The 62,148-nt window shown below is 33.6% G+C and overlaps 1 protein-coding gene across 3 annotated transcripts; it reads left to right on the top strand.

Moving 5' to 3' along the window:
* Positions 1-10,001: 10,001 nt before the first annotated feature.
* LOC145692189 (actin, cytoplasmic type 5-like) lies at positions 10,002-56,912 on the top strand. Of its 3 annotated transcripts, none has more exons than XM_081767493.1 (5): positions 10,002-10,106; positions 48,264-48,412; positions 51,261-51,500; positions 54,726-54,864; positions 55,985-56,912. In XM_081767493.1, the coding sequence occupies exons 2-5, from the start codon at positions 48,287-48,289 to the stop codon at positions 56,608-56,610; spliced, it is 1,131 nt and encodes a 376-aa protein (XP_081623619.1). In that variant the 5' UTR covers positions 10,002-10,106; positions 48,264-48,286; the 3' UTR covers positions 56,611-56,912. The 3 variants fall into 3 exon arrangements, with proteins under 3 accessions (XP_081623619.1, XP_081623615.1, XP_081623624.1); XM_081767489.1 differs by having other exon boundaries at positions 10,093-10,290; XM_081767498.1 differs by lacking the exon at positions 10,002-10,106 and adding an exon at positions 39,424-39,497.
* Positions 56,913-62,148: the final 5,236 nt, after the last annotated feature.

Below are 62,148 nucleotides of genomic sequence, written 5' to 3'. Positions count from 1 at the left end.
TCATAAAATATCTAAACTAATAAATTAGGCGCTAGGAAAATTGTAGGAAAGACTTTTAAATCATCATCACCTTAAAAAAATGAACAAATGTAGGTCTACACTTCATTTAATGTAACTTTCTAAAGTCTAACTCATATATCACTAAAATGACATTTTTATTACTGCACATTACATAAAGAAAAGAAACGATGCGTATGAAAAGGACACACTCTGAAATTAAAAAGAAAAAGAGGAAGGCTTCAAACAGATTCCTCACTCGATCTGAACTCGTTGTATATAATTTAATCAATTGATTGCTTAGTTATGCCATAATATATTTTTCGTGAAACTTTTACAATTTGATATTAGATATACGTATCTGTATATATAAAACTACATGAACTGACAAAATAAAGGGGTTCTTCCGGTTGACGTGGAAAGTTGAAATTCGGCATGATTCTAGCTTTCCAGGACTAACCGATAGGAAACTTGTCAAAAGTGAATATTTTCAATTTTTAGGGGGTCTAAAGGGGCGACGAAGAAATTCCCCATCTTTTTTATTGGGCCTCTTTAGACATATAATCTCATATTTTATGTTCTTGGAGTTGGAATAAAAACTTTAAATTCGGTATGCTTGTACGTTTTCGTTAGTGTTTCTTAAATAATCCCTAAAAATGAAAAATTCCAAATTTAGAGTAGTTTTATGGGGAGCTGAAAAATATTTCCCATGTTATTTATATGGGACACCTTTTACACCCCAAAATTATTGGGCATTTCCTGTAGGGCTATAATGATTAAATTTGACATGATTGTAGCTTTTTGGGACTAAGCGACAGGAATATTGCCAAAAGTGAATATTTTTAGTTTTAAGGGCTCTAAATAGAGGATGAAAAAATTCCCATGTAATTTAAATGAGTGTTTTCTTGATATACAAAATAGTATCTTTTAGAAAGTTGAAATACGAAAAGAAACTTGAAATTTGGTAGAATTGTGGGTTTAAGAGGTGCGAGGCCATAGGCCGAGTAAAGGCGTGGTTCTGGAAGCAGAACCCCCAGCTAGCCAAAGGCTAGTCTATATATTAAAATGCTAGCTTTATATGTTTGTCCGCAATACTTTCGACAATGAGATCTGGGAAACCACAAGTGCTAGAAATGTGCCGTTTTCACTGTTCGATTCCAAATTTTATGTAGATTATCAAGTTTTCATCCAAATTTTCAAAAACCTTGTCGCTAGGTTTTATTCTATGTTTTGTGGTCCGTTTTGAGCCTATAAGATTAATATTATTGCAGACCAAAACTACGGTGTTAGGATACCAGTAGAGAAGTTACGTATGGCGGGTTGACGGACATTCCAGGCGCTTTGCTAAAATCTGAATGGCAAAACCTATTGCATGCTGGCAATCTGAAAAGCCTCAAGAGACGCAATGAGGCGTACTCGGACGGATATGGATTTATTAGAAAAAATATTTCCACCTGATATCGTTTTACTTCTATAAATTTGCTACAAACTCCAACATCTATACATAACAATTTACTTCCTTTGTGAATCTCCTATCCTTCACTTGTGTGAGTAAGGAGAAATGCTCAGTAGGGAGGAGATTCATGATCATAACAGAACGATGCGCTGAGTAGACAGCGCAGGTTCAGCTAATACAAATATAAAAGTGAAAAATTATGAATTTGTGCCAATTTTTGCAACAATCTTGATAAACTTTTCAATTTTCGAGGAAACCGCTTCAGATTTCAAATAAGGTGGAAAATTCTCTCACAAAATGATTTTCTGCTGCTATTTTGTTTTTTTCTTTTCTTTCTTTTTCTTTTTTAAACGAAATTATTTCTTAAACCCACGTGATGAAGAACGAAAATAGGAACTTTTGCACTCTTTAATGCAGCAAATAAAGAATGAATGCCCCACAAAATTGTTATTCAGAATGTTATTAATCTTAGGAAAATAAATTATATATCAGAAGTATAAGCAAAGAAAAAAAATGATCATTGACAGTGTTGAGTGATTTAAATCAGTTTGGTTTAAGCCATGATTTAAACCATGGATTAAACCAATTATTTAAAAAATAAATAAACCAATTTGGTTTTTCTAATCCTTTTTGAACACCTTTTGGATAATACATCGAATGAGATGCGACAAGAAATAGAAAAGGGAAGTAAAGCTGACAGTATATTATTTTATACGTTTGTTCAGCTCATGTGTTAAACTTACCTTATTATATGCAGTCAGTGTCTCCTAATCTATCTATTTATATACAGTATATAAAATTGAAAATGACTACGTTTATGACTTAATAACTCTTGAACCACTGGACCGGCCTCGATAAAATTTTCAATATAGATAAGATTAGGGCCTGGAATGGTCTTTTATCACTTCACTTTGAAGGTGCAACTTAGGGGAGGGGAGGAGCAGATATATATACAAAAATGATCGAAAATGACCGATATTAGTGTTGAATCCATAGTTTTCGGGGTCGCTGATGTGAATAGTGACACTTCCGATGCCGTTTAAACCCAAATGTAGTCCACAATAATAATATTTATTTTTTAAGACAAAAGATATCGTCTATGACGGACTAACAAAACTACTAATTTTATTTGTTTTAACCCAGTGAAACGGGTAAATGACGCTAATACTGTATAAAGTATCAAATATGTGGGTGCGGTATATAGAGAAGCAGGGGAATCCTAAACTTGTTTTTCTAACAGAGGTATGGTGGAATTGTTTCGTAGAGTTTTGGAAGAATATGTTAATAGTTGGTCAACAATTTGAAAGTATGATAAGAAAACTGACTAGTAATTGATTAATTTATTCAGCTGTACAGAAGGTCTTCAATGTGACACTAAATAGTAAAGCTGAAAATGTGTCTCGCCTTTTTAAACCTATAACTAGAGCATGTGATGAATTGCAGGAACATACAGTAATTGCACTATAGAAGATTTAATAAGGATATGGAAAAATCTGGAATGAGTTTTGAAGAACCCGATATTACCAAACGCTTCATCCTTTGATATTGAAGTTTGAAGCAAACTGAAAACTATTTTACGAGTTATATTTTGATTTCACAGTAAAGACACAGGTGTCAAAATACAGGATGTTTCAAAACAAAACCGACAACGTTTGAGAGGTATTTTCTGACACCAAGATAAGACAAAAAGTATAGTGTACACAAATGCTTCCTTTCGGAGTTATAGGCTGCTGAAACCATGAAAAAAATGAACTTTAAAGGTCCATAGCTCAAAAACTATAGGAACTACCGTAGTCGGGTCAAGACTTCACTTAGGAACTAATATGTGCCCTATCCAAAAATCCATGTTTCAGAATCCTAAGGTACTCACGCAATAATTTTTATATAGGAAGTTTGCTACAGGCATATGATTTGAAGTACTCACTAACTACCTCTATAAAAATTGTTGCAGAAGTACGGCAGGATTCTGAAACACGGACATTTGGATGGGACACATATTAGTTCCTAAATGAAGTCTTGACCCGACTACGGTAGTTCCCATAGTTATGGACCTTTAAAGATTATTTTTTTCATGTTTTCGGCAGCCTATAACTCCGAAAGGAAGCATTTGTGCACCCAGGATGGTCTATACTTTTTGTCTTATCTTGGTGTTAGGAATCACCTCCCAAACGTTGTCGGTGTTGTTTTGAAACACTCTGTATAAATGACGAAAAAGCCACAAATCTTAAATAGAGAAATAACAACAATTTATTTTACGTTATTGTAAAATTACTAACTGTGCAAGCCTTTACAGCTACCATTGAAAGATTTTTTCTAACGTGGTTTTGTTCAATCATCGCTAAGGAACCGTTTGAACAGTGAAAAGGCTGCTAAGCTGGTAGTTTTGTTTGAGTTTTCAACAGTCATGAAGTTGATAGCCAGTTGCATGCGTGGCATATAATACTAACTGATTAAGTTGGAATTAAGTACTAAGAGTTTCTTTTCTCTTCTTTATTTCTTTGGTTGTTTTTACAAAAAAAATTGCAAGTGGTTTTCAAGTAGTAGTAAAAGTACGAGTATAACAAGTAGTTTCTAGTTTCTATTAGTAGACTATTAGTAACTGCCAGCAGTCATTGATGTATTATAATAAATTAATAACGAACTTATGTACAAGAAATTTAAAACAAAATCTGAGTTTTACACACACACACACACACACACACACACACACACACACACACACACACATATATATATATATATATATATATATATATATACAAAATTCACACATTTGGGTAGCATTCTGTGCATATGAGATAATGTTTTTCACCTTCTCTATCCTTAAAATTACGAACGTTAATTTAAGAGATTGGTTTCGTTTTTAATTTACTATGCAAGAAGCGTAATAAAAATCTTATATATAAAAGAGAACGTACAAATCCTTTGTTCCCTCATCACGCTAATACGGCTGAACCAATTTCTTTCATTTTTGGGGGGTTATTAGGACTTGGACCCTAGATGGTTTTTATCATATCACTTTAATTTTCAATTACCAGTGTCTTGAGATAATTGACCATTCAAGTGTCCATAACGTACAAATCCTTTGTTAGTTCATCATAGGTAAAAATAAACGTATTTATATGCAACCCGTATGACCGTGTCACTCGGCGGGTTAACATAAATGACAGGCGATATAATGTTAACATTAGTGCAATCTACTATGGTTTTTATCATATCACTTGAAAGCGAAAAAGTAAAAATTATCTAAGTAACAAAGTTTATTGCGTTCCGGGGTGACCGCAGCGAAGCGGGGCGGGTTAACATAAATGACAGGCGATATAATGTTAACATTTACTGCAATCTTCTATGGTTTTTATCATATCACTTGAAAGCGAAAAAGTAAAAATTATCTAAGTAACAAAGTTTATTGCGTTCCGGGGTGACCGCAGCGAAGCGGGGTGAACGCTGCTAGTATTATATAAACTAAAGTGCAACTACAATACTTCATCTGTGCCTACTACTCTTTTATGCGTAAGATCAATGCTTAGTATTCTTCACCTGATTTTATTTCTTTATTACCACTGGAAGTGATAGACATCGATTAACACTTCCAGGTTTAATGTTGAGCTTCATAGAGCAGAAACAATGGGAAATAGTGAATAATGACTTTTTGATATGGATTCAGCGTCCAAGGAGCATGTTCTATCTTTGGTCTTGCTCCTTTATTGCAACCAATTGTTATAACTGTATTACTTACAGTTTGGTTATTAAATTCTCATATTTTGGAAGTCTATCATTGTTCCACGCTGAAACGTAACTCACTTGTTTAATTATTATATTTAAGCATTTCTATCACAGTGCCGACTACAACATGCCCGTAACTTTCTTCTTATTATAGACATCACACCAATTGGCTTTTTAGATGTTATAAGAGAACATATAATATTTTATAATGTAATAAGATATTTAGCTTAGTAGTAATTTGGCACAGGAAGATAAAGCAAATGAATGGACAAAAATATTGCAGGCGTGCCAGATCCACCGACTGATTGAAATATACGAAGATTCTTCATATGTTCGACACATATATTAGGATAATATGAGTAGACCTACATTAATAAAGATTAAAACTATTATATAGCACACGCTCTATATACGAAAAGCAGAAACGTAGTGAAGTAGACAATACGATTTTGCATGTGATACCTTTAACACAATTCCCTATCCGCTTTCAGTATCCCGCTATTTACAGAACCCGCAAAAAATGCTAAATCTTTCTACAGTTACAAATCGAAAGCAGATAGATGAGTTGTAATAACGGTATCACATGCAAAATTTTATTATCTAGTTCACTTCGTTTCTGCTTTTAGATTTTATTTGTTTTGAAGATATTACAGAAAAACTCTAAAATTAGCGGTAGTTTAATTTCGGTGTAGTGAAGACCCTTAATTTTTCCCCCTCACAGAAATTTCGTCCGGTAACCTGATCTCCTCGTTCATAGATCACAATTTTCCTCAACAATGAACGAGTTATTTCGTTCAATGTAAATTATATATATATATATATATATATATATATATATATATATATATATATATATATATATATATATATATATATATATATATATATATATATATATATATATATATATATATATATATCGGGTGTTGCAAAATAAGTGTTACAACTCTTGAGAGGTGACTCCTGCCACTGAGACAAGAAAACAAGTTCTCTTGAACTTTCGGCTATCGGACATAGTTTCGGATCTACAAGGAGCCGAAAACGTGGGAAAATGACTTTCGGACGCCAATAGTTCGGAAACTATCCAACATAAAGAGGGCGGGTAAAAAATTCACTGAAGAAGTCATACCTGCTCTATTGAATTTTTCATGTTTCACAATTCTACCATGCACGCGCAAGGGATTCCCCAAAGAAACGTAGGGAATCCCGGATAATCTGCCAAGTGAAACTTGGTCTAATGGATATGAATTGATAGGCTTTCTACCAGGTAACAATAATTCATTTGTATTAAATCGATATCTGGAACAAATACAAAATGGCGGACACCTTCATGCCCGTTGTGTGTGGTTGCATAATCGCCAGGTACCGATACCGGTCAACAGTGACGTTCTGAGTATTAAGTGTAGCGAATTTGTACTCAAATGCTGTAGAAAGACATCTGGAGTGTCGGTAGAGCATAACAGATGAAGAAGGGCGATTCACATGTGTGGAAACACTTAACGAAAAATGCCCAGAAATGCACTCATATTCAGTAAACGTGAGTTCAAATCGTCGGAAATGTAAAGATTAGGGTCAAGAACATGAAAGCCATTGCCAATTCACCAATAATATTCGCTCAAACCGATGCAATATGATGTGCACGGTTGCATACCAATAAGGATGCAACAACTGAAGCCAAGTTGAAATTGTGCAATTGGACTCACTAAGAAACTGGGTAAACTAAATGAATGTCACTAGTGGGGTCGCATGATCGATATTGAAATGTGGCCAATCTGTGTGTTGATATCAACATGTAGCTAATGGACAAATGTCAACATGTCCCACTACTGTTGGGACACCGTTCCACGTGCGAAAAATAGGAAAATAACTACTCGGGTCTTGAATCTGAGGCCGTGGGCTGCCAGTAGGATTGGAAACTGCGACCACGCGAGCAAAACCGAGCGCTCTAGCCCTGAGGTTCGAAGGAGCCTCACTTTCTGTATATTCATTTCTTTTAGGAGTACCCACTTTGTTTGGCAAGCGCTCTTGTACAGCCTCCCGACATGCTTGTGTGTTTCATTTTGTTACTCCTACTGCACAGTTATAAACATTCAGAACTTTAAGACGTTTCTTCCTATTTTTCATGTTGTTTTATTTTCCATATGTATGGTGTTCCAACTGTAGTGCTAAATGTGCCAAATCGGTTCATTTTCGTCTTTGTCTTGGCATGTGCATGTGCACAAATTTCTGGAGGTATTTTCCTATATTTCGAGTACGTCATATGTCCCAGAAGACGTGGGACATGATACAAGTTTGTTATTTTCACGCTCTATCAGAATTTGAACCATGCATCAAGAGATTTCTTTTCATATGTGTCGACTGTGGGACAATGTCCCAAACAAAGAGGGACATTGATACAATCGTGTTCTAGTTACGTTCTACCAAAAGGTGCACCAGATGTAATAGCAGAATGTACAGTGTTATTTTTCTAGTTTTCGCACGTGAGACGGTGTCCCAGCAGTAGTGCGACAGGTTGACATTATGGCCACATTTCAATATCGATCATGCGATCCCACTAGTGATATTCATTTAGTTTACCCAGTTTCTTAGTGAGTCCAATTGCACAATTTCAACTTGGCTTCAGTTGTTGCATCCTTATTGGTATGCAACCGTACACATCATATTGCATCGGTTTGAGGGAATATTATTAGTGAATTGGCAATTGCTTTCATGTTCTTGACGCAAATCCTTACATTTCCGACGCTTTGAACTCACGTTTACTGAGTATGAGTGCATTTCTGGGCATTTTTCGTTGTGTTTCCACACATGTGAATCGCCCTGCTTCATCTGTTATGCTCTACCAACACTCCAGATGTCTTTCTAGAGCATTTGAGTACTAATTCGCTACACTTAATACTCAGAACGTCACTGTTGACCGGTATCGGTACCTGGCGATTATGCAACCACACACAACGGGCATGAAGATGTCCGGCATTTTGTATTTGTTCCAGATATCGATTTAATACAAACGAATTATTGTTACATGGCAGAAAGCCTATCAATTCATATCCATTTAGACCAAGTTTCACTTGGCAGATTATCCGGGATTCCCTACGTTCCTTTGGGGAATCCCTTGCGCGTGCATGGTAGAATTGTGAAACATGAAAAATTCAATAGAGCAGGTATGACTTCTTCAGTGAATTTTTTACCCGCCCTCTTTATGTTGGATAGTTTCCGAACTATTGGCGTCCGAAAGTCATTTTCCCACGTTTTCGGCACCTTGTAGATCTGAAACTATGTCCGATAGCAGAAAGTTCAAGATAACTTTTTTTCTTGTCTCAGTGGCAGGAGTCACCTCCCAAGAGCTGTAACACTTATTTTGCAACACCCGATATATATATATATATGTGTGTGTGTGTGCATATAGTGAGCAGTACAAGAATATGCATAGGTTATTCTATTAGGTTAATGAGTGAATATGGTACACATTAGTGTCCTAAATCATGCCCTAATGTGCATCATTTTTTAAATGGTGCGTTGAAATGATACCTTCCTTGTCGACTCCCAAAGTAAACTTCAATCGCATGCTGGAAGTGATGGCAAGTTCGGAGCTAAAATCTTAGTAATCTTAAAATAAAGTTGTGATATAGTCAAAACAGACACACAAAATCCATTAAAATATGTGACTATTGATCACTTGCTAAGTGATGTTTCTTACTATATTTAAATAAGTATAGTATGTAACAGAATATTTGACTTAGTATAACTTTCGGATATATTTCAGTATGTTATTTCGTGAATTTATTCAGATCGACACTGTTATTTTAAGCAAAATTCAGAGAAACATTGCGTCACTTTACACCATATATTAGGTATATTATCATACAAGTTATTAGTTCAAATCTTGTTTGAAACTTGTTGAGTTCTGAATGATTGGATTTTCGAAAAACGAGGAGCCCGGCCTGACTGAGGAGGACCGTCAAATGTGACGTCTCCTACGTCTTGAGCTTTTGGTGTTGGAGACAGAAAGACCAAACGTTCACCTTTGGTGAGAAGCAGTGTTCAAATTGGAAACAAATTATTACCAGTATGTTCGTATACATATAAAGCTGTCTAAGATATATTTCAATTTAGTAGAGCTTATTTTTTTAACAGATAGAATGATTTTTTTCTTTTTTCTTTTAATTTACTATCGGTATGCTATACCGGCCCAATGCGATAACTGACACAAAAAGTATCTTTGCATTCATAATGGAAATATGAAGTTATAAACAATATTAGCAACTGTGTGAAACATCTTACATAGTTATTGATATTTCTTCAATTTATCAGTGGAGCCTAAAGGTCTCTCAACATCTTTATTATTCGCTTAAAATAACCCCAGACTTTAACCATAGCTGATCTTCACCAACGTTAGAAGTTGGTGAAGTTAGCAATGCACTGTTGAAGTTGACTTCAGTGAAGCTTGCTCATATCAGTTACTGCACAAAAGGGATTAGTGAGAAAAGCACATGTAATTTAATAGATTTGACAAACAAGACATTAAAAATTGTTTTGGTAGAAAAAGGACTTAACCTTTTCTTTCGTAGTTCAAATAACATCTATGTTAAAGCAGTCACACACGGAAGTCTGGCTTCGCATTATGTGTTAATCATAGCATGGAACGAAAAAGACAGCAATGCAAAGTGAAAAAATGAAGATCGCTTCTTAATTAAGGCATATGAACATTAAAGCGTTGTTAACATATTCTTGGGATATTCATAAGCCGCGACGAAGGGTCCGAGCGCGATTTGCTTGCCTGGCCGTTCGGCCTCGTCTGGGACACGTGACGTCACTCACGTAAGTCACGAGGTAGGGGAAGTGGGGTGTAAAAATCAGATGCAGTATTTAAATTGCACAGATAGAAAAGTTTTGTTCACAGTCCTTGCTAAGACTTCGTTTGGACCAGGTTAGTGTTTTCCTGCCTTAGAGGCTTTGTGAGTTTTCATTACATTGCAATAGTTTTAGTTTCATTGGTGCTTCTTTACTGGAGACGAAATCCATTTCGACCAATCAAGAGTGCTGCTGAATTGTTTTCGATTTGCTTACATAGCAATAGCGTTACGAACAACGCTTGTTTTTTTCGACTGCAGGTTAGTGTTTCAACAAATTATTATTTTAACAATATTATTACTAAGAACTGATTTTCTTGGTGAATGTTGGATCGTCAAATTCTGTGAGCTAAATACTATACGCGAGAAATCAGTATTGAAGAATCTGCAATACGAGGAAAGAGGGCAAAGTGATAAATAAACCGCGAATCTACCTAAGTGCATCGAATGTAATGAAAATATGAGAAATGTGTTAATTTAAATATGTTACAATTTTTTACATAGTGTTTGGACAATGTGACCAAAAATCCTGATTAATTCAAAACGGATTGGTATGAATGCAGTGCAATTATTTCCCCGTATAGTGTGACAATTGCGTGCAGTTTGATGCATAAATAATAAAATTGCTCTGAACGATGGTCCATTTGACAGGCGCCAACTAAAATCGTTCATGAAGTATGATTTTATCAAGTATGCTGATTTCAATCTTACAGCTGATTGAGACATGAAATAACATGAAATTTTTAAGCTCGGTGATTAAGTATATAAATAGATGATAAACGCAAAGAAATTATTATGAAAGAATTGGTGAGAAAATGGTGAGGAGTACCTATTACTATAATATCTATGAATTCATATGATCTATGATCGAACTAGAGACCTTTCGTATAGATATGAACGCTCTACCACTGGGCTACCATGCTCAATTCACAGGTGTTTGAGGAATATACCCTATATTTCTGGTCAAATTGCAGATACACATTACTATAACCATAGTGTGTTAGTCTCATTGTTGAGCTTGCTTTCCTTTACTATTGAATAGTGAATATATATGGCGAAGCAGGCCCGTATCCAGGGATGTCTAGGTGGCCAATCCCCCGTAAATTTTTGCTGGTCCCCCTAAAATTTTCACGGTAGGCTTGCAAATGAACTATAAGATGGTGATGATCTATAATATGGTTGGATCGGCCCCCACTAACTTCAGCCGGACCCCTCCCTAAGCAAATTACTCATTACTGACGATTATATTAATGTATACTATTTTATACTTAGATTGAAAAGAAATAGTAGTAGTTGAAATATTGCTTTAATATTACTCACTGCGACTCTGACATATACTAGTATTCCGCAAATGGATATAACATTGCACATACCGGTATTGTGATATAACAAGATTAACTACTTGGTCAGATTCAATTTTCAAAAGTATATAAAAGTAGAAAATAAAGGAGAATTACTAAGCTGATATAGATAAATCGAATATAATTATGAAATTTATACTGATAATTTGTTTTAAAGGAAAAATTCCTTATTTAAAGTCAGAATCCATAATTTTTAATGTAACATCTTCAGGTGTTCTCAAATAGTACTGATTTTCGAAAAATAAAATTTTAAATATTTGAAATAAGTTTCAGCAACTACCGGAAATCAAATTAAGAGTGATCTTTTTGAATTAAATTATCCTTTAGCACAAATTTATAGTACATTGTAGTTAAAATTTTGATCCTCGTTGGTTTCTTCAAGAGCATTTATAATTTAAACTGTCGAACCACATATGCAAGATTATATACAGTATTGCCTTCACAACTGATACCTGTTTTCATAGTGCAGTTTTACATACAATTCTTAGAATTTTAAATGGACTAATCTTAACCATGTGCTTGACTCCGGCATGGATTATGAAGCAAAATGTTCATTACACACAACGTTGATAATTTGAGTTACAAATTAAAAGTTTTGATAGTTGAACTCCCGTGATATTATCAACAATAAAGAAAATACTGCGTTATAAACTTTCACTTTCACTTCATTGTAATATGTAAAAGTTTGTTCTTACTTTAAGGATCGTTTATTTATTTTGTAAATAACTTATTTACGCTACATATGTAAAAGATTCAAGCAGTATTATATTAGCATTCAATATAGTGAATTTAGGTAAATACAGTAGCATAATTATTCCTGTGTAGTTAGAAGTTATACAGATTAGACACGTTGTTTGTATTCTTTCCTTAGTATTAAATTTGCTGAAATTATTTCATAAGATAGCTATGAAAATAATTCAGATGAAACAAGATTAATTTATTACACGTGTTTGAATAACAGACCGAAAGATAACTAGCGTAGAGCGAGCATTTATGTTGCTGTAAATGTCAGTTGTTTAAAAGCACATTATATGTAACTGTCATTAAAATTATTACGTCAGTGTCATGAATAAAAGAACAGTATATACGACACAAAATTATTCACATACTGAAAGTTATTGTTTGTTTGTTTGTTTTCAATATTTATTTCTGCGGTATGTATGTCAAATAACACTTAAATTTGTTCAGCATGAATTTATTAATTGTGGTACTGGCATGTACTATTTTTTTCTTTTTCAATATACGTTTGACTGAACTTACGAACATCAAAAGTGATGTGGTGACATTTCGTGCAGCTTTGGGAGAGAAATATGTGTAACCCTCTACCCTAATTATTATACAGTTTGAATATCTTAAATTTAATTGATTTCACAATATAATGGAATATCTATAAAGAAATAATAATGCTGATAAAACGTGTGTCACATATTTCTGCTCATTTCTAACAGTCTTCTTTAAAATGATCCAGACTTTACACCAAGTTCCAAATATTTGACTATGAACTATGTTCTTTTGACATTTGATAACATACACAAATTATAAAATGAATATTGTGGGATTAAAGGGATTATTACTTCAATATTAAGATGTAGTCAATTGAGCTCTAAGTGAATTATGTTCCATTGTTTTGTACATTTGCGCATCTTCCACTGTATATCATGTTATTCTGTTATAAACTTAAATAAAATAAGAGGCCGTACAGTAGACATTTACACAACACTAGCATTAATTGTGAAAATGGGATTTTTTTTTTTGCAGAAATGTTCTATGCATATCTTCATCTTCTAAACCCTTCAATTATATCTCAAGAAACTCGTTTTACTTTTGTGTAAGACTTCATGGACGCAAGATGTACATAAACCCTGCTAATCTCGCCTCCTACCTATATTCATATTGTCTTAACTTATTCAATAAGATAATTTGGAAACGATAAGATACAAATTTATAAATATTTAAACACGCACATATATCCAGATGAGAAAAAATATATTTTAGTGCATCAAAATAAGTAATTTACTTAATGGTTGTAAACATATTGCCCTGTGATTTACATATATTCTAATGCTAATAAATCTTTTCCCTAAACTTGACATTTGGAGCTAATATATGGGAACTGTGAGAGAGCATTATATCACGCATTATAATCATCATAACAAAACATATTGCAAAATTGGTATTAAAATCGATAAACAACATTTCAAAGCAATTTAATAATGTAGCGTGGATTATAACCTATCCATATTTTATTTATACGATGAATTTTCCTTTTACTTCATTAATTTTAATGGTACAAGAAGAATAAATCACGCAGAAACAAAACTTTCTTAAGCAAAGAAACAGTAAAACTCCGCTAATAGTACATCAAAAAGTTATTTTAACTATTGTAGAATTCCTCTTTTATTCGTGCGGTAAGTGAATCCGAGTACAGTTTCTAATCCAATACTTGTTAAATATAAATATTAAAAAGTAAATTCAGAGTAATCTTATATCATATCGCGTTCGAATAAGAGTATTACAACATGGTAAAAAGAAAAAAATGACTATGGGCTTTCAAATAAAACAGATGATCCGTGTACTCTATCCCGACCTTTAAAATGTGCTATTGAGTCAGAAATATAAATAATCATGCATAGATTCTGGAACCCTGCAACTGCTGAAAAGAGGGCAAGAACACAAGTTTGGAGAGTTGATGGAACTATGGGGAAAGCTGAAGATAAAATATTGGAAGCTCGAAAAGGTTCAAAACTCATTATCTTCACTATCATCCTTATTCATGAACCCTTTTGTTACCATTACAGTTATCCTTACTAATTCCCAATTTAAAACAACTGAAAATCACATTTCCCAAGGCATTCAGAATGACATGTTTGTTTTATTTCCTTAGTTTGTAAAATAGTCTTTAGTCCGAAAAAGTATCTGTAAAATAGTCTTTTATTGGAGTGATGTGGTCAGGTTCGAAGGTTACTGGTGTTACAGCCGATGAAGGGCTGTGTATGGACAGACAACTTTTAGTTGGGCGATGTGTGATTCGGCTACAAACACCGGTATTTCTAGCTTTCTAGGCTGGAATTGAATATATAACACAAGTATTGCCTTAATGGCTTCAATTGCTAGATGAACGCTGACTTTTTAAAGCTTTTCTGGAAAATTAACCTAAAGCCTAGACTAAGAACTGAATATATTTTTAAAGAACGTTTGATAACTATTCTGCTGCCTCAGTGACGTAGGCAAAATTTCATCAAGAGGAAAGATTCGAATACTCAATCTCTAATCTTTCCAGGACAAGGATGTTTTTTCTTATATATATACGAAGGGTATCGAAAAATAACAGTATTTAAAGAGCTATGCATATATTTATTTATTTTACAAAACACGTTATCACCTCCAAAGTACTTTCTATTATACTTACTATGTTTGTCCAATCTGTAATTCTATTCTTGAGAACATTTTTCATACTCATCTGTTTTGATGTCTGACAGCTAATTCCCCTTTTTTCTTCACCTCTTCTATGTCGTCAAATCGCTGACCCCTCTTCATTCGCGAAATTAAGAAGTTGCACGGAGCAACGTTAGATAAGTGAGGGGTGTGAGGCAAGGGAGTCATGCTGATTTTTGGCCAAAAACTTCCGCACTGATATGGCTGCATGAGCAGGTGCATTGTCGTGGTGCAGAAACCAATCTTTCACCTGCCACAAATAAGGATTTTTTGTCACACACCTTTTTGTTATGCAATCTTTTCAAATAGAAAGCTTGATTAATATTCTGACTTGGTGGAACGCACTCCAAATTCACTACTTCCCTCATATTAAAAAAAAAGGCATCTTCGTTTGGTTTCGCTATACGAGTTTTTTTTTTTTCAGCTAGGTGACGATGGCTTCTTTCATTTGCTTGATTGATGTTCGGTTTAGAAGTTGTAAGAATAGCACCATGTCTCGTTACCAACAATGACCTTGGAAAAAAATTAAACGATTTGGAGCTGCTCTTTCCAAGTACGGCGTGTTTCCATTCGATGCTCTGTTTGCTAGTCAGTCCGAACCCGAAGTATAAATTTCGCAGTCATCCTTCTGATTCCCAAATCTTCAATTAAAATTTACTGAACCGAGTTCCAAGATAGTCTAGATTGCATTCCTATTTCTTCAATGATCCGTCATTGGTGTTCAAGCATAAGTGAAAATTTTGTCGATATTTTCGTCAGTTAGGTAAGTTGACGAACGTGCAGAACAAGGTTTGTCATTGATCGATATTTCACCTTTTTAGGAACAAGTACACCACACTTGAGTTTTCCCCTTAGCACTGTCCTTGTATGCTGTGTTCATCAAAACAGTTTCTGCGGAATTTTTTTCAGGAGTAGGAAACACAATTTGACAGCCGTACGCTGTTCTCTTAAAATTGGCCATCACAAAAAACGAGGTGCGAGCGAAGCTGATTTTACGAAAACAAAATAAATAAATAAATAAATAAATGATGTAACCAGAGAAAACCTTCCCAGTGATGCCGATGGCGCGCTAAACTTAGAGCGAGTTGTTTGACGCTCACCTAATCTAGCGTACTACAGAAGTTTTTCCCAGTGCAGCGATATTTCGCTTTTTATGGGTACCCCTTGTATAGCTTAATATAGTAAATGTTTATTTTTTCATATAATCTTACTTAAGGAGGGCAGACCCCAAAACCTCATTGTATACGCCACTGTGTTGTATTATCTAGTCTACTGGTTATCATCTTACACGACAGATTGCTTCTTGCTTAACTATTACAACTTTGAACTTGAGATCACCATGTAACAGAAAAACCTCCAATCAAAATCATTGATGAACACATTCTTAAAATAAATCTATTATTGATAGAGAGCATTGTAATGTGAATTAATCAATTCATTCATTGAGTATTGACATTTATGTTGTAACATTGGCATATATCATTTAAAATTTCCCTTTCTTAAACACCTCGTAATAAATACGCGACTCTAAGTAATGTGCAGCAGCTTGGTAAGATAAGATCTTGTTTTGAGTACTAAATTACAGTGATCTAACTGATTATATTTGATTGAAGTACAAGTCCAAGCATCATAATCTTCCAATAGGTGTTTTAGGTGGAGAGAAACTGGCCCTACAATCCACGTAGAGTTGTAACCAGTCAAATAGCTTCTTAGATGGGCAAGGCTTGCTCATCACTTAGAGTTTGAACATAAAATTATTTCTTCTTTCCTAGGTTGGAGTTCACTAACTTTTAATCAGGTAGTTCCTTAATGAGGAACCTTACAATCGGTACAAGTCCCGAAAATTACACAGATAAGATCAGGACTCTGAAATAAGAGAAACACATTAGCGTTGTTAAAATTATTTCAATAATTTGTCATTATTCATATCAAATATTCGTTGTCCGAATTATTGATTAAGTAATTATTTTTATCCGAATAATTTATCCTTTTCCGAGTAATTTTTCAATTAGTTACTTATTATCCGAATAAATTGTTCAAATAAGAAATATTCGATGAATTTAGTATTATTTGAATTTTAACAACGCTAGAACACATTCCTCGCGTAGAAAATACAGAGCGATGCATGCGGGGGGTTCTAATGGAGAAGCCTGTGATAAAGAGGCCTTAGGATATATCAACCATGGAAGTAATGTTATCCACAGGACGAGACGAGACAAAAAATGACGTTTTCTCATCTCGTCTCGTCTCGATAAGTGGAAACCTTTTCTCGTCTCGTTTTTTGTAAATTTATGCACAAAATTCATGTCTTAATTTTTTCATAAATTCACCCGAAAGCTATCAGAATATTTCCGCGCCACGAAAGGTCAACGAAAAGTATGATATAACAACATTTAAAGCATATTTATTATTGGAGTATGTTGAGTAATAACTTGCGCAGTTTTAAACGTTGATAAATACTTCTCATTTTCTTCTTACAATCACTTTATCAATAATAGTTCATTTGTAAATTTCTCGTCTCGGGAGGATAACAGTGTACAACTAAAATATTTTTACTCGTGGGTAATAATGGGGAGCGGGTTCTACTCTTGCTTTCGTATCTAATATAAATGATCAAAAATGTACCGAAGGTATTTGATTCTTTCAAGAGAAAAGTTATCCCCCGACCTCTTGCTGAAATAATTCAAATGGATAATCCAAAACAAGATCTTAAAGAGCGGGGGCCGCGATGAATCGAAGGCAGAACGCTCAACTCTGGTGCGTGTTTTCCCTGGTTCGATCCCGGCTTTCACCAAACGGGTTTGTAGAGGACAAACTCTGTGTGCATGGAATTTTTCGGATTCTTCCATTTTCTTCATTCTATCATTATCTCGCTATCATCGTGTCTCTTAGCCTCGGTGCATAAACAAGAAACGTTAAACTAAAATAAATATCCAAGAGGGTTAACTTCAATTCTGACACCTTTTGTTTGACACAGAATAGAATCCAGTGACGTGTTTTTGTTATTTAAGTTCCTTACGCGAGTTATTGTATTAACTCCTTAAGACTGTTGACTACCTGTGCCATCCTTGTTTTTGATCCCATCGATTTATACGGAGAAATATTCTGTTTTTCTTTAAAATGAACATGGATTTTAATAATTTGATTTTACTGACTCTTGTTCAGATTTATTTGTTTTGAACTTTGTGAAAATTAAATTGTGTTACGTATCTTTAATATTTATAAATGAAACATCATGTAATATTAGATTTAAATATAATAAAATATAATTTTGATAAAGCAGGTTTCATTTAAATAAACCTGAGCAAGGAAACAAAATTACATAATTAAAATCCCTATTCATTTTTTTAAAAAAAGGAACAATACTTTCTCATGTGAATTAACTGCTGAAAAACAAATATGTTGCAGGTTCTCAGCACCATTAATTGCTTTACAAGATAGAAAATTTTGTGACCGCATCGGTATTCAAATCCGTTACTAAGAGCAAGAAAAGCATGCATAGCAACTATTTGACTCCAAAGGAGCTCGATTTTACTGGAATAATTGTACAAAGAGGAGCAATAATAGGTCTGGACAATTTATCTATCTCTTTCCAGAGCGACGTATTGATGAAATCACTTAGTTAACGATTTAGTTGTAAAGAATGCTTCTACGAGTCATAGACTTCAGTAACTAGATGGTAGAGGTAGTCCGTCAAAAATGCTTACATATCTTTCTGATCGTGATCTTAGAGTATCAAAAATCTAATGTTTGAATCCCGTTGATCCAGGGTGCGAAATCGCAACTGTCGAAATGAGGAGAGACAGAAGTATTAAAAAGAAAACTTTTCTCAGCGGAATGTTTCGACATAGAGAGATCATATATTTGAACATCCATAACTTAAGATAAAATATTTAAGATTAGGGATGTCATTAACCGCTAGTTCACCCATTAATTAGGCCTACATATGAAATATATGTTAAATAGGCCCTGGGACGTACGTAAGGGCTGGGACTTGATGATTCGGAACACTCGAAATCCCGACTTTTCTGTAAATTTAATCTAGTTGTAGGGATGATTTTACAAATTTTAATATAATTCATTCTCATGTTGAATTTGGACCCCTTTTGAAATAAATTTCTGCGTAAGTGCTTGATTAGCCCTATATATGACTTACTGAAATTGATTTGTAAGCATTCGACAATAGTATAATGTTATTCACTCCAAGTAAATTTTAATATCAAGGGGTATAACAGCCATTAAAAAAGATATGTATTGCAGTTTCAACAGATTATTTGTTGAAAAGACATGCTACGCGTATAAGTATGGAATACGGTATCTTCGTATCAAAACTAGATATATTCATAAAATCATTACAACAAATAGTGTTCATTATATCTAAGCTTATTGTCCCTTGGTACATCAAGAAGCATATTCCTTGGTATGACCATTGTCCAAATTATAAACAAAATTCAATTCTAGATAAGGAGTGCGTAATAATTTAAAATTACTACATATAGAACCAGGAGATAGAAGTATTAATATATAGCAGTATTTGCTTGCCACCTACCTTTATATGCACAATAAAAATAGTTCCAAATGTAAGTCAAAAATGACACGTTTATACACGAAAAACACAAATGGCCTTCTCGCTAATATATTTTCTTGTTGAATGCAATTCTTTCATAGTACGCAAATTATTCTTAGAAAAAGTGGCTTCACTGGAAGGAAGAAAGAATTGCCTAGGAAGTTCAGGAGGGCTGTAGGTATCATGTTTACTTATAAATCCTGTCTCTGGGGTGAACAATTTACTCTACGTTGCGAACTGTATAGTAAAAGATCACAGCGACTACCAACCCTTTTGAGTTTTGATTTGAACTTGAGAAAGAAAGACACGCGTCCCAGTAATACCTAAAAGTAATCCGACAGGTCTGTGTTGTCACGGTCTAAGAATTGAAACCGTTAAAAGTTCGCAAGCTGTTAAAATATTTTTTCACTAATAAGATAATTATTCGTTTCGTGCGATAATAGTAACCGTAGCATAATAAATTTATAGATAGAAGTTTTCCAACATAATTAAGGTTTGTATAAATAAACACGCGATTTATATATAGAAGATTTATTATATATATAAGATTCTATTTGTGTGCGTGTACGGTATTCTTATGCGTGAGTGAATTACTTGCTTCAAAGAGCTTCGTGCTAAAATCTCAAAATAAACAAACAAACCGTATATCTTTTTATAAAAGTTTTATAAGTTCACTATGTGTCCTCTTATGGAAAACTGATTTACTTATAAATATTTTTGTTTACATTTTGGACCTCTAACCTTATAATTTTTCATATCTCATGTACAATATTGTGACAGTTTTCTGAAATATGGAAACATGAAGATTGTGTAGTTTGAATAATATACTTGATATTTCCGCTGCTGAATGATTATTTTGTTGTATTTCTCAAGGTTAGTACTGAGATATAAGTCCAGATTCATTTTTTTCTTTTTGCTTGGTAAAGGAGAGGAAAGGGTGAAATATTTATCACAATTCGTGAGGAAAGGAACATTTTTAACTTGTTGTTTTAGTTTTTTAAAACAAGTATAAATTGATGCTTGTTGGAAATATTGCTAATATGAAAACACATCTACGAAGAATATGTAAATTTGAGAAACAATACAAAAATTTATATTTGTACATGATTTGTTATTACATTAGTTTTCATAATTATTATGGCAATTTTCATGGTAAATGTTATTTTCTTTCAACGAAAGTTATATTTTTAAAATACCTATTTTTGATCTGATGAGCCCGTACAAAATCCCTTTTCACTGATCGAACTAGGTCAATATGAGCCAGTATGGCATACCGGTATTAAATTAAAATACCAAAAATCTTACCAGCTGTAAACATTTCTTTTAAAAAAAATCTATTTTATTGAAGTAAAGCTATGATAGGTCTTTTAGGTTACAGGTAGTAATTCATCCCCAATTTGACCATAGTTCTTCTCCTACATTTTCCTCCAGTTAGAATAAGATCTATTGAGGTTTCAGAAAGGTGTTTAGTATTGTACGCAATGTCTTTCTCTCTTAAGCGGAACTCGAATTGTAAAATAAAGTAATAAAGAAAGACTTTCATCTACAAACTACCACTATCTCTTCTGAATATTTTCAACCAGAATTCACTCTTTATTATTTGATAACTCAAAATCTCTTTGTTACCTTCAGTGTGGCTTCACTACTGGACTTATTAGTCAGTAGCTTCATTGACAATTTATCTAAAAAGAAATCTCTGTCTCTTTTGAAATCCTTATTAGCATTTACTATATCTATTTCTATAACGTGTGTTTCGTTACAGGGTTTATTTGCATTCATGTATTATTTGAAGCTCTATTTTAATTTTTTCTAGATAGTATCATATTAGAAGTATTTCAAAGTTTCAGTAAACTGTTTTGTTCTTCAAAGTTGAATTGAAAGGTGCTGTCAATTAAATTCTAGTATGATATTCTCTATGTCTTAGAAAGATTGAAATGAATGCCTAGATTAATCGTATTTTAAGTACGACATATACATAATGTTGATAGTGCTAACTGTTGCTTTGTCAAAATGTAACGCTTAATAACTTCTTGCTCCTTTAATTTCAATTACTATTCACCTTCCTCCATTTCACTGCTATGTTACAGTTTTAAATGTTGATTGGCTTTTAATTGTATTATGATTTTAATCTTAGTCGAGGTTATTTATATCAGTACTATTTCAGTGCTGAAATTTTCATAATTTTCAACATCCAGAGTACTTTAATAACGGAATTTTTAATTATGCAACTAATTATTGAAGGTGACCCAAGGTTTATTGTAGAAAAATACAAAAAAATGGATGGGTATGACCATTCTCAACCTAACTTTCATTTTGCAGTTGCTTTGAATATAACAGATGATTAAAGGGGCTGCAAAACCATGTTTTCTTCGTTTAGATCTGTTAATGAAGTAGGTTAAACTTTAGAAGAAAGAAGGTATTAAAGTACTTGTAATATATATTGTTATAACTTGAGAAGTGTGAAACTAATTGTCTTTTTCTTTTGTTTTTTAACCCAAAGAGGTAGATAATTTGTTTCTTAAGTCTTAGAAGTCGTTTCACAGACGCTGCCTTGCATACTGCATTCATTAGCGTTGAATGACATCATTAAAAGTACATATGTATGCATGAAACATGCTTTACATCACGGTTCGTTATTAGTTACAATGACATACGTAGGAGGAATAGGTCATGTGTTACATTCCACTTATTTCAGAGTTACGTAAAAACAGTCTGGAATTTCCAAATTATGGGTCTACCAGAAAGAGAGCGCACAATCTAGTGAGGTAAAGGTTATGAATAATCAATGCCATCAATTAAAAGCAATAATTAAATCTCATACTTAACTCTTTCTGAAACTCTGTTTTTCTTTATTGGTCACATGATTAATCACATGACTTGGTCACATGATTAATCGACTTCGTGCAGTTGCTATTACATCGATTTTGTTCAATTATTTCAAGCAGTTGCTTGTCAACTTGCTCTCGTTTGGTCAATTCAAAATTGACCGGCAAATTCAATGACGTCCATGAGGAGAGATATTGAAGCAATATATTCATCTATAGTAGAATCATTTATATTAGCGGCTTCACGATTGTGTTATCTATTTTTTTTTATTTACAGTCCATTTGTCATTTTAAAGTTAATTTGCTTTGACTCTTATTTTGTGCAGCTTCTCTGGTTGCAATGTTCTAGTTTAAAAGATATTTTATAGACAATCACTTTTCTCATACAATTCTAAAGATAACATACTATTACTCCCCAGACTGCCATACTTCCAAAACTTGTGATCGGAACGCCAACTCCTCTGTCTTCTACGGAAGTTTTCCGGCGACAGATATTTCTACTAAGCAACCTAGCCGATTGCACTGGTCGACCAGATCTAATCCACAACAGAAAATAGGAAATCTTTCAATTGGCTGGACAATAGACTCTTCGCGTTCAACCAATCGACCGAATCGACCATTAACAGATAACTCCCTTTATGATACACTCATATGGTATCTCCAAAAGAAAATGCCTAGTTAATTGTTACGCTATAAAATTACAAATTTTGTCGAAATTAAATGTAGAACTATTCTGGCAAGAATAAGTTTGAGGAGAGCCAGAAGGTTCTTCTGGTTCTATAGGACCCCTGGTTCAGATACTGAGAACATTTCAATGGAATAATCAAGAAATTACTAGATATCCCTTACGAACGGTTCATATTCTTACCTCGTGACAATGGCTGAACTGAAACCTGTTGTATGTTCCTAGATTTCAAGGCGGGAAAATAAAACACTACGCAATCAATAGTTGAGCAATATCATATTGCACCTTTTAAGTGCTTAGTTTGTATGTCAGTTATATTCCGAATAGCATGATTCCACTGGTAGCCCAACACATTCCAAAGTGAACGATACAGTGTTATTCAGTGGAATGCTTCAATTGTTCTCTATCAACTTTATATCCTATTCCATTATGCAACCAAAACTTCTTTGAAGTTGACGATACAGTACAACATCCAGAAAATCATGAATTAGTTTTATTTATCATTGGGAAATACGAAATACTGCCAGAACTAATTGAATAATAAATAATATTATAACAGAAAACTTTTCTAAAATCCTTATTTAAAAGAAAAACAATGATTTAAAAATGCGCAAAAATGATAAATTGGTATTCTTAGTGGGATAAAATAAAATAATGGCATTGAGATTATAAAATCATTATCTATTATTTATGATAGTTTATAGGGAACCATTTAAAGTGCCCCGTCCTTTTATAGTCTCAGTCGCATTTCTTTATTTTACTCCACCCCAAAATTCCATCTTTGTGTCTTTCTAAAAAGCTTTGTTTTTATTTATATTTAGATTGGATGCACATTGATACGGTGGTAAAGCATTTACCTCCGGTGCGTGGGGTCCCTAGTTCGATCCCGGCAAAATAAATTTGTGGTGGACAGCATCGTGTTCGCTGGTTTTCTCAGGATACTCTTATTTCCTTCCAAATTCTTCTTCCACCAATTTTATCATCATCATTCACTTGCCTTAATCATCCCTCTCTCTTAGCCTAAAGTGCATAATCATGAGATTTTAAAATGAATGAAAGTGAGACTTTAAACTGAAAGATTTCATTTTCTTATTTAGAAATTATTTAGAATAACACACTAATCTAAATGAAACAAAAAAAAAAAAAATATGGAATGAAATAAATTCATGTGAACTTCTCTTAGTCCCTGAATTCAAAGAAATATAGGATAAATTTCACTGACACCTTTTTATGCAAGTTTTCCTTTTTATATAAGTTATCATAAATTTTACTTGAACTTTTGAGTATTAACTTCTATATGTTAGATAATCTCATTTTATTGAATAGCAAAACTGACAAACTGTATGACAAAGAAAGAAAAGTTGAGCTGAAAAGTCGGAAAGAGATCTTTTTTCTTAGCCATCTAACCCTGTTTTCTTATTTCCGAAATGAAAATGTTCTTGAAATGTTCTAAATATATTCTTTTATGTTTTTCTTCACATGATTATTTTAATATTTATATTTCATAAAATTGAATTATGAAATGTGTGATTCAATTCATTATGTGTGATTCAATTTCATGTTCTTATTGGAAAATACAAATTAGTGTGAATATGCCTGTCTACTACCATGGACGAATGTTCTAAGGTCTTACGTTACTGCTACAGATCCCAAAATCTATCTGTTGCAGACGTGAATCCCGCTGAGGACATGAATGTTGCGTATTGACCTCTTATACATCATCTCGTTATCATTATTCAATTTCGTAGTGTCCTTTAAAGGGCAAATATTCCGTTGTCAATCTAAAAAATATAAATAAATAAAATAAATAAGATGAACTTAACAAATGTAAAGAAAATAATTGCATGGGCAAATTTTGCAAAATAGAAGGAACAGACTTTTAATGAGCATTGATGAAACAAATGTCTAGTTAACAGCGAGAAGGAGAATGGATCATTGATGGTTAAATTTTCAAATATAAAAATCAAACACTTGAAATACACTGAATTATAATGTGTAACGACAATCGAACGGAGGTAGATGAGCAAAATTTTTCTCCGCAACATTTTGAAAGCGCTAGTATTTGAAAATTCTTCCTCAAAATGATTTCAACAAAAGTCAAGTTAGAATTTTAGGGCTTCATTAAGATGAAACTGCAATAGATTTGCAATTGTTTTAATTATTAAAGAGTAAAGGATTAGTAAAGAGAAAGTAAAATAACCATCCAAAACTGTAGTAATTCATGATATTTTGGCAACAAACTGGTATTTAGAAACAAGAATAGCCTCTAATATATACACGTGGAAACAAAACTCCAAAGCAATTCTATTCATGTTGTTTCCATCATTACCACTTACTTCACGCCTAGCATATACTCACCTGTTATTGATAGTATCACACATAGGAAGGTAGGCAAACATAACTAAATATTCAAACTGAAAAATCTTTTTTCTCTCTCTTCCGGCTTAAAGGTGACGTATTTTTGTTAATTTTATTATATTTACCTACTCTTACTTCCTGTGGATTGTCATATAATGAGTATCAATGACTCATGTGCCCTCTGTAGTTCTGCGATCTTTGATTTGATGTACTTACATTTGTACTTGTTGATATATAAGCAGCTCGGGTGAACATAATGGGAAACACCACTTCCAGTGAAATTGAATTAATAGGTGGAATGAGTTGTTCTCGAATCACTGAAGAGTTTAATTTTGGAAATGTGCTTGCAGATGGGAGGGGGAAGCTTGTTTGATATGTGTCATTGCAATGAATTGCATAGTTAACCTTAGAAAGTTAGTAAATGTGAGATAGTATTATGTTCTCCCAAGTCGTTCATATATGAACTGAAATATTATTCTTCCTCGGAATACTAAGTATATTTCTACTACTGAGTATGTTAAATTAGACATAAAGCAGTGAGTAAAAATTTAGTTTGATATACTTCGTGTTCCGTGTTCAGTTGAACACGAAACAAACAGAAATCGGTTAAAGAAAAATAAGGACGGAAAGACAATATTGTCGTGAATAAAGATTTCCGACGGTGACAATTAGATAAGTATCGATGTTTGGAAAGTAATTGAAGTGAAAGTAATAAAAAATGTAGAGCATATTACTATTAGAAAATTGAAAGTGTTGAAAGTGCAACAAAAGTGAATGAACACGAACATAGAAAGTAGGCATAATCAGTGCATCACGATTAGAAATCTAGTAGACACATCAGGGGCAATACATTAATTAACAGGTTACTTTTCCCAATTATCTGAAACATTCCTGGGCTGAATTGTTTGATCATCAAAATAGATAAAATTCTGTAGTAGCAGTTCGTGCAACACATGTGGTGTGTGATTATTATGATTCACTATCATAATATGGGCATTCTTTTCGTGTTGAGTTTCTTACGAATAACTTTTAGATTTAGTTATTTTTAAATATCTAGTGTTCTTGTTACAAGATAATAGTCGAACTTCCGTTCTTCGCATGTGAAAGATAAATTTATGGACATTGAAAGATGTATAAGGATCCTCTCCCTCCCCCTTAGGATGCGTATTTTAATCGAAATGGAATGGTGAGAGCCAGCTCGATCCAAGTGCTAAATACGTCTCCTCGTTGCCTAACTATTTCCGTGTGACTTCATCTTTCACTCTGCCCTAAGCTATCGTTGGACATAGCATACCTAGTTTTTCTTCCTCATTTTGTTCGTTTCCTTGCTAGCAATGTGTGGTTTATGTTGAAAGTTTACTTTAAAAATAATGGAAAATATTTTATAATGTGTAACGATGAAAACCGGAACTATTCTGTTTTCCGTATCAACAGGTCCTGCTTTCCTCTTGTTATATTCATTTTAATGAATAACATAGGAAATATCGAGTTTGAGGTATGTGCTAACTGTCAATAGGTTCCGACGTTTTGCCTTGATGCGGTTACATGCATTTTTCTTAATATAGCTACAAGTTTTTAGTTAGGAGGCCCCAGTTGGTCAGTGGTAGATCGCTCACGTCTGGTGCATGGGGTCTCTAGTTTGATCTAAGCTCTCACTAAGTAGGTTTTGTAGTGGACAAACAATGCGTTGTGGGCTTTCTCGAGGTTCTTCCATTTCCGTCCACTTTCTTCATTCCACTATATCGTTCATTATTACCATCGCCGTCTTCTTTAGCCTCAAAGCATAAATCTTGGACGTTAAACTTTGAAGACAAAGTTAATTCTTAATTGTGCTAAATATATACACTAAGAATTTGAAACAACACTCTTTTAATATGTCGCGAAGGAGTCCTTGATATTTACGTAAAGTTAAAGCATTTTTCTTTAAAATATATAATAATTAAGGAAAACTTGTTTCTGATGTCTTATATCTTCTTCTAATTGGGTCTAATTTAATTAGAAAAGGATAAAATATTGCTCTTTTTTGAGTAAGTGTTATTGATAGTGAACTTGTGTTGTAATTTAACTAGGCCTAATGATAGATTAAAAACTAAACCGGTCAGTAATTGTACGCAGTAATGTCAGTAAACAATATTCAATGACATGTACTTATAGTTCCTATTAAGAGATTGGATTAGTATTAAATTTCCTTCAAAGTTGTGGGTGTAGTAATACAATATACACAGTAAGAATATACTCATCTCTCTATAACCTTAGAATGATTCGAATCCCTATAACTTAAGAACCTTATTTTTTAAAAAAAATGCATAACTAATTTTGACAATTTTTAATGTACTATAAAGAAAACTCAAAAAGTAAAGATATTATTCTTATATTTAAAAGTGCAGATATAAAAATAAATAAAGATCATTTCTTTCAACACTGGAAGCCGTTGCTGACAAAGTTCCATCCATCATTCTGAACGGTTCACGAATTCTAAAAGACAACAAAGATTGTTCCGGTCTTCTCACTCTGGCACTTTGTTCTGGTACTTGATTTGAAGGAGATTGTTACTTGAAACAAACAACGACTTAACAACACCTAACACAATAGTCTAAAGATGAATAGTACTAATTATAAAAATCATTGTATGAACAGTACTATATAGAATGTGCAGGGCAACAAATCATATTGAAGTTTTTTCAGGATTTTCCCTTCAGTTTACATAGATTAAATATGTCTTTGAAAGGAACACAAGAATATATTGTTGAAGCACATGATGAGATCTCTAATACAACACTGTTAACGAACGAATGTCTATTATGAGACAACGATCAATAGTTGATTAAAACGTAAAGAATTCCTGCTGGGAGTTTGGTTGATGCCAGAAATTTTGCAGAATATTCTTGCAATTCATGAGTATTTTATAGAAGACATTCTAGAAGAGATTTTCGTGTAATAATAAGACTGTAAAGTGTTGAAACATGAAGTGATCATTTCGACGTTGAAACAGACAGATTATCTCATTTACCAGCTCCACAATACTGTACTGTTACAATTCACCTTTCTCTATTTTTATTAAGGAGTTTTTTTTTTTAAATCGAAGTCTTTTTTATATACTTTCTCTGCTTGGCCGTTTGCTCGTCCAGGAGACGGAAAATCTCAAGAACTGTTGATGGATCAGTATTAATTTTTTGGAGGATATAGAGGGTAAAAAGTTAGGAATCGAATCGGACGGAGAGACATGATTTATTGAGTTAATTCCGAGATGTGGACAATCAAAAATCGGTTCCCCATGTACTCCCGTGGGAGTAATTATAGATATCCTTTCTTGGTGGACTACCTGCAGTATTATTTTGATTAGAAAGTTAGTATAACGTTCAGAATACGAACCAAATTCATTTACAAGTTATACACTGTAATCAACCAAATTCCTCTACAAGGACTGTGATAAACCAAACTCCTTTACACGGTATACACTCTGACAGTGCTACTTGCGTGTTCTTAATTTGTATATGAAAGCGGAAGGAAAATCTTTGCTTGTATAAAAATGAAGGACTCGAAAACTAGTCTTTTTCACGTAACCAACATGTATTGTGTTTGAAATGTCATCTATATCTGTACTGTTATACAAAAGAGTAAAATTAGCTCATCCTCAACACTCGGACTATACTACTACTCGTATAGCTAGGAGTCTGAAATTTGAACAGACAACTTTCTTTGTCGCGGAACCAAGGGATAAGAAAGGCTTTTTTCATAATTCGTATCCCAAGGAAGGTTAAGTGGTATCCTGAGGGAGGTAAAGTTCAAATTTTTACGTTCAAGAATTGAGTATCTCATGAATACCGAAAGTTAGAGAGATGAAACTCGGTATATAAAATTCTCATTAAATGTAACTGAACCCGTATTTCAGCGTTCTATTTCTTATTCTCAAAATGTTCAAAGTGAGAACTCGATAAAATTTGACATGTTAAATTCGTTACATAAATTCTTAATTAAAAATCGAACACGTGTTTCGGAGATACCCTGGTCTAGTTGCTAGTTCGCGCGAATTTAGTGCTCGGGGTTCTGCGTTCGATTCCTGGTGGAAGATCCTTGAAATTTGAACTTAATACGGTAGTTCGGATTCCAGCTTAAACTTTAGGTCCATGTCTCATATAGCCTTAGTACTGAAAAGGGACACTAAACTAGAGCTACCACCACCAACAGCGTGTATTATAGTTTTTTGAAACTCTACTCCTAAAGGGAAAAATGGAGGCAGTTTCTTTAATATTCATATTTCTGATTCTTTAATAATGTAGGGATTTGCTTAAGTTGGAGATCGAAATTCGGTATATACATTACTCCACTTCTGAAGAGGGAAAGAGAAATAATTTCTACAAGATTGAAATTTACAGTTCTATATTTATTAAACCTAAATCTTTTCGTGCGAAGAATTAGCACTTCTGCTGATATATAGAACTATACACACATAAGTACTCCTGGGGTAATACAAGTGATGCGTGTACGGTGTATAATATTTAGAGGAAGTTAAATCAATTTCAAACACAGATGAGCGCCAAAATTTAATTTTGAAAGTAGGTCATTGTGAATGTTTTCCAGTTACAGTGGAACTAATTTAATTGCGATTGACATTTGTATAAAGTTTTGTTAACATTGTTTATGAAACTAATGTAAATAATTCTCGGAGTAAACTTCAAAATCGCTACACCGTAGTGTTTCAGAAAGAGATTAAACACAATGGCTACTCAATACACAGCAAGATGAAGTAAATATTGTGCATATTAAGCATGTTCTAATACTTATATCTCTATAACTGTGAAAATAGAATTTACCTCGGGTCAGTAGAGACATGTAGTGAGAACAGTGGCGAATCCAGTAGTGGGCCATAGGGACCTAGGTACCAGTTTTTGAGTCACAAAAATAATTGAAGCTATTATATTTATATTTTTTTTAAATTTTATAGTAAGCATTGCCCTTTATTGTTTATTGGGAAATATTTGAAACATTAGATATATTTTCGTTGAAGTTTTTCTGTTTTGCAACGTATAAAACAACACTTGAGGTCCACAATGTCAACGTACAACCTAGCCATAATATCCATAGGGAGAGAGTTAAGTTGGAAATTTCTGCAGGACCCATGAAAAATTGTAAACTCATGATTTACCTATCATGGTCTGGATTCTGGGTGCCCCCCAGATTTTACCCTCTAGATTCGCCACTGAGTGAGGACCGTTATTGCACTCTGAATTATTGATAGCAATGATAGAAAAATAAAGTTAATGAAGCATCTAAGAATATGTGCACCGTGAGATTAATGTGGCGCATTCAGTGCACAAGGGAATCACCTCCACATTTTGGTCATTTTGATCTATTTACCTTTAAGATCTCTATTTGAAGCTCGTTACATAGCTTAAAAGATTCATGTCCAGATACTGTAAATTACTTTTGTGACGTACGTGTAAAAAAGAGTGTTTACTTTTCCATGTACATAAGCGTACTGTACAAACTTTTTCTTTTGCTCATACTTTGGTAATTAGGTTTGATTTCCTTGTACTCTGAACGCCCTTTGTAACGGACTACGGAAGTTAGAGAACATATTAAAATTCTCAAAGTCTTGCTGGTGTATGTTTTCGACAATTGCAAGCCTGAAATCGTAACTTGAAGCTTGTTTTATTTATTTATTTATTTTTAAGAAAATGAGAGGATGGTTTAATTTTAAAAGAGATGATTTGGACTACTACACAGATATCTCGTTGCATTTAATAGTGAGCTACTGCTATTTTTTCCTTAAATAAATGAATTAAATCATATATTTTAACCTTTCTTTGTTATAGAGGTTTTTTCAATTACGTCCTGTGGTTGAACCAGTTAGTTATCAAACACGAAATTAAAACTCATGTCCGTGTAACATCATTTGCATCTAAAACTAATTCGTCATGGTCATAATTCATATTTTAATTACATATCTTCGTCTTCAAATAATACCTTTCTTGCATACCTTCTTTTTTATTAAAAAAAATCTACCTTTATGTCTTATATAAAAGAAGAATAAAAAACTTTGATACACACCTAACAGTTCATTTCCTGCACTGGTTACGCTTAGCGATTGCGCATATGTCCAATAAAAAGAATAAGAAAGCTGCTATAAAATGAGTATGCGTCTATTTCTTAAAAGGCCCTTACAAGGTGTTCCAAAATCTCGAAATCACGAGAAGTTATTATTATTATTATTATTATTATTATTATTATTATTATTATTATTATTATTATTATTATTATTATTATAGAACATGTTCGAAATACTCACTGTTTAGCACAGAATTTCAGTGGTAGCTGACATGCTTTGTCGTTCAGTTCGTGACCTTAGGATCAATTGGCTAATTTTGGATGCCAGTTGTTGCCGATCATTATCCTTAGTGTAATCGAAGCTTGTAAAGTTCCTACAGAGGTAAAAGTCGGGAACATTTCCTCACGATTTACTCAGTCTAGTGTCACTCAGCTTTTATCCACAGAATTTATGCACTTGTTAACGGTTTGGGTCAAATCCTCCCGTACTAAACTTTGCAACCAGAACATCATGTGCAAAAAGCTTTCAGTCAGGAATCTTTCCGAGACGAAAATCTCGTCCACGACAAAACCGTGTCGGTATAAAACATTATCACGGTGATTTCTTCAATATATAATGTTCAATACGTCGCTATATGTATGTGAATTCAAATATAATATTTAATTACATTTAAAAGAACGGTAGAAGACATTTTTCAGTGTGCGCTTGGCGACTATTATTAATTATATTAAGTAATTAGACCATGGAAAGAACATCATTAATTTAACTAATTTTATTAATTTTACAAAGAGAAAAAAGAAAGATAGCTTACGAGATACTTCTAATAGATTACTTCCCTGCATAAAGTAACATGTCACATACCGTATTTAGGAAAAACAAATCCTCGTAGTAGTTTTAGTTCAAACAATTTAACTAAAGTAGTTTCGGTGGATAGGATTTAGGTTTATCTGACGATTACGTTGTAGGGGTCTATCTATTTATTTTAAGGCTGTCAAGTTCTTTCACGCTTCTAATGCCTAAAGTGAGCATTTCTGGATCAATGTTAATTAAGTTTTTCTTTCTTTTTATTCTTATTTTTTTTACCCTAGAAACTCATTCCTATTTTTTTCTTTTATTATCAGGTTGATAAATTAACCCTGACAATAGTCGGGGTGATGAAATATATATTTGAGGAGCTCCAAATCAAAACGCGCTAAGTCCATCCGCGGACGATGTACTTTTTGATGCAGATTTTCTATAAAACGCCAGCGCTGAAGCAATCTGTGCTACCCATTCGGTTCAAGAGTCAATATATCACTGCGTAAAACGGTCGTGAAATATAGCATTTGATGCAGAAAGCACTATGTCCACCGTGTCCGGAACAGAATGCGCTATTTGACAATGCAGGAAAGTATAGTCACATCAGCTTACAAGTTGTTTCGCGTGTTATCAGTATGAATGAGTCTACTGTGGTTAGGAACGTTGTTGAGATCACTTGGCGTCTGTACGGCGATAGTTTGATGTTTCTACGAAGTCCATTCGATTTTGTTCCAACGGATGCGGTTGTCAAAATAAAAACACACATGTTGTCCATGCCTTAATGATGTGGTTGTTGCGAAGATATCCTTTCTTCCTCAAGAATATTACTGTGCGCCTTCCAGTGCGAGGGCATTTCCATCTCCCCGCAGACCGATTGTTTGGAGTGAAAAGTCTTTTGGAAAATACTCTGAAATTTTAACCCTGATAGATACACTGCAATGTAAGCATCCGCGAAATTGGGACTGTAAAAGTTCTAGGTGTCGACTGGCATTTGAGGGATGTGAAAGCGTTAGGCAATTTCCTACGAAAAATTACATGTATCAGTGACATGAAACGTGTGTTCCTCAAGAAAGCTTTGAACCAAGGACTTCCCGGGGTTGTTTTCAATAATAATAATACTCAACGTACAATTTTGACGGCCCTTCTAAACAGTATATGTCACCACTGAAACGAAGGATGAAGATTGCCATCGTACCAGATGCCTCATGAAGAAACGATTCGGAGATCACTGGAGATGTGAATCTGTGCTTCAGTTCTATATTGACGCACTTGATGCACAGCCTGCACGTTGCACTGAAAACGGAAGTGGGTCCGAATGCGTCTGTTTGGAATAGGAAGTAGATATCGCATGAAACGCAACACGAAATTGAAAGCATATTACTGGAAAACATATTAATGTTAATGTGTATTCTTATAGCAAAAGTTCATTATTTTCAATTTGTACTATGTACGTTCGTTTTATGGCGTATAACCCTTTCATATTCGCATATAGAAAGACTGAATTTATACTTCTACATGCCTCATACACTGTTGTTTCTACCACTGTAAATATTCTCAAATATATTTTTGTATTTCATTTATGGAGTCTCAGATACATCATTTTCGGTGTGTTCGCATCAAAATACACTTTGTCCAAAATGTTTTTAACAATAACTTGGCTATTACTGAAAAACTGTTTTTTTGTAATCATGCCATCTCAACTTGTAGTACATTAATTAACATATAACATGAACAGTTTATTTAAGTTCGAGGCAGTTTCGGAGCGTGGTTTTTCTGCTCTCCTGGAAAAAAAATATTATGAACTCAGCGCTTTTTGCTTTGGGGCGCTTTCCTTCATATGTAATATTAGAGTTAAACACAGGAGGCAACAAATACTGTCGTGTTCTATCATCCTATGGTAGTAAACAGAACATCATAAACGAAGCCGAGGCATATTAACAATTCCTCATGTCATCCGAGCGACAACTTTGTGTAGTTTTCCAACGGAATAATCAGGATCTGTTGTAAGACGGGGTTGACACAAGGTTAACAAGAAGCACATAAGATAGGTTGGGAACTACTGTTTGATAATTAAAACATTTCTTTTTTAAATTGTGCAGTAGAGATGTGCTTATTACTAACGAACAAATTCATAGTTTGTACTGTGAAACAGTACTAAGCGTTTCCGAGATGATGTGTAAGAAGAAGATTCAAATTCTGTAACATTATATTGGAATGCAGTACTCTGAAATAATTTGTTTTACTGTTATTTTGAAAATTTGTTGTCGTGTTGTTTGGAGAAATATTTTTGTGATAAGTTTTGAATTATCAAGGTAATAATAATAATAATAATAATAATAATAATAATAATAATAATAATAATAATAATAATAATAATAATAATAATAACAGATGAATGTAGCATGTGTATAAATAAAGCTAAGATGTAGTATTCGAATCAACATATATTTAGATTTATTTATTTATTTTATTATTATTATTATTATTATTATTATTATTATTATTATTATTATTATTATTATTATTATTATTATTATTATTATTATTACTCAATGTCTGAAAACTTAAAACTAATGATTGAAATGCCAGTATTCCTTAAATTGTCTCTGTTATGAGCTTTTATTAATCGGGATCCATCACTGTATAAATATATAACTACAAAAATACATTTTAAAAACTCTTTTGTATGCTGAAGACATTTACAAGCTCAAAATGTGAACTCAGCTTTAATGGGTTATCTTAGGCATTTTCGTAAGTTTATTTACTGTTTTAGCATCTGTTCATATTACTGATTAAGTTAATCAGTTAAATATCGGCCCTGTATATAAACAAAAAAAATCGATCTTACATTCACTATGTGTTCGTCATGTTGTCTGTAACGTCTTGTAATTGTAAAACCATATATCTCTAAAGCAAAAACAACTATCAATAAACGGTATTCAGGTTCGGGGCAAGCAACCCAAAATTTATTCAACCGTTTACAATGGGATGACCTACCTGTTAGTGATGTCGCCAGAAATATATTTTTTTTTTCCGAGAAGAAGTGAAGATTCGACTTACCTCAAGAAAGAACAGAATAATCAAGAAACGAACTGCAGATTTGGACTTATCTCGTTCGATTTACTCGTATGGTTTTAATGCGATGACTTGTTTATTAGTAGCGTAGCCAGATGTATATTTTAGTCTGAGGCTGTTCTGTGTTTAGTGAGGTTATGTTTTTGGGTTTATAAATATAATTGAGAGTATATATTTAGCTGTTTCCAAACCAATGAAATTTATAGAATGATGACTTCTTATTCTTGAAAAAGTTTATGAATTTAATATTCCGAAAAATGACACTTTGACTCTTTCACTGGAAATACAATTTTGATTTATTGAAGTTATTGAAAACATATTTTTTAGGTAGCGACATATAGGAGATCCACAGAAATTTATGTGGCCATTATTACCCACCGTTTAACAGCTTAAGGACCAATCATAAAATCAGATGTTTTGCTCTGGAGCCGGTAGCGTTTACTGGCCTATTGAATAAAAGAAAACGTGAAATGTGCTTAACATATATGTACATGGCTCCAGTAATAGAGCAAGTCTGTGTGTAAGGATATATATGCACATGGTATTTAAAGTGTTAAAGGTAAAGACTCTGACTTGATCCCTGATGCAAACTTGTTTCCTGAAAGGAGGCACCGAAGCAAAAGGAGTGAAGAAGGCTCTCATGAAGAAGTTGATTTTTTTCCCTCTGGAAATAGAACAACTCTCACTCTTCTTTGTTGAAGGGGTACGGAGAACAAAGCAGCTATTAGCCAATCAGTTGTGGACATTTTATTAATAGTAGTTATTTTCTGGTGCAGTATATTTGATATCTGTGATCTTGATGTCGACATTCACAAAAGCCTGTGGGCCATAACTAGTTGGAAGAAAGATTGACTGACAAAACCCTAATATTCTTCGCAAAAGAAAGAATATATACATGATGATGGAGCATATAATTGCACTCATTATTTTTGAAGTCTCAGAGTGTGTTCAATTTTCGTTTTTAGTCTTTTTAAAATATATATTGCCTTTTAGTTAGCTATCATTTATCAATGTCGGTGCTGAACTTTTGTAGGCGAAAAACTTTTAAACTTAAGTTGAGGATTAATTCTTAACAATGTTTATAAGTAGATAGAAAATGAATATTAAATCAATAATAAGAATGCATAATCATTAAATCAAGAAGTATAAATGAAGGGGTAGAAATTACTTTTCTGTTTGGATTTTCTAAACGTTTAATTAACACTTTGAAGTACGAAGCGCGTCCGTCTTTGCACACTTCTAGTATATACTGTAACCTCTGCTTCCACAGATCGCCTTTTGCCACTACTTGATTGCACTAATTTTACTTTTCATCTAAGGTGACAAAATTCTACATGTAAAAGTAGGATGTTTCGGAATCTCAGAACCCTCTACAGGAGAAAAGGCACTCTAAATGAGAAGACCTACGTTATACTAAAGTCAATATGCTATAAGCATTGTATAGAACAAAACTATGAGTTCTCAGTTGGTTCATTGAAATTTCAACATTCATTTGATTAACAGATGAATGATAGCCTTGGAAGCTGTTATTGGTAAAATAGACTTTTTTTTTTTTAATCAATGTTGCTAATAATATCACAGAGAATTTAACCAAATTCATGGAAGAAACCGTCAGAAATCTGCCACCTTATTGAAAAAAACCCTGCTAGAATTGGTACCAATAATGCATTATAATTATAGCATAAAAATAGTGCAATATGCTTAATAGAAGAGAAAAAATCACAACTATTAATCATTAATGTATGAAAAGAATAATCCGTAATCGGAATATAGTTTTTACTATGTTTGTTTAATCTAATATCAGGTTCAGATACGCTTTACTTATTTATTATTATTATTATTATTATTATTATTATTATTATTATTATTATTATTATTATTATTATTATTATTATTATTATTATTATTATTATTATGCCATGGTAACAAAAGTAGGAAATTTTAGTTCCAAATTGCTCCTATACCAACCTATCACACTATCGTTTCCATGTTTTATTACCCACACTGAGCAAAATCAGTTACCCCGACAGCAGTAAATTTTATATACGGAATAGTACGTTTACTACGTAAATCTGTACGGAGCGTACGTTGTCTGTATGCTACACACGTATTGTCCTTTTCCCATTTAGATCTACATCATGCTGCTACAGTATATTTGACATCCAATAGTCTTCCGTATGTTATGTACGTATACTGTTACATATGTGAACTGTATGCTACATCCGTCCATCCTGGCCGTCTATATACAGTATCTATTTCCTTTTTGTCATTTGTGGGGGCATCTAAATAAATGACAGCCATCGTGAACTTATCGTGCTTCCTACCGCATTTATTACCTATATTATATTGATCGAGTGCAAATAGTTAATTGGTATCGTTTCATCTGATATCATGTTACAACTTATACTATATTCCTAGAGTACATAAGAAAAACGTATGGCAGCACTTTCTACTCATGTAAATGATAAAAAATTCATACCCTTACACCACTATCTTCGTGAATGATTACGACAAGTACAATATGCTGGTCGTTCCTTGATATAAATGTCAAAATACCACATAAAGCATTTAAAAAATCTTGCCGTCAGTTACTAAATACTTATACTATTATTCGAAGGACATATAAAGGTGTGGAAATAACATACTGACGTGATAGTCAAAGTATGTTCTTTAACACCTGTATACATATTGCATTTCTTGTTGTATATATACTAATAGTTTTTAAACGACATACGAAAAATCCGTATAAAGCATATACAATATGCATTCCGTATCTAATCTTACGTAAGGGGAATACCCACAGTAGTGATTCTATCTAATGAATGAGTGTAACAAACACATATATAGAACTTATGTTACATACTTCTTGTAACTATGCTGCATACTGATAGTCTGCAAATGTGTTCATTAGTAATCCGTACATACGGTTACGGTTAAATGGTACATGCATATGTACTGTGACTGTAGATGACGTCATCACACTTATACTGAAAGTGCGTGTAAAACACAGCTTTTCACTTTTATGCTTTCTGCGAGATGTTGGATACATCAGTCAAGGAACTACAGGATTTACGAATGTAGTATACGTTTCTCCGTATGCCACGTACGTTTCTTTTTGTTAGTGCAGTCCTTCAAGTATGTTTTTTCAACGAGTCTTTTCTAAATTTCTGCAAATATGCTGACTCCATTCTGGTTGGAAGTACACTCAACCAACTCAAAAACTCAAAGAAAGGAAAAACCGCCATAATAATACATATCAAATAGAGAACGAGATATTATCAGGGTGACGCTGAGTATCGAAAAATAATGTATATTTAGTTTTTAAACTTCCCAATTGCCTGCAAACCGCTGACGAGCAATTTTCACCACTAAGTGAAAATCGTAAAATTTAGTAGAGACCTGCTAATGTTGCAACACTATTTTTTATTAAATTCTGGACCATTACATATTTATTGGAAAATCTTGGAGTGAGCCATTGAGCCTCAACTTTCCCTGGAGTTAGCCAATCGACAGCCCCACCCCACCCCGGAATTAATATTAATTACGTGTAAGTAGCGATCACATGTCACTCTTGTGCAAGGGACCTCATTTAGCAAATAGTATTCCAATATAACCCTCTCACATTTTGATTTTGCACCTCCGGACAAAATTTTCTGGAAGAAAGTCTGAACATGAAGACTCAAATTGGGACTTTCACACTTAAAACCTTGCTTACCTATCGATTTATTGTAGTTCGCATCCATTTGTATTGTAATGGGACATATTTGCTACCTTAAAGAAACGGAAAAAATAAGTGTGCGTGAAACTAATGGTTGAGTGCGTATTATTAGCGTTATAATGAAAATGACGACAGTTTTGAAGAATTTTGCTTTAAAACTGCATTATTCCGTTACATATAGGTGAAGAATACGCAAGCATGCATGATCTGCATAAAGGCTTCCCCACCTACTTCAAATTGGAATGTGTATGGTAATTGAGCCATTTTTATGCAGTTCTTCAGTATTAGAACGGTAGGTTTAAAGTAATAACAGTATATATACATAAAAAAAGAAAATTTAGTATATAAAAAAAATTACGACACGCTATATGCATTCTGATTTCTTGGAAATTTCATTTTAATTGTTAATTTGTTGGCTAGGCGTGACAGTAATGACACAATTATCGGTTGGAAAAATATTTTAATTCTTTCCGAACGATTTCCTACAATAATTCTTAGTTTAGTTTCTTCTCAGTCGTCTGGCAAATCACTTAAGGTATTAAACAGTTTACGTTTTATAGTTCAAGAGGACAGTGCTTTATTCTTCGTTCAAAGAGTGTAAGTTATGCTATATATCGTAACTAATTTTTAAAAACTAGTTTCCAGTAGTTCTTCTGCTAGCGCTGATTGTATTAATTGAATGTATATATTGGAGCATTGGTGTAAGTGTAGAATCTTTTGCCATGATTCCTTACTCTTGCGAATTGAATCTTACAAGTTAGCTTGGTCTAACGGTCTTCTAGGTAGGAGGTTACAGTGCTCTAGAAAAGCCTAGCCTCCCTCTGTGCACGTTGTGTCAGATCTCTGCACTAGTCAATACAATTTTGATATTTAATCACATGAAACGTTTTATTACATGCTTATCTTTAACTTAACAATGATTCAACCACGTCCTTAAGTGTTATAGATATACCACATTGACTTGACACCTAGTCCTCCGTTTCTAGCGCTGCTATCGGCAGAAGGAATTCCATTCCCTTTCGCTAAGACTCTCTGGCTTAGCACCAGCTGAACCCTTATGGGCTCAACGAGTGGGTGTGGGCTTTAGTTCGCATTTTTGTCACGGCCCAAGACATTTTGGCAGCACTATAGAACTTTAATTTAACTCTTTTTCCGACGTCATACAATTATGAAATTTTGCACAGCGAAGTAAGTTGGGCAATAATATTACATATTCCATTACTACATTTTACGTATATCTTTATACAGAGTATTTTCTTACTTTATTAATATTACTCTCGGCTAACTATATATCCTATCCCAATATACAACCAAAAATGATCTGCCGATGGCATGTACAGTACAACGTCCAGAGGATCTTCGTAAATTTTAATGGATTATAGCAAAACACTTAGAGCGCCTAATACTTTTTTAGTCTTACTGCCACTTCTTTATTTTATCCCACAAAAAGCTTTCTTGTGTAATTTTGAATCTATTTCTCAGGTAGATTTTAATGTGGAAAAACACCCAGTCTCGGCAAGCGTGTACGAGAGTAACAAACCATGTAGTTAGTTTAGAAAATGTACTTAGTTATGACTAAAAAGTAGAAAATAAAACAAGAAAACTATTTTAAAAGCATACTTTGTTTCTTAAAAATCTAACAAACAAAATAAAATAAATCATACTAAAAAGTTTTCAAGAAAATTACTTTTAAAGATAATTTTCTACTTATGCATGACTAAAAACAAAAGCATGAGGAGCAAGCATTCTTAAGCATAATTAATTTATATTAGAAGTATATCAGAGCGCTCCCCATGCTTTTCTTTTTAGTCATGCATAAGTAGAAAATTATTTTAAGAAGTAATTTTCTTGAAAACAGAATTATTTTTTACTTTTTAGTGCGACTTGATTTTTATGTATAGAAAGCATGTTTTTAAACAGTTTTTATTTTATTTTTCTTATTTAAGTGAACAGATTCTTGCGAAAAAAAAATATGTTGGTACGGGCTAGTTCATGCAGCAGCAGCAGCGTAATTTCTATGAAACTTGGGTGGGTGGGGGGTTGGAAAGATGAATCTTTCAGTTTTACATCCCATGGTTATGCCGTGTAGGCTAAAGGAGACGGTGATGATGAGAAATGAATGAAATAGTGGAATGAAATGGAAGGAAACGAGAGAACTTCGAGAAAACCCACGCACATAGCACTCCATCACAAAGTTTAGTTGGTGCAAGTTGGGATCGAACCAGGGAACCTATGCACCAGAGGTGAACGCTCTACCCCTGAGCCACCGCGGTCCACTGGGGGAGTTGAGGTAAGTGTGTCTGTCTTATATTCAAGCAAGGATATTCAGATCCTGAGTACTCAAGCAAACGTTGGGAGAGCATGAGCCACACCTCGACCCTCAATCGTTGACTGTAGGTGCATGATATAAGAAATTGGATTCGTTAGTTAATTGAAATGTAACGTTCCTTTCCAGCAACGAAGTTATATGAGACAGGAATTAATATCGTAAAGAATTAGAGATAGAGGATGTAGGATTTAGGAATTTGCACAATGGTGTTGAATATCTTTTCTATCTCTATATTTTAACCAAGTGATTTACATGGAAATTATATTTCTCTTTTCTTTAAAATAATAAATAATTCAATTATTTATTTATTCTAGTTTATTTTTCAAATCCCCTTAAATGTCTCTTGCCTTTCCAGAAATGAATTTGCATTATACATAAATTTAATATTACTTAAATTACATTTAATTACTAAATATAAAATTTATATATAACAAAATAAGGTACCTTTAAATAGATTTTGAAAAGAAATTATTAAAATCAAACCATTAAAATTCAAGTTCATTTAAAATAAACATAATAGACAAAAGAGGTACCTGTCTGTCAATGTTAGATCAGCAACAGATTTCTTCAAGTGTCTATTATGTAAGTTAAGGAATGTGACATGAGTTTTAAACTTCACACTTCGAATAAGGAATTCTTGTTACTTCAGTTACATATTTTACGAATTAATTCATAATCATTTATTAGACTGCCCTACATGTTCAGAAGTTCACTGAATGCTAACTAGCTTATGCCTACACTCGATTTTATGACAGAAAAGTGAAATCTCACTCACATGCCAATACTTGAATAGCGAAAATTAAAATTTCCCGTTACAACTTTTCTTTTTTAACTTATGTCTATTTAGTTTGTTTTTGACTTATTATTTTATTTAAACTGAACAAGATGTAGTGTGTTCCTTACAAAGTTATGAATATATTTATTTTCATGCTCCTACGACTTTAAATTCAATTACACTTAACATAGTTCAAGTGTAGAATTTATTTCGGGGAGAAGAATAAACAAGGGAATAAAGTCAGTAATCTCAAACTGATTTATAGTATGATCAATAACTGAAATAATTAAATAATTTAACATCTGAGAATTTGTATACAAATTTTATAATTTATATAAAAAATGCATTTAACCATAGGCAGTATCTAGAAGAGGAATTTAAAATTAGCGTGTTGGAGAGCATATCAACAAAAGAATGCAAGGCAAGCGACATGGATGGACACTCTCTATGAAATAACTTAATCTTTCATATTATTATATAAATCCAAAGTATAAAGTTTCATTCAATTGAAGTTATTCCGGAAGCTGGTATACGACAATATTATTCTTGTTCAGTTCTTGAATTACTTAGTATCTACAAAATTATTCTAGAAGTTTGTGATATAATGAATGAAATGGAATGTCTCACATTGCAGATATATCTATTAAGGTAACCAAGAAAGTTCTGTCGCCTTTTGTGAAGGCATATGTTCCATTGGCCCTCGCACCGTGACTTCAGTGCCAATGAATAAGGTGAAGGCCAGTTGTTGGTGTGGGTGTATCCAACATACTACCTGGTTGTGGCAGTTCAGCTACACCGTGAACTTGCGTAAGAACAGAGTGAACATGAGCCCTCCACAGAGCGTCATAAGGCCGTGTATGCAGTACGAGTTAAAACTGGGGTCAAACGGCGCTGCAGCGGGGCGGAAGATATGCCAGGCCTTTGGTGAGGGTGTCGTGACTACGCGGACAGTGCAGCGGTGGTTTAAGAAGTTTAAAGACGGTGACGAAACACTCGAAAACGCACCACGTGCCAGAAGACCAACATGTACAAAATAAAGATCTTCAGGTTGCATTTGAAGCAAACAGTGGGCATACATGTGATGAACTGTGACTACAGTTCAGTGTGAATGGAGAAACCACTCGGCATGTAATGAGAAGTGGGTCCTGTATGAAGCTCTACGGCGCCGTCATTTTGGTTAGCATCCCACGAACTGGTTCCAAAACAGCCGAAAGTAGCACTGCACCAGAAGAAGGCCTCCTGTATGTTTGGTGGACTGTTCGCCAGATTTTAGTATTCTCAAACTGGTACTCTCTAGCTGCTGAATTACATATATTAAAATCAGATTAATAAAAAGGTAAATACCAAGTTATGTGTATAAATCTTTCAGTTTAACGTTCCATGATTATATTCTTTAGGCTAAGGGAGAAGAATGACTAGGGCAAGTGAATGGTAATGAAAGAATTGGAGGAATGAAAATGTGGGAGGAAACGGGAGTACCCCGAGAAAACCCACGAACACGATGTTGTTCACCACAAACTTACCTAGTCGGGGATTGAACCAGGAATCCCACGCACTAGATGAAAGAGCTCTACCACTGAGCCAACGTGCCCTCTAAACAGTAGTCTTCTACAGGTCAGTCATCTACATCTGACGGGGAACTGCATAAAACATTGGACCGCTTGGATATCAAATGGTGCTACCCCAAAACCGAAATTCTTCAGGAGAAAACTTTAAACTTCGACATGCCGCATCAAGAGAATGTTGTTTACTATTAGCATTAGAGAATATATTCCATAATTATGTTTTTGATTGCAAACATAGACTAAAACAAATATGAATTTTTCATGAGATATTGAACTTCGAAGCTCTCTCCTGAAAATCTTAGATTTTGGAGGTACGACACTTGGCATCCAAGTGGTCCAAATAAGCAAACATATAATAATAATAATAATAATAATAATAATAATAATAATAATAATAATAATAATAATAATAATAATAATAATAATAATAATAATTCAAGTTCTAGCACTTTCCTTTAAAATCCAGTAGAAGATGAAATCGTTTAGAATATGAAAGATCATTTCTATTTATTACTTTTACCGATAAATCTTACCAGACGGCTGAGACATTCAGCCAGAGAGTCAAACCGGAACCATATCGGCTCAGCAAATATAAATGGTCACCACATACATAATTGATATAAGCTACTTAGACGAGCTTCTATCATTCGACAGGACATATATTTGTCTCGCTGTTCCACGATATTGTTCGTATTTTTTGGAGCTGAAACCATTCATTTGAAAGAGATCAATTCTTTCCATTTAAAAAAAAATAACCTTCCTTTAAAAACACCATGAATCGTGATCTGTGTTTTCTTGGACGATTCCAAATTGAGCTTACTAGTCAAGGGTAAATGAATGAATTCAAGCCCATTTCGATAAAATATTTTAGATTAACTTTTATTTTTTTAAAGAAACTTTCCATTTTTATAAAACATAGCATATGTTTCCTTTAGTGTCCGAATTTGGCCTATATGGTATACCTGTACTAAACTAAGATACCAAAAATCATCAAAGCTACAGTGGTGGCTCTTGAGAGAAATCACATGAAAGTTTTAATTTTTACCGATGTAACATCTTTCAAGAGCCACCACTGATCTACTGTAAAAAATTAAAAATAAGCTCTGCTATAACACTTGAAATATAGCTAAGACTTTTATATCCAATTCGACTGTTGATTTCCTTTAAGTCTTGCTAATTACCCATATCAATAGGGTTGAAATCAGTCAAGGATGAATTCTCTATCCAGCTTTAAAAAAAATCCTCCCTTATTCTATCTACAGAACAAGTAATTGCCATAAATATGTTTCACTGACCACTTTGCATTAATTCTTACGTATTTTTCTAAGATTTTGTTTACTATTGCTGATATAATTATTTACAGTAAATAAGGGTGATCATATTCTTAAATGTCAAAATGCGGACACTGTTGTATCTGGATAACTCGTAATATAAACATTAACTTTCGACACAAGAATTATAAGTTTTATCGTATATTTTCAAGTTTGCTTTTAAAACATTATAAAAAAATATATGGAAATGTATGGAAATAATTAAACAACAGTACTTCCACACCATCATGTTCATTTTGACTGTTCATATTTTTCAGTAGATGTATATATATTTGACAATTCATTCGTTGAATACAAATAGCCAAATATATATTTACATGCGAAGTATCTGAAATTGAATTAACAATACAGTTGAACGTAGAAAATGCGGACAGATTAAAGAATTTCGGAAAATGTATGCGGACGAAACTTTTATACTCTCAAAAGGCTTACGTGTCCGCATAAATGTTGACATATGGCAACCCTACATTGACTGTATGGGTCACTTAAATAAAGTAATATCAAAAAAGGTGATATCTTGCTTCGCTGCATGTGTTGCACTGCAACCTTCAATTATTTCTTAATAACTTGTAATAAATAATTGCCAGAACTGATAAGAATACTTCACGTAATTGAGTTACTTGGTTTTCCTGATGTCTTTGGCATATAACTGCAAATACCTACCTACTTGTGATTTGATCTCCAGTTACGCACAATATGTTACGGAATTTTAAGTTTTGAGTGACATAAATGTAACGTTTGTCACTGAATTGGAACAGAATACACGTTTTTAGTTTTATGCGAAAGACAAAAAGAAAAATACAATAATAAGTTAAAAATTACAGTTGAAAATAAGAAAGAAAGAAAAACATAGTAACGAAGCGAAAATAATAACTCAGTTTTGCGCACTATCAAATTTCAATCTTCTTGTTTCACCTTTGTGTAATTCTTGGATCTGTCTTTTTTATTTTGTCCACACGATGTTGTTTTCATACTCTAAATATCATACATGGGAATTAATTATAAATGCCATGTGTTAAATTTGAAGAAACGTCGTATACTGAATATAAAGGTCAATTGCCTATTGCAGCTATATCAATTTTTTTCGGAAGTGCAAATGCAATATATGGTCATCAGAAAAAATTGGATACGCACACGCATATATTACATGTTACTTTGTCAACAGCAACTTCGAAACAAGTCTTGTCAGTTGATTCAGTTATCTTTGTTTTAGTTCGCTTTGATACGCCGAAAACGTAATTTCTGCGTGCTATATTATAAACAGTGTTTCAATTTCTCGATTATTATCGTATTTCGGAAGTTATACATGAGTAAAATAGTTTCGTTACTTCCGATGACAACGAAAATTCACGATATCAAAAGTTGCGTTTTTGAATCCAAACACTATAGTTGCAGGGTAAAGAAAGCATGGAGCGGAATATGTTAAACATTTAGAGTGCTTTAAATAAAACTCGCTTCCTTATTTTTGATCTATTTACTAAACTTCATCTTGCGAAGATTTTAACAAAGAATATAATTTTATTTTTCCTTGTGGTATTTATATTTAGATAAACGCAAAACATAACTATTGTAAATTCAACATGTAGCATACTTCTTTGGAACCCATCGACAACATATGATGTCTAAAATACTGGAGAAAATTCATCATGCGTACCTATCCATTAACAAAGCAATACGAAAGTTGTACAAACCAATTTTTGATGATGTTAGTACTACAACTATTGCCACATCAGTTGCTAATTTACTCTACTTAGTCTATTAGAACTACTGAATCGAATAATTATGTAATAGGTATTCCTAAGGAGGACGGATGTTATTAGTTATTACAACAATCCGATCTTAAATGTGTTTAGATATGCTTGTCTTACGATAGCCAGGAGTTCGTTTCATAGCTTACAAGTAAGGTTGCACAACATTTACAAAAAAAAAAAAAAAATCAACACTAGTAAAACTCAATTGGTATTATATTAATACAAGTGTTGTTGCTTGTAATTTATCACCCAGCTGAAATTATATGACCGGTCCACATATACACAAGGCTGTAGTTGAGGGTATACGCCATACAACCACTGCTTAACCTTAGTCATTAGAGTACATCTTCTGTTCCAAGGCGTACTACCTCGTCTGTATTTGTTTATTCCTTTATTTAAGCGGGTCCTGACTCCAGTGATAAAGTGACTAGATCACTTTCCTTTGTATTGTATTGTTAGCCGTTGCTCAAGTATATTGATCATGCAAAAAAGATAAAAAAAATCAGTGTTTTCTACTTCTCTGCTATCACAAAATAGAAAGAGGGAAAGATAGAAAGAGGGAAAGACTTCTGTTTGAGTTGCTTTTATCAGTGAATATCACAGCTCTTTAACTATGATATTTGTATTTTCATCATCCTCCTCACCACACTTTTCTTAATTCCTTCTAGTAGGGTATACATCGAGTGCGGTTTACTCTGTTCCTTCTCACGGTGGATTGGTTTCTTCTGCACACTTACACCCATTTATGTTATTAACGACAGACGTGGCTCGTGAAGGAAGTCACATCGTAAAAAATTTAAGTTTTATCGCTTCAAGTTAAGATAACAAAAGTTACCCAATGTTCTAATTGTTCTGTAAAATAATTAGAACGTTAAGTACCTTTTCTTAATTTAATTTGAAGTGATAAAACTTCAGTTTTTATCAATATGATTTTCCTCACGAGCTTCCTCTGAAATGAAGTGATTTGTCTAAGGAGTATAATCAAGGAAAAAGCTTTTAGATTACATATAAAATAGTATCACCGCCTTTGTACTATTAATACATGTAAGGGTTTCACGTTGTTTATTTCCTTTAAAAAACGTCTTATCTATTACCATCTATATATTTTATGCTAATTATAGATGTTCACAAAGCAGCATATGCCCTGTGAAAATTTTAGAACTAGGACAGTGCATATATAATAATTAGAAACTGCATGTTTTTTCTTTACGCTTAATTTCTCGATTACTATTACAAAATCTTACCTTTTATGCAAAATATCTCGATTGGTGACAGTCTTATTTATATCTCTGTCTCATTTCCCCGGTTAATTGCTGTCATTATGCAAAACTGTTCCAATTTTTCTTGTTGAAGAAGTTCGGGAACTTTGCCATACGAAAGATAAAAGTGGTATAAGGAAAACCAAATAATAAAAGTTTACTACCTCAGGGATCGACTGCTCTGTTAGCTCCTCTGTTAGACTACTGAAGACTTTATATAACATGAACTTCTAGATAGTACAAGTAACACAGTATTAAACTAAATGAACGGTACACTTCATATATAAGCTCTGAAGTAGAGTGGTGTTTCAAGCATCTTTTATTTAATATATCTCTTCTTTTTCATGTTGCAGGTGCAGATTAAATCTTAGGTACAATGGCTGACGCCGACATTTCTGCTCTTGTCATAGACAATGGATCTGGCATGTGCAAAGCGGGATTTGGCGGAGATGATGCCCCAAGAGCAGTGTTTCCATCTATTGTCGGTCGTCCACGATATCAGGTAAATTTTATTTTATGCAATTATTTGAATAGCTTTTCCTTGCATTCGTTTAGTAAACGATAGCCTTATTTTACAACGCTTATCAGTGTCCTTTCTTTCTTTTTAAGAACAAATCTTTTAACTGTAATTCCACCCACTTCCGTGGAGCTCAGAAATTTGTACAAATACATACTATAAGCCCAAGGAAAATATAACAATTTCATCTAAGTTTCATTTTAGTTCAACGTTTTTCTGAAAAATATAATTAACTCATTTCGTTTTGTTTGTGTTCAAATTTTGCACTTTTAATTTCATGTATCGACACAGGAGGCTTAGGTTCGATTCCCAATAGGGTCTCATGTGCTTCGGATTCTACGTTAAGCTATAGGTCCATATCCCATATAGCCTCCGTGCTGAAAAGTTTGCTAAATCCAATCCGACCAACCATTGAATTTCACACACTTCCATAATAACTACGTAGAGCTCTGAAAGTTTGTACAGACACGTAAAACCATTGACAATACCATATTTTCTAATAATTTTCTCTGGACTGTTTTACTGTGAAATTAATCAGGTTATTATGTGTTCTCTATTACGGTAACAATATATCTAATCCCGTTACACAACAAAAATACTCTGAAGTTGGCGTATACAGTACAACTTTTAACAGATTATCGTGAATTAATTTTGTTTAACGTTGTGACAGTATGGTAGACTTCAAGAACTGATTGAATATAAAAATATCTCATAACAAAAAGTGAAAAATAATAACCGTAATAAAACCTTTTAAAAACATTTTCCATAGGTAAGGAACACACAAGATGCAGGAAAATGGACAATAATATAGTAACATCAAACATTAATGTAAATTCCTTTTACCTTCCTTTACATAGTTGGTTAGATGATTTAAAAAAAAATTACAATCAATATTTACATTTCCGGACGATGCAACTTCATGATCTTAATATTGCAAAAGCTACTTTTTGGCACATGCAATAAATTTCAACAATTGTGAGTTTTCTATATATATATATACACACACACACATACACACACACACACACACACACACACATATATATATATATATATATATATATATAGAGAGAGAGAGAGAGAGAGAGAGAGGTAATTATTAAAATTCTACTTAAGCTATGAATATTTACTCGATAAGGAATTCATATTCTCATGTTAAAATAACGAAATGAGTATTGTAATTGACAATATATTTTCTTTGTATTGCAAAATATTTTCTTAAAATTTATCTTTGATGTTATAAAACCAGTAGAACATATACATACTGTTTAACTCATATTACACTCTAGATGTTATACTTTTTCTTCCAAATTATCAACAAAATCTTTTCACTTGTGTGCACAGAGAAACATTACAGTTAAAACTCAATGTTTAAAAAGTGCATCTATTTTTTTTAACAAATGAAAATGTGTTTGAATAAATGACTCAGGTACTGTTACGGTTCTCTATTTTTTTAGTAGATAGAATCATTATATGGAGCGCTGATGCGTGATGATATGGCAAATGATATGTATATTTGCAGCACAACTAAACCAAGAGATTTGTGCCTAATATTTACTATCAATTATCAAGAAAGCCTCCATCATCTTGACAAATATGAGCCCACTATATTCATTTAGCAAAACATAAAGAAAAGTAAATTGGAAATATCTACAGAAAACATAATCTGCTGTTATTAATGGATAATATTGTGTTATATAGAATATCATCCAATCCTAAAATTTAATGATAATCCCACATGTTTATTAATACTACTTTATTCGTTAACAATAAGTAACTACTCATGAGATGAGGTTTGAGGCTGTTTCGTTTCGAAAAGATGCCGTGAAAACGCTGTCTCGTCTCCAAAAGTATATATGTTTCTATTAGAAGAACTCTGTTTCGTCTCGTATTGTGGGCAACACTAACAATAATTTCCTTTGGAGGCAGAAAAAGTAATAATAATAATTGAGGCTTACTTTATCAAATGTTCCAGATAATTGCATGGTAAAATGATAAAATATATGAAACATAATGCGATGAAAGCGTACGTAATATTTTGTGTAACTAACTAACTAACTAACTATATGGCCTATGGAACCCGGAGGTTCAATGTCGCGTTCATAAAAGCTCTCCATTGACTTCTGTCCTTAGCCAACTGGATCCAGTTTCTACTCTGTATTCCTATTTCTGCGAGATCCATGTTAATATCCTCCCATCTGCACCTAGGTCTTCCTGATGGACGTTTTTCGATTGGATTTCCAGTTAAAACGTTGAAAACGTTCCTACTTTCTTCCATTCTGGCTACATGTCCTGCCAACCTGAACCTTCTACACGTGATGACCCTAACAAGGTTTGCTAAACGGTATAAATTATGTTGTTCCTCGTTATCTTGTGTAATTGTTTTTTTAAATCTGTTTTCTTATCATTATTTCAAACAAAAAAGATGTCTCGAAAATATTAACGTAAGATAAAGCTTTGACTTTGTATCATAGTAATGATGTATTTCGCTTTTGTTCAATATCCCAATAAATGCGAGAAATCAGTTCAACTACTAGAAAGAATACAATAACAACTGAGAAACATCACTACCTACAAACAAAATGAAAAATAACAATACTAATATTCTCTGCTGACTACAGTTATTTTCCTAATCTTTTCAAGTTATGGTTCCAAGCATTAGGTAATTTATTAAGTAAAGCTTTTCAATATTCGGTGGTATCCAATAATGAGCCAACAGTTGAGCACCTGGATTAACTTGTTTTAGTGAGCTTCCGTTATACGATCTACGTAAAACAATAGTAAATTACTATAGATTTTTAGAATGTATCTAATGTAAATCTTCTATCTGCAGGGCATCATGGTTGGAATGGACCAACGGGATAGTTACGTAGGTGATGAAGCACAAGCAAAGCGAGGTATTCTGACCGTCAAGTATCCAATTGAACATGGTATCGTCACAAATTGGGATGACATGGAGAAAATTTGGCATCACACTTTCTACAATGAACTGCGAATTGCTCCAGAGGAACACCCGATTTTACTCACAGAGGCCCCACTAAATCCAAAGACAAATAGGGAGAAAATAACACAGGTAAGACTAAAGAGATTCTTAGATAAATATTAGATGTAAAATATATAGAAAGCAGTAAAGTCTTCGTAGTAAAAAGCTTCAGTAGATGGAGATGAAATTTTAAACTTGCTATATGCAATCTTTTGAAAGTTGTTAAGTTCTCTAATCGGAACTTAACTATACTCAAAACAAATTAAATCCAGTGACACATTAGTTAAATGTATTGAGAAGAAGGCGTATTTGAAGTCAGAGATATACGTTTGATTCCAAGAAGAATCCATACAATGTGGATTCTACGTTAAACTACGTATAGATATAACTCTTATTAGCTTCGGTTCTGAATATTCAAAACATCGATTTCGTCTGTACTGAAAAAATAGATAAAATTGTAAATACCAGTAATCAATGAACAAAATTAATAAAAATATGTTATAATGTTATTGCAATTTGTAATGTGTGCAATTATGAAGAGTTCTACTTCCTTTCCTCTAATAAGATTGTAGAAATAATGAATCCTATCTGTTGAATCGATGTATCAGTTTATATTAGATACGAGAGCGATAAGGTGTATTAAGAAAATATTAAAGGATATAGAAAAAGGAAACTAATTACTTTTATGGTAAAACTTCATTTAGTGTAAACTTCAAAATTTTCGGATGGTGTTCTGATCCCAAATATCTTCCTTGAATATGGGCTTGAGGAACGAATAGAACTTCATTCTTTCAGAACATGGTATTACATCGTTAATTTTGCTTATTTGTTCGTTTATTTCAAGCTTAAAGTTCCTTCCTTACCCTACAATTTAAAGCAGAATTCTAACTACATAGGACGGGTAACAAGTGCGGGTCTCCCAGACTAAAGGTGGCACAACATGTATCATTTACGGAGAAAGAGAGCCACCAATTTTTCACTTTCTTCCTTCTTTTGTGTGCTTGATGGGTGACTTTTCGGCACAGCTCCCACTCTTCCTATCTCTAGGTTTTAAGACTAAATCAAATTATTTATTAATATTGTTTTGTGCCAGAAATTTATTCACATTAGGGCTCTTCGCTAAGCTTACTCCTCATATTTTTCAAGTGGATACCTTAAAGATAATGAAGAATATTAAAAAAATATGGAAAGTGAGTCAGGTAGTATCTACAAAATGTTATTAAATAAATTAAAAATCTTTTCTTATAAATAAGAACATTTGGGTGCGCAGTTTATGACGTCACAATTGTTGGACATCTAAATTTATACACCATACGGAGGGTCTTGAAAGTAATTATTAGTTCAGATACTAATGTTTTGTAGATACTATTTGGCTCACTGAACAACTTTAACATTTTCATCTTCAGGTCATTTTGAGTCTTTGTCAGGTTCTACTTTTGGCCTTAAACTTTTTTCAATCAAACTTGGCATGCCATCCAAATAGGTCTTCATTTCATATCAACGTTGATTCAAGTTATTTAAGCTCAGTCGTGAATCTCCATGGGAACCACCAAAAATGATCTAACAAATAATACGCTCATAAATGCTAATATCAATATTACTAAAAATATGCAGATTTTAGAAAAACGGTTAACAATTAATATATTTTGTATATGTGTCGTATACTGTTTTACACCACGTAACACAAATAACATCAGTATGAGAATGAACCATTGAAAAAAAATGTAATCCTGGTGTCAAACTGTCGTTACAAAAAATTGAAACAAAACAGCTTTACCTGGTAGCCCTCTCGATAGTCTCATGCCTAGCGCGTACACCTTTGATGCATGTGGTTCCACGTTCGATTCCCGGTCGGAGAGCATAAAAATAATTTCATAATCATTCACTCTCATTAATCATTTGTCTCCTTTTGCCTTAAAGGCATAAACGTGGGAGTTCAAAGTTCAAGCTTTCCCTGATCTCTGGTAGCATAACTAACAGGTAAAACACATAAAAGAAATAAAGAAATTTTAAAAAAGTGTGTAATTTCTCTCTTTATTTGAATTTTCATTCAAAATGTACATATTTTGTTAATACACTAATTTAGAACCTCTCTATAATGATAATAACAATAATATATCAGAATTGCTAAGCAAATGAAAATTATTTTTAAACCGATAAATAGTAACTTAAAAAATGAGCCTCTATCAGTCAATTATCAATTTTCAGTAGTCATATTAATTTGCTATACCTTCCCAACAGTTATCCTGACGTCTGTATGCTATTAATTTTATTTCGTGCAGTGACGGACAAAGACAGGTTGCGATGCTAAACACAAACAATAATTTTACTGAAGATGGAAATGCAAGATTTTTTTTACCACAAGATACACAATGGATAATGCTAATAATATGCTAAGGTAAACAAAAAATATTAATAAGCTACATTACGGTTACATAACACTTTTTTAAGTATTTAGAAAAATCTACTTTGAAAATGAGGTCCTAGATAATAATCATACACATGTCTTCGTAATTATCCGTGTTGAATTGCAGAGTGCTTGTTATCGGAACAAGCCATGTGGTGCAGTGCAGAGCGTGGTCCGTAATTAACACAGAGGGCGGTATTAAACGCTCTGCATATCAAGGATAGATGGCGTGCAGCTATACGTAGAGCATACTCTTCTAAATAACAATAGTGATTACGACACATTATCACTTGAATAATTAAATGTAATTAAAATGGACTTTTGGGTATCACGTTCCAATCCTGCAAATCTGCTTTATACTTACTTGCAATAATCTGATTATCTATGTTCAGTTGATGGATTTATTGTGACATTAATTTGCTGTGACATGTCATAATAAAGAATTGATATTTCAAGTAACTTTATAATTACTGTAGTAGTATCAGTATTATTGTTATTATTAACTAATTATACATAATACATAGTTCTACACTCTTTTGTAGATATGGCTACTTTTTAATATGTATTATCTCTCATGTATTATAATCCGGGTCAAGCCCATACATCAGAGGTTTCTACAAGGGAGGTCGTAATGCAAAATATCTTGTTGTATTTTTAAAAGAGTCGAAAAATTGAGACTTATATCAAGTGGCAACTAAAATTTGTGTCAATATTATATATTTAGTACACGAACAAGGCTTTACTTAACGACATATCCTAAAGTTTTGTAGCTCAGAACAATTGAAAACATCCGAAGTAGATATTAATAGGATATGACAGGACAACTTAGGTGTTACGTCGTGTGACTTGGGAGGAATTCATGTATTTCATGGCATTTATATTTTCTTTGTTTATTTTTATTTTTGCAGATAATGTTTGAAACTTTCAATGCTCCAGCTATGTACGTTGCCATTCAAGCTGTTCTTTCTCTGTATGCATCAGGGCGCACGACTGGAATTGTATTGGACTCCGGTGACGGTGTTACGCACACTGTGCCTATCTATGAAGGTGAGTTTACCATAAAATATACAGTTATAACATCACAATAATAGTGTATATTGTGGCATTCAAAATCAATATATAATATAATATCTGAGACAAAGGACTCATCTTTTAAGGTCGAGGGATGGATTAAGTGTTAAATCATAATCAACAGAGAAAATTAAATTCTATTTTAAACTTAAAGTAAGAAAAAAAAGACCACTGGTATAACAAAAAAGAATTAGGAAAAGTTTGAAACTCCTTATCTACTTCATAGGTATCACATTATCGAAGATTTTTTTATTATTGGTTTCATTTTTGGTTTGACAATCAATCTTTAGAGGTCATTTTACAGCAAATCTATAATATTCTATAATATTATTCTATTATCTATAATAATATATTAAGACAATATAATAATTTGCTTGAAAAAATTGCAAGAGATAAATCAAAACTTTTTACGACAATTATGTAAAAAAAAAAAATACGAGCAAAATTAAATGTTTCCGCTACATACGGAGAGAATCCAAAGTAGATAAAATGTAATGCAGTATTTTGAAGTCGTAGTTTTTATTTATGATTTATTTTTCATCATGTAGGCCTAGGTAAGATTAATTGGCTATGTGAATATACACACTTATTTGATACAATTGAAGTGGGTATACAATTAAATCGATCTTTCATATATTAAAAGATCATATACATTTTAATGACACATGAAAAAGTAATATTTTTGAAAAAGTGAGACATTCGGAAGTCTTACATCGTAACTCAGCTTACGTTTAGGGCGAATAAAACATACGCTCTTACATCTTGAGGACAAAATAAAGATAATTGTTAACAGGATATTACACTTGTGTGATGCATTCCACAATATATCAATTAATTATTGGGTATAGTTAGTGTTTTGAAAACTCCCTGCAAACTGACGTTCCACGTGATGTTTAGGAAAGCAGGAGCAGTGATGCTCAGAGAGCTTTCACCTTATTTTTCACGCCATGAAATGTCATTCTACGGACAGTTTACTTCAATATTGCCGTTTCAACTTCCATAATTCTAATCATTGCTTTCCTAGAGTTGAATTATTCTTCCTAGTGTTATCTAAATTATAAGAAACTGAATCTGTTCTTTTTCTTCATCATTACAGGTTATGCTCTTCCTCATGCCATTTTAAGACTCGATTTGGCTGGTAGAAACTTAACTGACTACCTTGTGAAAATTCTGACAGAGCGTGGCTACAGTTTCACTACCACAGCCGAGCAGGAGATAGTTCGTGATATTAAGGAGAAATTATGTTATGTTGCATACGACTTCGAACAAGAAATGGCCACTGCTGCAGCTTCCAGCTCATTGGAAAAATCGTACGAACTTCCAGACGGCCAAGTCATTTCAATCGGCAACGAAAGGTTCAGGGCTCCCGAGGCTCTCTTTCAGCCTTCATTTTTGGGAATGGAATCTTGTGGAATTCACGACACCATCTTCAATTCTATCATGAAATGTGATGTTGACTTACGAAAGGATCTCTTTGCCAATACAGTTCTTTCAGGTGGAACTACCATGTATCCAGGACTTGCAGATAGAATGCAGAAGGAAATAACAGCTTTAGCTCCTGCACCAATGAGAATTAAGATTATTGCTCCCCCTGAAAGGAAATATTCTGTCTGGATTGGTGGATCTATTTTGTCTTCTCTCTCTACATTCCAACAGATGTGGATTTCCAAACAAGAATATAATGAATCAGGACCATCTATAGTACACAGGAAGTGTTTCTAATCTTTGCTCAATCAATATCGTTCCAAATAAGTTTAGCAATTAGAACATCCAAAAACAGTCTTGTCATATCATACGTAATTTATTGCTCAAAATGTCCATTCTATGTGAATAATATATAACTAAATGTGTATACGAGACCAGAAGAATGTGATCCATGTATTACATATCAATAATATCTATCATTGTAGACAATCATAAATTCTCCATTTAAATGTGTACGTAAGGTACAATTTTCGTCAATTCATGTATGTCGTAATACTTCATGTTTCTTATTGTACATAAAATACTAAAAAAAAGAAAAATGTATTGTGTAGTTGTAAGCTAAAGTTTACAGCCAGACACTAGATCCGTTATTGTCATCAGAGAGAAGAAAATATAATCGTGCTTGGCCGAGAATAGAAACTAACTTCCGTGTTGTCAATTTCAAAAGTGTAAATGTCCTGACGACTGCAGTGGAATGTAGGCGACAGAGATCATCACTAACAACCTACGACACTTTATTTATTACTTATTTATTTATTTAATTTATTCCTAATTTATTGGTTGTGATGCAATGATTTGAAATAAAAAAAGAAATAAATATCAAAATGTGTCTGTTTCGATTTTTAGTTTCCTTTACATTTAACAAAAGCATATAAAATACACACGTAAAAATACAGAAAAATGTGAAGAGTATGCACGATTACAGTGGCGGATCTAAAAGGTAAAATCTGAAGGGGTCAGCCAGACTATGATAGGTATATCATGACTTTACTATAAACTTCCAAATATATAAAAATTATAGCTTAAATTAGCTTTGTCACTCAAAAAAAAAAAATAAAATAACTGTGGAGCTAGACCCCTGGCCCCGGACTAGATCCGCCACTGTGCAGGAATAACGATGCATTTTCACACTTCTGAGATATCAGGTTTTTAAGTGCTAGGGCATTCATCGGTCTCCCATGTTTTTTAAAATATGCTTTAAATGGGACTCAAAGTTTTACTGTGATAATGAATATATGCCTAGAAACCTCATGCTGCCTTCTACTTATTGGTGTCATAACATAAGAATACTTACAAAATAGGAGTTTCAACCTTTTCCTCAGGTACTATTTATATGTATTTCCCCTAAATTTCCTACCAACCCCAATGTATCTTGTGACATGCATACTTTTAGGGACTACTTTGCAGAACCGAGAATAGGAGCATTGCACAGTACTTATCAAAGTGGGTTCGTTTTGTTACAATTGTTCCCTGTTTCCTGTTCCCATTTATTATTGATGTTTTTGTGCGCTATTAACGTACCCACTTTTTTTTTTAGATGTTTGATTACGACAGAATTACAATATTAGATAAATTGTGACTTCGAACTCAAGAGCAACTCGTCTATGTATTTTTGTAAAAGAGAGGAAGAAATCCAGAGATGGCTAGAACGATATTGTTTAATTAATGAAAAAAAGGTTACCAGATACATTGAATAATTAATTTGTGTTTACATCCTTCGTCAACAGCGAGGCTATACAGGATGAGATACATAGTTTAAAGTGGGCTCTGAACCACTTAGCTCTACCACCGGGAATCGAATTCGGAACCTTATGCAGCAAAAGTACACGTGAACATCAATAGTGGAGAAGTAGCGTTTCAATCCCTTTCTTCAGCTTGTACTACGTACGCAGTCTGTCCAGTGGAAAAACGTGACTAATGAGAAATGAAAGCCAAGACATTGTGGACTGATAGGTTAGAATGTTTTATTCAAAATAGACACCTGTCGAGTCAATACATGAATGAAAGTGGTTGCAGAACTTGGTGAAGCAGTCCTGGTACACCCGTTTTGAAATTGCCTCCAAAATCGTATAAAAGTCTTTTGAATGTCTGGAATGGTGTCGAAACGTCTTTTCAACGCCAATTTCAGTTTTGGAAATAGAAGGAAGTCGCATGGAGTCAAATCTGGAGTATAGGGGTGATCCAACTATACGACCTCTTTTTTTCGGCCAAAAGCTGGCGTATCTTCCTGCTCTTGGGCATGGGTATATTGTTGTGTAACGGAGATAATGAGTCTTGTTGCCTACGAATTTTGACCAACAGACATTGCAAAACATTGACGTAATACTCGGCGTTCGCAGTGTGACCATCTGAGGTCTATTTCTCAAAGCAACAAGTCTTGTAACATGTTTTTTACAAGTCGCAAAATAACATGACGTAGAAATACTAGAATAAAAGTCATTTCTAAATACCAATGCTGATATATCTAATTCTTCATCCTTAGTTTCCATAATGGCATAATACTTTTCCCTTGCTACCTTTCTATTTCCTGCATTTACTTCCATATAACATTTTTCTGTCCTTTAACCCTCGCACTACCTGTTAAGATAAAATATATCTCGCAAAAGAAACAAATTAGAAACTCTCATAAAACTCTACACAGACTGAACTGTACAGCACATAGGATAAGACTAACACAGTACACAGGACAGACAGGTATTTATTATACTGCCATCTAGGAGTGATACTACTAAATGTCAGTCATATCTACGAACGAGGAGCGGGGAGAGGGGGACTTCGTGCCCAGCAACTTAAAATAGCAAATTTTATGAGACACACTGACGTTCAATTTGAACCACTGTAAAGTATTTGCTTTAGCTAAACATTTTGAGCAATAACATATTTTCTTACAATTTTAAAGATTAGAAAAATAATTACAAAAAAATATACTGTAGTGGACATAAAGTAGTTCCTGTTGGTATTGTCCGAGGGTTAAAATTTCACTTGTCACCTTTACGTTTGTTGTAAAGTCTTTCTCAGATTCCCTTCTTAATTCGCAGTTCAATTTTCTATACATTATAATACATTCTTCATTGCAACCTTATCCCCATACTTTTCTTTCTGTGTTCTTAAAGTTTCTTCTAGAGCCTATACTCCTTAACTGTGATAGCTTTGTGATACAGTATCTTTACTCGCAAAGTCCGAAGTGCTCAGCTACTAGTTAGTTACTACTAAACTTCTCAGTACCCAACTTGTTGTCTCTTATTTTATTCTTGGCTATATTTTACAGTGGGATTCAACCTCAGTCAGCACAACATGGTCTGACAACTTCCAATAGGTCACTTGAAGTTTCTATGCATAAATGCCATGTCTTGGCATAGCAAATAAATGCTTTAATACATAAGAATTATTCATTAATTAAAGTCTTTCTTTCCCTACCTTGTTTTAATTTCTATCATATCACAGTACTCATTTTTTTTAGTACTGTGATAGTTTACAAATGCAAACAGTTTACAAATTGCCAAAAAATTTCCGTGAAGAGATCCGGATCCCCCTAAACAAAATCCTGGTTACGGCGTGTCAAAAACATTGTTTGTCGAATTAAATCGTTTTTTTTTTTAGAAACTAATGATAGTTTTAGCAATACTAACGTAAACTAACGATAAACTAACGATGTAGACAAAAGAAAAATTCGTTAAGTGGCCGGGACAACTTCACAGACGTCATTGTCCCGACCTTTTTGTTACACATACATATACAATAATAATGATAACGAATAATTCTGTGGATACGAAGTAAAGAATGCACTGCTTTGCTTTCCACATCTATTGTTTTACTAGCAAAGAATCCTAGACAACAGTAGGCATAACAAATTTAAACAATTCATGCGCAAATATAAAACAACGTATTTTTGGCTTCACATTTGAGAAGTGTTTTAAAATTTACACTTTTTGGAAAACTAAATGTCATTTCACGGCTACTTATAGGAGGAAACTCAAAGAAGACAGAAGATTGAAGAGAACAGGTACGTACTACATATTATCATAACCCATGTTCGCTTTTTTCTTATGTTGGTTACTTAATGAGCTCAATTTCTACCTCCTGTTTCTATTCGTTCTGACATCTTCCTGCAAAACCCGACATCATAATCCACCAGTCGCCATTGAATCTGAGGTTCAGTTTATCTGAACATAGTCCTAAAATTTGTGTAGTACAAAGTTGCTCTGACTTCTTACATGTCTCTCTTCCAATCATTGAACATTTTCTCAGAGGCGGGCTTAGTAGTATGCGAGGCCCCGGGCGGGGGGGGGTTCAGTAGGCGAAGCTCCCCCCCCCCCCGAAGCCAGGAAACATAGGTGAAATTTTTGAGGGGGTAAGGGGTTCTTATGGCATGGGGTTCGATATAACTTACGGCATTAATGATTCGGAAACATTTTACATGCATGCAAGATCAACAAACTAGAACACATAATAAAACTATCACTGACTTACGAAGCAGCTGCTTTGACGGTCACAGACGGAAGTCCACTTTTCTGGCTTTTCGCTGTGCAAAATCGTTGATAAGGTCCTCGTAGTCCATTGTTGAGGCTACTTCCTTTTCGATGGACAAAATAGCTAAACCGCACAATCTGCTTTGCGACATTGTTGATCGTAGGTAGTTTTTGATAAGTTTCAACTTCGAAAAGCTTCTTTCCGCGCTGGAAACTGTCACAGGAATTGTCAACATAATTCTGTATGCAATAACGATGTTGGGAAATGAATCTCGAATGGGCCAAACGTACAGAAGACACTCTTGGGCGGCATTGATGTTATCAGGAAGCATTTCTCGGAAAATCAATTCTGCGCACAAGTCAATTCCATCCAAATCGCGCGAATCTTCTGCGCGTAACATGTTGTCCAAATCCATGCAGCACTTTAACAAATAATCGTCGTTCAATGACCGCAAACAACTGATCCACTATCCATAAGAAATATCCTGTTCTGAAGGACTCCTCCGGCGAAGATGTTTCTTCGTCGTTACCCTCATAATCGAATTGTTTTTTCTTGAATCTGACTCTTCGTTCCTTGAATTTCTGAGCTACGTTCATTTCGGACGCAATTTCCTTTGCTGCGATCATAGCATCGGAGAATCCGGTTTCCCGGTACTTTCTCAAGAAAGTAACAAGGCCTTTGATTTGCTGTATTGCCACATCGAGCTGCATGTCAGCTGATTGCAAAGTTTTGCTGACAGCATTCACAGCAAATAAAATGTCATACCAAAGGGGTGCCCACAAGGGGGGGGGCTATGACGCAAACTGCGTCATTGAAATATTTGGGGGGGTTGAAAATCTATATAACTATGTTTGAGGGGGTGTAAAAATTAATCGAAAAGATTTTTTTCATGGAAAAACACCTACGGATAGACAATTGAGGGGGGGTGCGTCATGGACATGAGGGGGGGGGCACCACTGCATACCATATGATTAAGCTCTGAATAAACTCGAAGCTTTGGAGCTCATAATTTGCAAGACATTCGGCTTCAGTTTTTACTAGCGGATCATTGGCGGTATCTGCGACAGTCAACAGTGCCTCCCTGACTTCTTTCGTCTGATAACGCAGCGCTTTCACACTTTCCAGGCGGCACTCCCACCGCGTTTCTGAAAGTGATTTTGTAGTCATGAAAGGCACGGTTTCTTTCAAAATTTTCCACCTTTCAGCCGAGGCAGCAAAGTATTTATATATTCTCTGTATGACACCAAAAAACGTCACTGCTTGGGAGTTGCATTTAGCCATGTCTTCTAAAACAAGGTTCAAATT

Source organism: Thermobia domestica, chromosome 1 (genome assembly GCF_964235325.1).
Source record: "Thermobia domestica chromosome 1, izTheDome1.hap1.1, whole genome shotgun sequence".
Lineage (NCBI taxonomy): Eukaryota > Metazoa > Arthropoda > Insecta > Zygentoma > Lepismatidae > Thermobia > Thermobia domestica.
The sequence above is the reverse complement of the archived record's forward strand: the minus strand, read 5'-3'. Positions and strand labels throughout refer to the sequence as shown.

Coding starts and splice junctions, on each gene's coding strand:
- LOC145692189 (XM_081767493.1), top strand. CDS start 48,287: ATGGCTGACGCCGACATTTCTGCTCTTGTCATAGACAATGGATCTGGC. Junction 51,501..54,725: donor ATAGGGAGAAAATAACACAG/GTAAGACTAAAG, acceptor TTATTTTTGCAG/ATAATGTTTGAAACTTTCAA. Junction 54,865..55,984: donor CACTGTGCCTATCTATGAAG/GTGAGTTTACCA, acceptor TCATCATTACAG/GTTATGCTCTTCCTCATGCC.